The sequence below is a fragment of the Staurois parvus genome, unplaced genomic scaffold (assembly GCF_062004578.1).
Source record: "Staurois parvus isolate SC_StPar_1 unplaced genomic scaffold, SC_StPar_1.0 ptg000267l, whole genome shotgun sequence".
Classification (NCBI taxonomy): domain Eukaryota; kingdom Metazoa; phylum Chordata; class Amphibia; order Anura; family Ranidae; genus Staurois; species Staurois parvus.
In genome coordinates, this window is record NW_028318063.1 from 1,242,824 (window position 1) to 1,314,912 (window position 72,089).

Below are 72,089 nucleotides of genomic sequence, written 5' to 3' on the forward strand. Positions count from 1 at the left end.
GCATGATAGGCCAGGGATCAATCAGCAGATCCAGGACGAACATCACTGACCTGAATCTGCTGATTGATCGCCTGGGCACCAAATCATGGCACCACCGAGTCGGCGGGCGCATGTGTGCCCCCGACTCGTGATCAAGGCGGGTGCACAAATCAGATATACGTGATTTTGCGTAGAGTCCGCCCTGTAGCAGTATTACTGCTATACGGCGGACCTTAAGTGGTTACAATGGTGTTAAGTCAATTCACTAAAGGAAATAAATAAATACAGTGGGGCAAAAAAGTATTTAGTCAGCCACCAATTGTGCAAGTTCTCCCACTTAAAAAGATGAGAGAGGCCTGTAATTGGCATCATAGGTAGACCTCAACTATGAGAGACAAAATGAGAAAAAAAATCTAGACAATCACATTGGCTGATTTGGAAAGAATTTATTTGCAAATTATGGTGGAAAATAAGTATTTGATCACCTACAAACAAGCAAGATTTCTGGCTCTCACAGACCTGTACCTTCTTCTTTAAGAGGCTCCTCTGTCCTGCACTCATTACCTGTCTCAATGGCACCTGTTTGAACTTGTTATCAGTATAAAAGACACCTGTCCACAACCTCAAACAGTCACACTCCAAACTCCACTATGGTGAAGACCAAAGAGCTGTCGAAGGACACCAGAAACAATATTGTAGGCCTGCACCAGGCTGGGAAGACTGCATCTGCAATAGGCAAGCAGCTTGGTGTGAACAAATCAACTGTGGGAGCAATAATTAGAAAATGGAAGACATACAAGACCACTGATAATCTCCCTCGATCTGGGGCTCCACGCAAGATCTCACCCCGTGGGGTCAAAATGATCACAAGAACGGTGAGCAAAAATCCCAGGACCACACGGGGGGACCTAGTGAATGACCTGCAGAGAGCTGGGACCAACGTAACAAAGGCTACCATCAGTAACACACTACGCCGCCAGGGACTCAGATCCTGCAGTGCCAGACGTGTCCCCCTGCTTAAGCCAGTACATGTCCGGGCCCGTCTGAAGTTTGCTAGAGAGCATTTGGATGATCCAGAAGAGGATTGGGAGAATGCCATATGGTCAGATGAAACCAAAATAGAACTGTTTGGTAGAAACACAACTCGTCGTGTTTGGAGGAGAGAGAATGCTGAGTTGCATCCAAAGACCACCATACCTACTGTGAAGCATGGGGGTGGCAACATCATGCTTTGGGGCTGTTTCTCCGCAAAGGGACCAGGACGACTGATCCATGTACAGGACAGAATGAATGGGGCCATGTATCGTGAGATTTTGAGTGCAAACCTCCTTCCATCAGCAAGGGCATTGAAGATGAAACATGGCTGGGTCTTCCAACATGTCAATGATCCCAAACATACCACCCGAGCAACGAAGGAGTGGCTTCGTAAGAAGCATTTCAAGGTCCTGGAGTGGCCTAGCCAGTCTCCAGATCTCAACCCCATAGAAAACCTTTGGAGGGAGTTGAAAGTCCGTGTTGCCCAGTGACAGCCCCAAAACATCACCGCTCTAGAGCAGATCTGCATGGAGGAATGGGCCAACATACCAGCAACAGTGTGTGCCAACCTTGTGAAGACTTACAGGAAACGTTTGACCTCTGTCATTGCCAACAAAGGATATATAACAACGTATTGAGATGAACTTTTGATATTGACCAAATACTTATTTTCCACCATAATTTTCAAATAAATTCTTTCCAAATCAGCCAATGTGATTTTCTGGATTTTGTTTCTCATTGTGTCTCTCATAGTTGAGGTCTACCTATGATGCCAATTACAGGCCTCTCTCATCTTTTTAAGTTGGAGAATTTGCACAATTGGTGGCTGACTAAATACTTTTTTGCCCCACTGTAGATGCATGAGTTAAATTACTGGTCCAGGGATGAGGTATTTAACCACTTGCTGCCCAACCTATAGTCAAATGACGGCCGGGCAAACACTTCGTCCCTCCGGGAGAGCGTCATTTGACATCCTTCCCGGATCGCGCCATGCGTGTGCCCACAGGGCCACACTGTGGCGAGATCTGTCACCGGCAGTGTACCTCGGAAACGGCCGATGACAGATCTGTGTACCAGCCCCATTCCCAGTACCATGTGACCTGCCTTGACCAATCACAGCAGGTCACATGACAGTTGTATACAATGGATGGCTTCCTTTCATGCCTAGCTGTCTTTGGGGTCCAAAGTCGCATGACAAGTCACACCCCTTGTTTCCCAGTGAGTACCATTCATATCTCTGCGAGTTCAAATTGCAGCAGCTTGAAAGCAGTTCCTGCACTACTTTGGTCAGACTTTCATGCGACTTGAGGGCCATAAACTTCAATGTAAACCCTCGAAAGTCACACCTGAATGTTACACATGCGACTTGTGCAATAATCCTTTGGTCAAAGCCAAAGTCACGGCAGTCGCACTGTAAAGTTGCAATAACAATAGCCTGATTTTGAAGTTGCACAAGTGTGAATGGAGCCTAAAGGAACATTTCATGGACCGAGCCCACAGACTGGGAGATGTTCAGCATCGTTCAGTGGATGGACAACTGCTGGTGACGAACCCTCCAGCTCTGTACTATTTACATTCCATAGAGTGCAGTAAAGGAACAAAACATTGACTCATCCTTACATAAAGAATAAAAGCCATGAACTGCGCTTAGGGCTGACGTCACGAGCTATAAAGGTGTGACACAGCCCGCAGGACGCACAGCAATGCCCACACGTTCCAATGCGGAAGTACAGCACGTTCGCTGACATAACAGCCGTCACGTGAAGGCGTCCTTACGTAATGTTCTCTATTGAAGTCTTACTCCGCCCCCAAAGCGACACCGACCAATCACGACCATGCATGGTAAGCCTGTGATGGACAGCAGTTTGCGCTTTCCCATGAGGCAGCGCGGCGCTGTTTGAATGGCGCAGCTTGTTGTTGGTGAGAGCCGTGAGAAGTGAGCGGTGTGTGTCGGTAGGAGTGTGCTTCCCTTCGGTAGTAGCGGACTGTTATCCAGCGGCGGGGCCATGACCCGGTAAGACAGTGGTGGGAGTGTGTGGGGAGCAGGCGGGGTGTAGTAGGCCGGGGAGGGTAGAGTGTGGTGTCATGGTGGGAGGGGGAGGAGGACTTGTCTGGTCTCCTATATATTGGAGTGCTCAGCTCTCAGGGCTTCTTCCTCATTCTTCACCCTCCCCATTCACTTCTCCTTCCTCGCCTAATTGGATGGTTTTATTTACTTTTTTGGGGTGGTGGGAAGACCTCTATGTGACAGTGATGTGTATGCTTCCTGCAGCCTCCTGAGATGCCCCATCACCCAACCCAGAAGGCTGGGGGCGCTGTACTGCATCATTGGGGGGCGCTGTACTGCATCATTGGGGGGCGCTGTACTGCATCATTGGGGGTGCTATATGTTTTACAGCAACGCTGATAACACATTACATGCACATCACAATGGAACAGATGCAAAAGCCCATAACACCCAAAAAATTCATTACATGCAACTACCCCCCCAATAAATTAAGTACATGCACGTCATGGGGCCAGCTTCAAGAACCCATAATGCCCCCCCCCATAAACTCATTACATGCACATCATCATGGGGCCAGCTGCAAGAACCCGTCACTACCACCTTACCCCCCCCCCCCCCCCCCCCCCCCATAAATCACATGCATATCATCATGGGGCCAGCTTCAAGAACCCATAACACCCTGTCACTCCCCCCCCCCCCCCCCAATAAATTAATTGCATGCACATCATCATTGGGCCAGATGCAAGGGCCCATAACACCCTGTCACTCCCTCCCCACTAATTAGTCACATGCACATCATCATTGGGCCAGCTTCAAGAACCCATAACACCCTGTCACCCCCCCCCCCCAATAAATTAATTGCATGCACATCATCATTGGGCAAGATGCAAGAGCCCATAACACCCCGTCACTCCCTCCCCCCTAATAAATTAATCACATGCATATCATCATGGGGCCAGCTGCAAGAACCCATAACACAACACCCCCCTCCCGATAAATTAATTACATGCACATCATCATGGGGCCGGCTGCAAGAGCCCATTACAACCCCCCACCTGCCTGATTAATTACATGCACGTCTTCATGGGGCCAGCTGCGAAAACCTATAACTGGATCCTCTATCTTCTCCAGGCTCCTCCAATTCGATTGCCTCCCCTATTTTTCAAAAAGATGCATGCTCGGTGGGGCTGGGTCTCCCTGATGATTGGCCTATTACAGGGCAGCTCAACTGACGAGGGTGGTGGATTGGCACTGCCATGCGGAGATGAAACTCTGGGTGGCAATGAAGCTGGAGGACTCTCGGGGCATGGCCATAAGCTGGCCTTGGATCTGGTCAAAACTGCCTTGGGCCCTGATGGACCATGTTACGCTCAGTAGCACTCTGCTGGTGTCCAGGGGGACTTTTCGTAATTCCTCCCTTTCTCCGTTGCCCTCCCCCATGCTTCCTGTTTTGGGTAACCCTGAATTTCCACTGGATGACCCCCAGTTGCAATGCTTGGCTGACTTGGGGCGCGTCCATCTTTTTGATTTCCTGGATCCAGGTATTCACGCCCCCTCTGCTCTTTTGATGGCTGCGGATCCTCCATTGGATTTTTGGAACAGCCTACAACTCCGCCATTTTCTTCGGCAATGGTCCCGATCCCCGGGGATACGTCTCCTTCTTACAGCATTGGAGAGTATCTGTCACAAGAAGGAACCTATCCAACATTGTCTTCCTATTCTCTACTCAGCCTTGATCAGCCCACAGGATGACTTTACACCTACTTTCCTTTCCCACTGGGAAGCTCCACTTTATGGCCGTACAGAGGCCTGCCCTTAAATCAAACCTTTTTGGCAGATAGTGACCAGAGGCATGTTTATTGCGCCTTATGGACCGCCCTATTAAAAAGTGTAAGGCCTCCCTGATGATTCAATTGTTAAACATGGCTAAAGCTTACATTCCCTAGTGTTGGAGTTCTCTGCACCCGCCTACGAGGTCCCTTTGGTTTACTAAAGTCATTGAGCTGCGAGGACATGAAGGACCTCCCAGCTTCTTTTTATGACCGGGGTCAACTTTTTCGAGACACCTGGAGACCGTGGCAATACTTTGTCTATACTTATTCTTCTCTCCAGGTTCCCTCTGGGCTGGTGTGAGGGGGCCCTGTCCTGTCTAGTTGGGAACGGTTTTGCTTGGTTCTCCGTGGCCCCTGGATGAGAGAGCTGACCCGCTCTATTCTGCTGCTCCTTTCTCCGTTGGTCTCTTCCAAATTTTATATTCCTTCATATCGCATTCTGGTTTGTTTGCTTCCCCCATTTCTGTTTTCATTGCCTTGTTCCTCCTTTCCGTTGTTCTTTTTCTTTATTTTCCTCCACTCCCTTTTTCTTTCTTCCCTTTTTCATTTCTTTTTTCCTTTCCTTGCACCCTGTTCTTCCTATTCCGACTCCCCTGTGTATCCATAGTCTCCCTCGTTGGTTTCCCAATCTGCAGGGAGTTCTATATCGGAAATGCTTCTGTCTGCTACCTGAGATCTCTCTGTGGGACCTCCTTTCCCCTTTTCTTGATTTTGGGATGCCCTGGTTTCCCATATGGCCTGTGCAGCTGGTTGCTTGTGATTAGAACTTTGCCTTCTTAGCCACTAAGGGGCCAAACTGTGACCACATAACTGATTTATGTTGTTGCCTCTTGTGGTTTACACCATAATGCTGCTCCTTTATTTGTTATACTTGGCTCATTTATTGTCATATGTTTTGTAGCTTCTGAGTACCTTTTTTATATTGTATGATTTTTGGCTACCCTACCAGAAAAATTTTTAAATAAAGGAATTATAATAAACGATCACATGACGGCAGAAGATTATTATTATTATTATTCAGTATTTATAAAGCGCCAATAGTTCGCTCAGTGCTGTACATTACAATGGGAGACAGAACAATAACAATACAACACAATGTAAAACATGAGGGGATCGAGGGCCCTGCTCTTTCGAGCTTACAATCTAGAAGATAGAGATGTTTGGGAGCCACGCAGAACCTCTTCATCCAGCTGGTGATGTGGCATGACTGATGAGGAGTCCTAATTGACTGAATCGTCTGCCGTCGTGTGAACGTTCAGTAAAGCACTGGACCCTTTTATGGAGTTCCCTGGTGTGCTGGTGATATAGCTCTTGCCTTGAAATCTTTCTGGTCTTCAGCTGGCCATCGCTACAGCACCTACCTACCTACCCACCCACTCACCCTTAAGCCATTTTTAGGGAAGTATGCTTTGGGAATATTGGTTTGTAGCCACATGGGGTTGTACAGGTTTTCCATGCTTCCCTGTGCAGGCAGTCCTATTCATGTCCATTGGGACACCGTGACTGCATGGATATGGCCACTTTGTCCCAATATGACATCTGTGTGGGTGGATGTGACTGAATTCGCACTGTTGGCATTCAGGGCCGTACGCCCACACAGCTATCATATTGGGACACAGCAGATGTGGCACACCCAGTCCCATGCTATCATCTTCTGGCATCCTTCATAGGTTCATGTTTACTCACAAGGGGATGCACAGATGTTCCATGTATCTCTGTCCAGGAAGTCCCATTCATGTCATTTGAGACAGCAGCTGCAAGGACATGGCCACTGTGGCCATATGACATCTGTGTTTGTGCGCGTGACCTAACTTCCACTGTCTGTGTTCAGGGCCATTCATCCGCACTCACACAAGTGTCATATTGGGACACAGCGGTTGTCTTTGCAACAGCTGTGTCCCATGTGAACTCAGGGGGACTGCCTGCATGGGGATACACTAAACACCTGTACATCTCTGCAGGTAAACGTTACCTGTGTGAACGAGGCCAGATAATCATGGCAGCATGAGACTGTGCTGCGGCATATCCCTAGAGAAAAGAGGCATGTCATGGTATGGGGAGGTTGATGTTCCTCTTTAACCACTTGCTGCCCACCCACAGTAAATTTAGTGTGGGTGGCACAGGCAGACTGGATCACATACGTCATCTAGCCTGCTGTAGGTTAAGGACACTCAGTGCGTCGCTCCTGATGACTGTAAAAAAAAAAATGATATAAATTAATTTAAAAAAAAATTGTGACAAAAAAATACAATTTCAAAAAAATTGCCTTTCTTCTTATTAAATACCTCAAAGTGTCTACTTTCCAAAAAGGTGTTAGCTGGGGGGCATTTGTATTGTCCTGGCATTTTAAGGGCCCCAAGAAATGAGATGGGCTGTCAGTACATAATTATATTTTCAAAAATACACACAAATTAATATATACTTATAGGGATTTTGTTTTAACAAAGACATAGCAGAATACATTTTGGCCTAAATTTATGATACATTTTTTTTATTATTAATTGGTAATGTTTTATAACAAAGTAGAACATATATTTTTTTTGTTTTTTAAAAATTTTTGGTCTGTTTCTTTGTATTCTAAAAAACTCAGTGTTGATAAAATATCACAAAATGAAAGCTGAGTGTGGGGAAAAAAATTACGTAAATTTATTTTGGGTACAGTGTTGCATGACTGCACAATTGTCAAAGTAGCGCAGTACTGAATAGCAAAAATGATCTGGTCATGACGGGGGTACAACCTTTCCGGAGGTCAAGTAGTTAAAGGATAAGTTTGCAGGTAAAAAGATGTGTTTATTTTTATTAGGAGACTGTAAAGCAGTGCACTCATGATCAGCAAATTGCGGGTGCAGGTTCAGGCTCTTGCAGACTTGTCTGTTTGCCCGTATGGGCAGAAAGTAAACTGTTACTGAATTGCAGGAGGAATCCATGAACTACGAGTATTCACCAGCGCATCTGCAGTTCATTGAAAACTGCAAGCCATTAGCCACAATGGCTGACTGTACGTGTAGTCTATTTAGTTCACAGGAAAATGAATGACATGGCACTGTGGGTGGATCCCTACATGGCTGCACCGTTTTCAAAAATTCACATTGGGTATAGGGAGACAAATCCCCGCCTTCGCAGAGAGGGGAGCACTGATGGTGGGAGGTGGGTGCAGAAGAGCATGTTAACACCCTAAATATGGTTGTAAAATGCTTCTAAAAGTGAACTCCCAGTAAAAATTTCTAAGTATGGGTGAACATTGCCTAATTGTGCAAGAGGAAGGGGATGGAACTAAGAAATTTATTTTTAACCAGTTCGGCTCCAGAGTAATGTTTTCTTATTTTTTGAATACATGAAAAAATCTTACTTTTTTAGCAATAAAATTGTTTAAACCCCCAGAACATTATATATTTTCTGAAAGCTGAGGCCCTGTAAAATAAAAAGGTGTTGCAAATTTGTATGTCACATGATATTTGCTCAGCTGTGTATTAAACGCAAATGTTCAGAAAAATATATAGTAAAATTAATTTTAGTGCCATTTATAATACCCATTTTTTGGTTAAAATATAAAACATGAGGTTGCATTGAGTAAATAGATACCAAACATGCCAAGTTTTAAAATCGTGCCCTCAGTGATATTGCAACATACTATGGTGCCGAAAAATCACCTTAGGTGACACTTTAAAAGCTTTTACTGCTCATCATTTGAGTTGACTAGGAGCTCTTGTGCTAGAGTTATTCTCGCTCTGACATCTGCGGGGATATGTCACACTTGTGGTGCGACTGTGCTTTACATTTGCGTGCGCATCCTGGACTAGCATTTGTGCATGTGTGGTTATGGCAGGTTTTTTTTTATCTTTATTACATTTTATTTTTTAAAACTTTTTTTTTTTTTTTTTTTTTTTTTTTAATTTACTTTTACTAGATTGTTATTAGAGGGGTAATTTTTATAAGTACAAACTCCCATGTGATAGCATTTTATGGAGACATTAGGGGTCTCATAGACCCAAATGTTTCCCCTGCCTTTCGCATCATCTAACCAAGCACATATTGGTGTTAGATTTGTCCCCTGGCTATAGTGGCCAGTAAATGGTTGATCTGAAACTTGAAGTGATGGAATCATTGTCGCTTCCTTTTTTGCTTTCGTTAACAAAACCCGCACAATCTGATGGCTGATACTGCAGCCATCAGCCTGTGATTAAAGGTTCACTCTTTGGATATACGTAGTACATCCAAAGAGCTGAACTAGTTAAATAGTGAGGGTCTGCTTTGAAGTATGGGAGCTGCTATTACAGGCCTTGATCTGAAATGCTAGATGCCTGGCTGTGTCTGTATTAGTCATAGTCCCAGGACAAGCATGCTGTCAAATCAGTTGCTGATGAACTACTTGAATGACTATTTATCTCTATTGTTGAGTCTTGACCAGTGACTCGGACAGTTTAAAAGTTGGTCCATCAGAATTACCCGGGAATCTGGTTTCCAGAAATATTCCAGGATGGCACATTTTGGAAGGATGAATCTGCCCACCGGACAGGAAACACAACCCCCAGAATAATTTAAAGGATATCTCGTAGCGTCCGTCTGTGAAAAAGGCAAAACAAACAATTCCGATATTAACACAACTTGTAACAGGAAACTGAGCTAATAGATGACAGATTTGCCCACTCACACATAGGCAGCAAAAAGCCCGTGTGTGATTGGAACAGACACCTGTGCATTATTTGGCAGGTGCTAGTACTGAGCACCCAAGTGTTTTCATGTGCAAGGGTAACCTGAAGGAATAAATATATATTTTCCTTTCATTGGGGCTGGCACCTTATTTACTGCGCTTCTGCTGAGTGTTTAACCACTTCAATACCGGGCAATTTTACACCTTCCTGCCCAGGCCAGTTTTCAGCTTTCAGCGCTCTCACACTTTGACAATTGCGCGGTCATACAACATTGTACCCAAACTAAAATTTTATCATTTTCTTCACACAACTAGAGCTTTCTTTTTGTGGTATTTAATAATCGCTGGGGTTTTTATTTTTTGCTAAATTAACAAAAAAGACAGAAAATTTTGAAAAAAAAAGTTTTTCTTTTTCTGTTATAAAAGTTTGCAAATAAATAATTGTTGTTCATAAATTTAGGCCAAGATGTATTCTGCTACATGTCTTTGGTGAAAATAACCCATATTGGGATGTATTATTTAGTCTGTAGGAAAGTTATAGAGTTCACAAACTATGGTATAGATCTGAAAATTGATCAATCCTGAAGTACTGGCGGCCAATCTAATTTCTTGAGGTCCAAGAATGTCAGAACAGTACAGATATCCCCCAAATGACCACTTTTTGCAAAGTAGACAGTCCGACGTACTTCATAGGAGGCATGGCGAGTTTTTTTTTAAGTTGTATTTTTTTTGTCATTTTTCGGAAAATGAAAAAATAAAAAAAATTATTTTCACTTTTTTTTTTTTTTGTTGACATACTGTCACCAGTGCAGTACAGCGTCATCATCTAACTGGCATGGAGGTGATCAGGGACACTGACTGGTGACAGTGTGAAAAAAAAAAAATATTTTATTTATTTTTTTTTTTCATATTTCACTATGTCCAAAGTAGTATAATGTTACCATACTAACATTGTACTACTTTGGGGAAGTGATCAGTATGTATATATGTATGTATGTGTGTGTATATGTATATGTATATGTATATGTATATATATATATATATATATATATATAATATATAATATATAATTATTTTTTTTTTTTACACAATTTGCTTATAGCAAAGAATTACTTTGCTATAAGCAAGCATTTACCTGAATGGCATGTATTCATTCAGGGTTTTTTTTGTTTTTTGTGCTTAGCTTACAATGTGTCTCTCTCCTCCATTCATAGAGGAAAAAAAAAAAAAACAAGGGGTCGGGCTGTACAGTGACTGATCACTGTGATAGCCAATCAGAAGCTATCAGACCGATCATGTGACCTGGAATCGGGCGTCCCAGGTTCCGATCGTTGGAACGGGACCTGGGGCTCTCAGTGACACCCCGGTCTTCGTGCTGGGAGCACGCTGTGCGGCACGCTCCCAGCACAAAGACAGGTATGCAAATATGCGGAAAAAAGCCCAGTTCTGTGAGGCCGCATATTTGTGACATCAGCATCAAGGGGTTAAAAGCCAAAGGATGCAAATACAAGCCCTTAACCTGTGTAGGGCTGCCTGTCCACATCCTCCTAACCTATGATGTTGGGTGCCTGTGCAGCATCTTTAAGTTCCCCTCACCTGCCTCCATGTCTGCTGATAGGAAGCTATGGGTTGGGAAGGTGGAGTTGGCTGCTTATGACATTCTTTCCAGAGTTCAGGTTTGATTTGTACCCCCCAGTGCCTCGTGCAGAGTATCACGCCGTGGTGCTCTGCAGCTTTTCCTTTGTCAGCCAGGGGTGTGTCCACCTCCGTACTGCACCTTTTAATCAAATCAGTTGGACTCCATAAATGCAGCTGGACTCTCCCAGGGCTCAAGCAAACCTCCCCAGAACTCAGTAAATCCAGCAATCCTGTCAGCTTAGGTAAGCATGGATCAGTGCTCAGAAGGATACAAAAACAAAGTATCTAAATAAAACATCGCCAATATCACTTTAAAGGCATTCCAATGCTCTCAGGTAGATGGCCCTAATGTTGGCAATGCACCAGCCTAGGCCACACTCATTTTGCCTTTCATTGTTTTGTTGTCATTGGCCACGAGTAACCATGAAATGTGTAAGTCTGATCATTGGAGGGCAGACAGGCTGTTGTCCCAGCACAGCCATAAAAGTAACCATGCTGGGAAGGGGTGTGCTGTCATGCCTGGCATGGTAATTTGAAACAGGAGAGCAGGGGAACTGACAGGATCAGGGGGTATTTCACACAAAGGAAGCAATGAAAATAGAACAAGATACTTTTTACACATATACATGATAAAACGTGTCAGCAATATGTGGAGCAGCGTGGTAGTTCATTCATTCTTCCTCTCAGTATATCTGCTTTCGGGTAGATCCCATATGATCAAACGGATATACTGACATCTGCAGACCTGCGTGGCACCAGAGATCTGATGATGGCTGGTGCAATGCTTTCCAGGCTCCTGCAGACAAAAATAATAAATGCACATTTTTTTTTACCTGCAAAAAAAGTACACTTATTATTTTTTACTGAAAGGTGAACTTATCCTTTAAGCCAGGCTCTGTGTGTCCATCGACACACTGAGTGCGGTCTGGCCTCGCCACCTGCTCCTTCCTCACAGGATTTATTTGACAACGGCCTCCTTGTTCAGTGAGGAAAAGGAGAGAGCTGCTGCTTTCGGGCGCAGCACTGGATTGAGATAAGGGGGGTGCTGAACACAGAAGGTGTTTTACCTTAAAGGATAGGTTCACGTTTTGTAACATTGTATACCCATATTAGAGCATATTATGTTCAGATGATCCCATCCTTCATTTTGACTGCTAGCTGAGGATCATCATCCCCCACTGGCTGTCAGTCTGAAAAAATCATTCACAGTAGCCTGTGAATGGGAAAACTGCAAGTTCTGTTTGTAGTTTCCAGTGAACTTCCAGGGTGCTGTTGAGCTCCGTTCATTGAACTTCATGTCATTGTGTAACTGCCTGCCCATATTGGAGGTATGGGCAGACAGCTACACACAGTTTGTGGAAGCAATGCTTCAGTCTCCCAACAAATAACTAATGCATCATTTTTTTGCCTGCGAAAACAAATGTGCATTATGTTTTTTAAAGGTGAACTTTACTGCATAGAATGCATTTTAAAGGAAAAAATCCTTCTGCCTTTAGAACAACAATGAGGAGTAAGTGTTATAAAGAAGAGTCTGGGCTGAGTAGCAGCAATGTTTGGGTTTCTAGCAATGCCTTTTTTTTTTTTTTGGGCCTCTTCCAGTAATTAGTAATGCTTATAAAGCTTTCTTGACCTTTTTGAAGAATTTGGCTTGCATGGCAGGCAAAGTACTGTCAGTATATTGTATTTTAAGAGGACCTAGGTGACTGTGCTGTGTAAGATGCAAAACTGTACACTCCAACATTATTTGCATTGGTAAATGACCAGTAAGCCTAATATACATGAGTGTTTTTACATTAAACAACTTTTGTGTGTTATTACAGATTCTCTGTACATTATGGCACCAGGGGCCTGCCATGTTAATAAGCGGGACCTGCTTGACAGTAGAACTGATGATCACTCAAAAAAGAGGGTCTCTCCTTCACCTAAGCAGAACATGAAGGAGGTACAAGTTATTTTATGCTATTTATCAAGAACACTGCAAAATATGTATGATTTATAAACAATGCTGTTGCCCTTTAAATGGCAAAAACCTGATGCTTCCCTGCCAAGAAAGTTTGTCTTTTAGTTACCTGCCACCTACACTGATAATTAGGGTTAAGCTTTCTGCAGACTCTTTAGCATCTTATAAAATTCCATGTGTTTTGATGTTTGGTTTTATTCACTGGTCTTTGCCACAATTGTGTTCTGTTGTGGCGGTGGCTGAAAAAAAAAAAAAAAATCACTTTTATTGTCACAAGGAACTCTTTATGAAGAAATCTGGGGTTTCTTAGGCCCCAGATGTCTCCTCTTGAAAGCATCTGATCACACCACAACTGGTACACTGTGACAGATGGGACATTGGTACACTGACAGATGTTTTTGTGCATTTCTACACTGTGGCAGATGTTGACGGTTGATTAGGGACACTGACAGATGTTGATTTTGCAATGGGACACTATTGCAAATTTTGATAGGATACTGGTAAACTGACAGATTGTGGATTGCTACACTGTGACAGATGTTAGTGTGCACTGTGGACATATTGTGCTTGGTGCACTGGTGTGGGATGGCTGCAATCTGTGTAGCTGAACAACAAAATCGGTTACACAGAAAATCTGGAACAGGCTGCAGCATCCCCCACTCTCAACCCCCTCCCCCCATACTGAGCTCAATGGGGAGCACTTCTACAGAGACACATGTCTCTGTTTACGTTCCATGGATACAGCCATCACGTGATGGGGAGGGTCAATCAGAGAGCCCATATCCCGATCTGTGATGTGCTGTGTTCGAGGGATACAGCCATTGCAGAACCGTGCACAAGTACCCGTTCTGAAAATCTGAGATGCATGCAGTTGAAGTGCAAATGCATTACTCATTATTTCCCCTAAAGTTTGTTTTTTGGTGGGGTGTTTTTTTTTAAGTCTCGCTTTTGGTCACTGAGGCCGCTCATCACATTAAAGGATCACATGGAAGGACCACTTTTGTATCCTTCCACCGCCAAGATACACTCATCCTGTATGACCTCGCATGAAGGTCGGTAATTATTTCAAGCATATTATATATGACATACGCAAAAGGCAGTCTGCTTTTATCTCCAGTTCTTGCTCTGGGGTTTGGGCTTTCAAGCATCCACATAACTGAGCTCCACCAGACCCCTTCACTTCGATATCACAAAGATTTAAACTTCTTCTCCCCAATTTTTTTTTCTTTTTAGCTTACAGGAGGTAACAAGGACATGGCATTTGTGGCAAGGTGAACAGGCATATTCTGTAATTGTTGAAAATGGTCTTTAGCCTGAAAAAAAAAAAAATTTAGCCACCACAGCTAAGGACTGGTTAGTGACAATACAAAAAACTTGTTTGGGTTTAGATAAGATTTAACCTTTTTTTGTAAGGAAGTTGAAATAAACTATTAGGCTTATTTAAATTTCCATCTACATTATATGTTGTTTACATTTTACAGGACCGTCTTTCACAAGGACAAGGAGAGTCTTTGGAAAACAGGTAGGTGTAAAATGGTAACTGCATTTGTTTGATTTAAGAATAGTGATCATATAAAGCCATTTACCATAGCTCCTTTTTAAATCATAATAACAGAAATCGCCCAAATGGCCCTTATCAAAAATTTCCATACCCTGGAATGTTGGTCTTCTTACAGACGCACAAGGTGACACGCACAGGCTAAAATGGCAATTAAAGGTTAATTTCCCATATCTGGGATTTTTTACATTGCAACAAGTGTTCTTGTATAAATAGTGAATTTGTTAGCTCTCACGTGGATGCACTGAGCAGGCTAGATGCTGAGCTGTGGGGAGCAGAAAATAACTCAAAAGACCTGTATAACAAGGTAATGGAGCTTTGGAAAAGGATATAAAGCTATCCAAAGCCTTGAATATGCCAGTCAGTACTGCTCACTCGTGTTAAGAAGCAGAAAGTTTGTGGATCTCTTGATATCAAGCAAAGGTCAGGTAGACCAAGAAAGATTGTAGCCACAACTGCCAAAAGAATTGTTTGGGATACAAGGACAAACCCACAGGTAACCTCAGGAGAAATAGTCATATGTCATAACATCATAGGGTGGAGTCACCTTGTGATTTCATTGGGTGATCCCTCCCCTTTGCTTAGCAGCTGGGGGGAAGCTGCACTGGCATTCGGCAAGTGTCAATCAATGGGAGTGGTTGGAATTTTGGCTGGGGGGGCCATTTGCTCACTCATTCCCTGAACCCCCACCCTTTCCTGCCTGCATTCTCAGTTAAGGGCCTGGTATAATTTTCAGGGGACCCACACGCATTTTTTATTTATTTTGTGAGGTGTTCCCCTTAAAATCCTTACCAGACCGTATGGATTTGAAAGAGGGGGGGGGGGGCCGGCACACTAATTAATAAATATATATATATATATATATATATATATATATATATATATATATATATATATATATAATTTTTTTTATTTTTTTTTGTTCTGTCAGTGGAGAAGATTCATCGTTGCTAGAATTCCTGACAGCCGGGATAAGTTGCAGTAGCAGGACACACATTTAAAACTTCTCGAAATGCACCTAGTAGCCCTGTAGTTGCACCACAAAATCACCTTGAAAATCGGATCACTGCACTATTGTGAACCTAGCCTAAAAAAAAATTACCTTTTTCACTCTGCCACGAAGTATGTCAGCTGTCTCTTCGTTCTCTTGCATATACACTTGGTTGAGCTGTGCCATCCGCACTGCACAGGCATGGTTCACAATCATGAAGCTGATCCAGAACAATCATATGCAGCTAATGATGATGCAAGGAAATGTATACAGGAGGTAGCTGAAAGAGCCCTGAGGAGATCAGCAGCACAGATGCAAAATGATTAAATTGGTGTTCTGTGAAATTGAGGAACTTTTTTTTATCATAATGATACTAGTATTTATTTTTAATAAAAAATTTAATTTAAAAAAAAAAAACCCGTTTACTATACTTACTTGCTCTGTGCAGTGGTTTTGCATAGAGCAGCCCAGATCCTCATCTTCTTGGGTCCCCAGCCAGTGCTCTTTGCCCCTCCCTCTTGTTGTGTGCCCCCATAGCAAGCAGCTTGCTATAGGGGCACCTGAACAGGCATGCTCCCAAGCTGCAGCTCTGCATGTCCATGCATGGACAGCCGTGGCTCGGCCCCACCCGTTCCCTCTCCTTATTGGCACGGACTGTTCCTGACGCTATCATGTCCATAGACCAGCTCTGAATGTGAGGACGACAGGAACAGTCCATCACTGGACGTGGGGGAGCACTGTTTTTTGGAGGATTGGCAGATCGGATAAGATAGCCTTTCTGTGTGTGCCCCTGGACAAAATAAGCAGTTAACCTATGCAGTGCATGGGGGGGGGGGAAATTTCATGCAGTTCTGCTTTTTAAAAGTGATTCTAAAGGTGTGTGTGTGTGTGGGGGGGGGGGGGGGGTTTAAATAATAAACATGTCTATACCTGCTGTGTGCAGTGGTTTTGCACAGAGCAGCCCGGATCCTCCTCTTCTCAGGTTCCCTTTGGCACTCCTGGCCTCTCCCTCCTGTCGGGTACCCCCACAACAAGCAGTTTGCTATGGGGGCACCCACTGCTTCACATATCCATTAACACACAGAGCTGTGGCTTGGCCCCACCCCTTCTCTCTTCTCATTGACTGATTGACAGCAACGGCAGCCAATGGCTGTCAGTCAATGAGGAGGGAGAATACCTGGAATGCTGAGGCTATTGTGCACATCGCAGGATTTTACAAAGTGCTTCAAGGAATGTAATTTAAGAATTCCATTTTTTTTCCTGGGAAACGAAGGACGTTTGATACTAATGTTCCATCTTCCTATGTGTTGTCTAAGGTTAGCTGTGAGGTCGGACTGTGCGCTCCATCCTCCAAGGCAGTCTAACAATGCAGCTAGCAAAGAACTGCTTCGACAGACGGCAGTTTTTTCTGACTCCACGAACATGTCGTTGCCCCCTTCCCCCACATTCAGTGACGTTTATCAGGTGATTGGAAATGAAGAAAAATACCATTTGTCAAAATCGGCCACCTTCTTGCTAGCTGCATTATTGGACAGCGGTGGAGCGAGGAGGGGTTTTCTCTGTGATCTTACAGCTAGCCGTAGAGAGCAATAGGAAGATGGGACAAAGTGCTACCTATACTTTGGCACTCGGCGATTGTTAGGGAAAGCTCACAGGGGAGAGACCGGTGCATAAACAAAACACAGCTCTCTTGTTGTTGTTATTATTAAATTAATGATAATTAAATTATTAAATGGAAATGCTGTTTTGTATCTTTCTGCACAGCAGAGCGATACAAAACAGCATGTCTCCCAAGTAAAATGCGCACAGTTAACCCTTTGATTGCTCCAGATGTTAGCCCCTTTTGCTTTTTGTTAGCACTGATCACTGTGTTAGTATCACTGGGGATGTCGGTGGCAGTTTCCACCTAGTGTCAGAATGCCAGCCGCAGTCCCGCCATAAGTCGCTGGTCGATGCCATTACTAGTATAAAAACATTTTTTGTTTTTAGATTGCAGTATATATAATGCCATTTGTAGACACTATAACTTTCACCTAAACCAATTTATGCATATTGGGCTGCTTTTTTATTTTAAGCAAAGGCATATAGCAGAATACATTTTAGCCTTATCTTTATGAAGAAATTTAGATTACAAAAAAAAATAAAAAAATTTATTGGATGTTTTTTTAGCAAAAAGTAAAAAACATTTTTTTGTTTTCTCAAAATTGTCGGTCTTTCTTTTGGTTTATAGCGCAAAAAATAAATGCAGAGGTGATCAAATACCACTGAAAGAAAGCTCCATTTGTGGGAAAAAAATTACATAAATTTAATTTATGTACAACGTCAGTAAAAGTAATACAGCGCCATTTTGCAAAAAAATGGCCTGGTCAGGAAGGGGGGTGAATACTCTAAAGGGCAAGTGGTTAATAAAATGAAAGTTAGACCTGTTTATAAAATAAGAAGATGCTTTTTACACTGGGGAGGGGGTTTCTATAATTTTGGAGCTGGTGTTTAATGTGAAAATCCAAAAGGTTGAAATGAAGAAGGTGAATGTATAGATCAGGTGTATAGCATTTGTTTCCAATAACCGGGATATAAATCAGCTTGTGTCTTTGTTTTACAAACAGCAATCAGCAGCTTTATAAAGTGGTGGTTTTCAAGAGGAAAGCCTTTAGCCCTGCCTATAGAAGAAAACAGCATCTGAAAGGCTGGGACTGTGAAATGGCAAATAAGGAAAATGAGTTGGCGGGAGGAAACCTGCAGGATAAGCTCCAAAACGACAGACACACCTTTGTATTGAACTCCAGTGACTCAGGCTCTACTCAGACCGAGGGAGCTTCTTCAAAGTATAGCAGCTTCTTCACAGAGGTATTACTTTCTAATCGGCATAAATCGAGCTGTTTTATGTATTGGATTCATTTTTAGCAAGTGTGTCATTTGTGCTGAAGCTAATTAACATTGCTACAAAGCAGCCTGTAATCCCGTAATTTATGAAGGCCTGACCATGTGTTATTGCATTCTTGTGCATTGTTTACTAATTTATTAATGGGTTGTTTTTTTTTCCAATATGCAAGGATTTTATTGTGCAGACCTTTACATTTTACCATACAGTTGCAAGAAAAAGTATGTGAACCCCTTGGGATTACGTGGAGTTTTGCATGAATTGGGCATAAAATGTGCTCTGAACGTCATCTAAGTCACAACAATAGAAGAACACAGTCTGCTGAACATAATACTACACAAACATTAGATGTTGCCATGGTTTAATTGCACATAACATGTAAACATTCACAGTGCAGGGAGGAAAAATATGTGAGGCCCTAGCTTAATGACTTCTCCCAGAGCTAATTGGAGCCAGGAGTGAGCCAACCTTGACTCCAATCTGTGTGATGATATTGGATGTGTTGCTGACAGCTGTCCTGCCCTTAAAAAACACAAACCTGTTTTGGGTTTACTGGTTTCAAGAAGCACTGTCTGATGTGAACCATGCCTGGCAGAAAAGAGCTCTCAGAAGACCTACGATCAAGAATTGCTGACTTGCATGAAGCTGGAAAGGGTTACAAAAGTATCTCCAAAAGCCTTGATGTTCATGTGTCCACGGTAAGACAGACTGTCTACAAATGGAGAAAGTTTAGCACTGTTGCTACTCTCCCTAGGCATGGTCGTCCTGTAAAAATGACTGCAAGAGCACAGCGCAGAGTGCTGCATGAGGTAAAGAAGGATCCCAGAGTGTCAGCTAAAGACCTACAGAAATCTCTGGCACATGCTAACATTTTTGTTGACACATCTACAAAAGGAAAACATTAAACAAGAATGGAGTACATGGGAGGACACCACGGGGGAAGACATTGCTGTCCAAAAAGAATATTGCAGCACGTTTGAAGTTTGCAAAAGAGCACCTGGATGTTCCACAGCACTACTGGCAAAATATACTGTGGACAGATGAAACCAAGATTGAGTTGTTTGGGAAGAACACACAACACTGTGTGGAGAAAAAAAAGGCACAGCACACCAACATCAAAACCTCATCCCCACTGTAAAACATGGCGGAGGGAGCATCATGGTTTGGGGCTGCTTTGCTGCCTCAGGGCCTGGACGGATTGTTGTCATTGATGGGAAAATGAATTCCAGAGTTTATCAAGACATTTTGCAGGAAAACGTATGACCATCTGTCCGCCAACTGAAGCTCCGCAGAGGATGGGTGATGCAACAGGACAATGACCCAAAGCATACAAGTAATTCAACAAAACAATGGCTGCAACAGCACAGAATACACCTTCTAGAGTGGCCCAGTCAGAGTCCTGACCTCAACCCGATTGAAATGCTGTGGCATTTTCGTTGGTACTGGGTTCCGGCTCGGTTGGCCCGGGCTAACCCTGCCTGTAGTGATCGATGTTTTTGGGGTTGTGGTCATCGTGGTGATGTATTGCATATCTGGTGGTCATGCCCGAGACTGTTTCGTTTTTGGTCTCGTGTATTTGGCCTCCTTTTCACTTTGTTCCATCTCTCCATACGCCGGGATGTTCGGTATGCTTTGCTTCATTGCCCCATACCGGGCCTCTTGGCTCACCAGCAGAAGTTGGCTTCCTATCTGTTTTTATCCGCCACTAGAACAATTGCTCAGGCCTGGAGGAGTCCGTTTGTCCCTCTTCAGGGGGTGCGGGATCGTATGACCACTATGATGCTCAACGAACAGATGTCGAGTATCCGCAATGACTCCCAACGTAAATTTTTGAAAATATGGGAGCCGTGGTTGCAATATGCCCTTCCCTCACTCTCCCCGGCTAGTCTGGGGATGTAATGGCGTTCGGTGTTGGCGCTCTTGAATCCCTGCTCTTTGCCCCCCCCCCCCCCCCCCTTTTTTTTTTTTTTTTTTCTTTTTTTTTTCTTTCTTTTCCTTTTTCTCTCTCTCTCTGTTTTTGGTGTGACTAGGACAGCTGCATTTAGTTATAATCAGTTACATTAATGTTTTGTAACTTATGTGCCTTTGATAGCCCCTGCGTGGGCGTACCTTTTGCCCTGTTGGCATTAGAGCATTGTTTTTCCCCTTTTTTTTTTTTATTTGGCATTTTGTTTTATCTGTGCAATTGATAGCCCCTGCGTGGGCGTGTTTTACTGCCTCTGTTTATACTGTTTAAAAAATTTAATAAAAACCATTGAAATAGAAATGCTGTGGCATGACCTTAAGAGAGCGATTCACACCAGACATCCCAAGAATATTGCTACACTGAAACCTTTTTGTGAAGAGGAGTGGTCCAAAATTACTCCAGATCGTTGTGCAGGTCTGATCTGCAACTACAGGAAATGTTTGGTTGAGGTTATTGCTGCCAAAAGGAGGGTCAACCAGTTAAGTCCAAAGGTTCACATACTTTTTCCTCCATGCACTGTGAATGTTTACATGTTATGTGCAATTAAACCATGGCAACATCTAATGTTTGTGTAGTATTATGTTCAGCAGACTGTGTTCTTCAATTGTTGTGACTTAGATGAAGTTCAGAGCACATTTTATGCCCAATTCATGCAAAACTCCACGTAATCCCAAGGGGTTCATATACTTTTTCTTGCAACTGTATGTATGTTATCAGTTGGTGCAGTATTTTGTAAGCGTATGTCCATTCTCAAAGAATAAATAGTTATTTTTTCAAAAGTTCCCCCAGGCAATGTATGTGGGGTGTTTTGTTCTGCCATGGGTGGGGTCTCACACTGCAGGGCATAGAAATGCAGGGACTAAGACTTCAGGAGAACTTTTACACCTCTCCACTCCATTGTAGTGTGAACAGAACAAATGGAAATCAAATGTTTCCTGCAGGCCTTATGGAGACTTGCTAAAGTGCAGAAAAAAAAAGTTCTTCACATAAGTGTTAATGAACCCAGGCTTTGTTTATTTTTTAATTTTTTTTCTTTATGTTAAATGGAAAGATTTGTAGGCTGACCACTAAAGTGAGAAAACGTGCCATTTGAAAGATCTCTTATAGGTATTACGTTTACGAATACCTTGTGTGGGGTTTTTTTTTTGTTTTTTTTTGTTTTTTTCCTTTTTCATTCAATATTGATTACTGCATGAAACTTATGTGAGTTGCTTCTGTACACTATTGTGAATTGTAGTTGTGTAACGATTTCAGATCTTTTTGCAGGTCTCAAAGGATCATGAAATAATGTCCCAGGTCCTCTTTAGCAGGAATCTCAGGCTAAATGTAGCGCTAACATTTTGGAAGAAGCACAGTGTGAATGAACTGGTTGCCTATTTAGTCAGGTATTTAATATTGATTTGCATTGATTTGTTTACTTGTTTGAGCAAGATTTTTAACCCAGTCAGTCTAAATACTTTATTTACTTTTGCAAAATGACAATTTTTGTGACCTCAAAAGTGATATTGATGGAAGGGAGGAGATCTAGAGAGAGATAGATAGATACACACTATATTACCAAAAGTATTAGGAAACCCTAAGACATAATTTCATGCTCCAAACTTTGTGGGAACAGTTTGGGGATGGCCCCTTCGTGTTCCATCATGACTATGCACCAGTGCACAAAGCAAGGTCCATTAAGACATGGATGAGCAAGTTTGGGGTGGAGGAACTTTACTTGAGTCCTGACCTCAACCCAAAAGGACACCTTTGGGATGAATTCATGTGGAGACTGCGAGCCAGGCCTTCTCATCCAACATCAGTGCTTGACCTCACAAATGCGCTTCTGAAAGAATGGTCAAACATTCCCATAGACACACTCCTAAACCTTGTGGGCAGCCTTCTGCGATTTCAGAAAGACATGGATGAGCGAGTTTTGGTTGAAGAACTTAACCTGTTCTGACCTCAACCCAACAGAACACCTTTGCTATGAATTAGAGTGGAGACTGTGAGCCAGGCCTTCTCATCCAACATCAGTGCTTGACCTCACAAATGCGTTTCTGGAAGAATGGTCAAACTTTCCCATAGACACACTCCTAAACCTTGTGGACCGCTTTCCCAGAAGAATGGAAGCTGATATAGTTGCATATGGTGAGCCAACTCAATATTGAACCCTACGGACTAAGAATGGGATGCTATTAACCTTCATGTGCGTGTAAATGCAGGCCAACCAATACTTTTAGCAATATCGTTAATTCTAATATAGAACACAGGGCCCCACTTTCGCCTCTCCTCCAACACAATGATAATCGTCAGTGGCTCCAATGCTGTGAATTGCTACTGTGGAGGAGGAGAGTCATGGCTTTGGCTCAGTGTCCCTTTCGCACAGACTGTCCAGTGCTATGAACAGCTGTGTGTAACGAACGGGAGCATGCACATAGAGGAGACTCCTGCAGGACTCCATAGGACCCGTCGGGCACAAGGGGCATCAACATAACAGGAGTCTGGCAGAGCGGCCATATGAGACTTTGAGAAGGAAATTCAGAAAGTGCATGCAAGTTCTGTTATTACCATCTCATTTATTTAAAAAAAATGTACTTCAATTTCGTTTTAAATTGCAATAATTTTGTTCTTCCCAGTTGTTAGGCTTTTCCACTAGCAGGTATTTCATGAGCATTTTTGAAGATCCACAAATGCTTGTCAAAATTGTATGCATTGCAATGCCCAATGTTCACATTGTCTCGTTGGTGTTTCATCAAAATTGACTCCAAGTGTCATTGATGTCCATGTAAACTTACATATGCCACAAACGCCCCTTTACAGCATGTTTGAGATGCGTTAAAGTGTTACTAGGCGAGATTTCTTTGTTACTGATTCTTGTACTAAGGCAGAGTGCGCCTGGCAAGCGTTAACACAGTGCAAACATGTCAAAGATGCGCTGTTAGATACAGCATAACGCATTATGTGCATTAATGGGCACTCAAATTACTTGACACGTCTAAATGAGCCCTTATAGTGGCTCCGCTTTTGTTTAGAAAAAAAAGGCAATTCCTGCTAAGTGATTATTGTACATCGCATAGATTTTAAAACTTTGTTACAGAGCCTGTTTATGCTTCGAAGGAATAGCACTTTGTTGCTGAATTGTGCAGGACAAATTCTGAATGGGAGTGGCTTTTTTTGATCAGCTGATGCACTTACAGGGCTGTTATGAGGACAGCATAAGGATCTGACTTCCTTTTTGAAGTGATTTAACCCTTTTTGAGCATCTCACCAAAACAGATATTTGTTGTAGAGGATGCCTAAAAATCTGACTTGTATCTTAGTGCAGACTTCTGGGAAATTCCATGAGCCAATCACACACGCAGAAAACTACATCTCGGGGACGTTTCGTACACCAGCTGTGTACAGGACACCTCCAGGTTGCCATATTGCAAGAACGTTTACAGAAAGTTATTGCTAAAAATGTTGTTTCCCTTTTAATCCAAGTTAAAATATTGCTTGTGTCTATATATTATTTTTTTTTTCCTCACAAAAGTTTAGTTACCCTTTAAGCTACTGAGTCATCTTTCATTCTCCTTACTCTCCACAGTGTAGGAAGTAATAATTTTGTAGATTAGGAGGACTTCTAGAGAACTCAGTACAGCTCTGAATTTCTAGGACAATCGATACACTTAACGAACAGAACAAAACATTTTCCGTGATATATTTATCAAATCAAAGGGAGGCAAATAAGAGAAGTTCATTATTGTGGTTTACATTTTTTTTAGCTGTTTCTCTATTGTAACTTAGAATTTAGACAGTCATGCAAATAAAAAATGTTTTTTCCCTCCATTTCTGCAGGATGCAGGATTTAGGAGTGATAGCAGATTGTCTTCCAGTTCTTACAAACAGGTAACTTTTAGTTAAATGCTGAATTACTGTACTGGCTTCTTCTCTTCTAACTTGTAACTAAATGCACATTTTTTTTGTTTTTGTTTTGGGTAGAGTGGAGAGGGATTAAAAACCCTTTCAGGTTTTATTGCTGTCTGTGCCCTCATCAGGACGATTTACTCTCTGTTCGTCCTTTATACTCTTATCGTAAGTAAGAGTGTCCCAAGGATTGGGTTGACATCAATACACTAATAGAGGGAGAATCTTCCAATGGAGTGACACAACAGGATTTCCTTACTTTGAAGGGATTTCCTGTTTTGGCTATGGGACAGGAAGTGAAGGGAAATCTCCCCAATGAGACACAGATGGCAAAAAAATATTCTCCCTTACTCAATCCAAAAAAAAAATGTTTGCATGTAGTTACTTTAGATATTGGAAATTGTGAATGTTTGAAGGATTAAAATGATTGTAAAGCTTTGAATATTAATAGACATGTTATACTTGCCTGCGCTGTGCAATGGCTCTTCTGGGGTCACCCACCAGCTCTCCTGGCTCCACCCCTCAAAGAATGTACTATGGTAAAGAAAAACCTCTTGGCTTAGAATCACTTTAACCACCTCCCGCCGCCATATAAGGAAATGACGGACCGGATGCAGTTCTGTCATTCTGGGAGGACATCATATGACGTCTTCCCACTCTAGCTGTGCATGCACTCTAGCTACCCCTGGGGGGGGGGCACGGCAATTGGTGGTGCGCTGTCCCTGGGACACAGTGGATCACCGATCAGAGTAAAGAGCCGTGACGTCAGCGTTGGCATGTGATCAGCTGTGTCTAATCACAGCTGATCGCATGTAAACAAGGAAATGCCAGTAATCGTCAGTCCTCTCCTCACGCTGACAGTGCTTGAGGAGAGGAGAGCCGGTAATCGGCATTCCTCAGAGGGGACATCTACACTGATGATCCGTGCCCTGATAATCAGAGTAGCCCCTTCAGTGCCACTTGTCAGTGCCCATCAATGCCACATACCAGTGCCTAACAGTGCACAGCAATGCCAAATCAGTGCCGCCTGTCAGTGCCCATTAGTGATGCCTGTCAATGCCACCAACCAGTGCCTCCTCATCAGTCACTGCAGCCTCATTAGCTCACATCAGTGAAGGAGAAAAATTACTTTTTTTACAAAATTTTATAACAAACTAAAACGTTTTTTTTTTTTTTAATTTTCAGTCTTTTTGTTTTAGTTAAACAAAAAATAAAAAAAACCCAGTGGTGATTAAATAACATCAAAAGAAAGCTGTCTATCTAAAAAAAAAATTATAAATATAATATGGGTACAGTGTTGCATGACCACACAATTGTCATTCAAAGTGTGACAGTGCTGAAAGCTGAAAATTGGCCTGGGCAGGAAGGGAGTAAAAGTGCCCAGTAGGCAAGTGGTTAAAGGTATGTAAAAAAAATACTGTATGATTGTATTGGCTTTCATAGTAAAGTGTAATTGAAAAATAAAGTTATTTAGTTTACATGAGAACATACATGGTATTGTCTCTTTAAGAGAGCCTGATCATTTAGGTACTTTCTTGGAATAAGCTGAACTCCAAGTATGATCTTTATTGCATAATTACATTGTGCAAGTTGGACCAAATTGAGAATGCGAATATCATACAGTAGCCACAGGGGTCAGTCCTTCAGCACTGCCACAATTCACAGACAGGGATTAGTTGAAGGGTCATATTACAATACTAATTCTAATAAGGCTTGGACCATAAGCTTTCTTACATGGAGCTTTGGGAGAGAGATTTTAATGTCTGATGGGACCATAGAAGACATTTTAAACAACCTCTCTGATTTCTATCAATACAGCTTTGATAGGGTCTAATTACAGAAAGTTGCTACGATGGTATATGGTCCTGACTAGCATAGCGAAGTTGAATATGCAGGCTTTTCCCCAGTGTTTCAGAAACTCTGGCCAGCTAGCCACCATGGTCCACATTTGGTGGCAGTGCCACAAAGTGACTAGATTTTGGATTAGGACATTCAATCTACTCTGTTCAGTAAGGCTCCATGTACACAGGACACTTCTGAACGATGGAAACTGACTGCTGGTAAACGTAGGTTAAAAAAATGTCTGTTTAGCCATGTTTATGAGCGTTTCTGTTTTTAGAAGTGTTTTTTAAAGATAATCTCAGGAGACCTTCCAGAATGCACTGAAAAACAGTAAAAAAATTAACTATTTCAGACATTTTGAGAGAAATGGAGAGTGCAGAAGGAGCAGCATTTGTTGAGATTACCTGTCCTTCCTTTTTTATTTTTTTTTTTTTTTTGTGGTGTTTGGATGTGTTCCAGCTCATTTCTGTGCAGATATTATTGGAGCAGTGTCTAACATATTTTCTTTCATGTGAAACCTCAAAGTATGGTGTACCAGGTCCATTTGAGTATCGGGGAAAATGCTTTGCATGCATTTTTCATGATGAAAAAAGGCTCTGAACAGCATCTGGAAATGGAAGAGTTAAACAAATTTTCCAAAAGCACTTAGCCGCGTTTACACGCATTTACAAGCGTTTGGCATTTGAAACGCTGATAAAATCTACTCCTGAAACGACTGTAAACTCAACTGCTTGTAAACGACATAGTGTACATGGACACATAGGAGAACATTAGGGAGAGTTCAGGGGCTGCTGAAAAAAACAGAAAAGCTCCTGAAAGTGAGTTTGTCAGCTGCAGTGTACATGGAGCCTAGCAGGGAAACACATCACCAGAAAGATAGATTGCCATCTTTCTAAAAATAGTTAATGACCTTCCATTACTAAGATTGCTAAGTTTATGACATTGGTTTTTGTGCGGTTATATTTGTTACTTTTGCTCTGGGTCAAATCATGACAACGTCTGTCAATGTTTATTTGGCCACTGTGCATTACTTTGTTTTTTTTTTCCTTCACTACTTCTATCTGTAAACCCTACGAATGTTATGATGATTGTGTTTTCTGGCTCAAACTGTATAAATTCCACTCCTAAAATGTAATAAACAGATTTGAAATATAAATTCAAAGAATGCCTTGAATAACAGTTACTTGTGTGCTTATGTTAAAGTGCTTCTATAGGCTCAAGGTTTTTAACCTTCAGGCATTTTATGCATAAAGGTAAAAAAAAAACCTCTGTGTGGCAGCCTCCACAGCCCCCTCAATTACTATCCTAAGCCCTGTCTTGATCCAGCGATGTGCACTGGAGTCTTGGCTATCCCAAGACTTTGGCTGAGACAGTATTAGGAGCCATTGGCTCACGCTGCTGTCAATCACAACCAATGAGAAGAGAGAGGAAGGGTGAATGGACACACGCAGCAGTGGGTGCCCCCATAGCAAGCTGCTTGCTGTGGGGACACACGCAGCAGTGGGTGCCCCCATAGCAAGCTGCTTGCTGTGGGGACACACGCAGCAGTGGGTGCCCCCATAGCAAGCTGCTTGCTGTGGGGACACACGCAGCAGTGGGTGCCCCCATAGCAGGCTGCTTGCTGTGGGGACACACGCAGCAGTGGGTGCCCCCATAGCAGGCTGCTTGCTGTGGGGACACACGCAGCAGTGGGTGCCCCCATAGCAGGCTGCTTGCTGTGGTGGCACCCAACAGGAGGGGGGTCCAGGAGAGCCTGCGGGGGACATGAGAAGAGGAGGATCCAGGCTTCTCTGTGCACAACCACTGCACACAGCAGGTAAGTAGAACGTTTATTTTCTTTGAAAAAAAAAAATTATGCCTTAGTATCGCTTTAACTCACAATAAGCCATCAAATGGTTGTTGTCATAGTTGATCACATGACCAGCACCTTGACAGCTGCAGATCAAATAAAGGCCATGATGACTGCTTCTTTGGCTGTAAAAGATAGGAGGGGTTAGTTGTGCTTTAACTTTATTCAGAAAACACAACTCTCCCTGTGAATGGCTGAGCAGTGCTCAGCCCAATTCAATTTTGTTCCAAGGAGTGGGGAGGGAATTCCACATCCTGCTGCCGGAACACAGCACTGTATGCACCTGTATTGTTTCGGTACCTGCATGGTTGGGGACAGATCATGATGAATGGAGGTGCTAATCTTAACATTATTTTATTAATTAAATTGTAATAAAGTAGAAGTTCACCTTTTTGTAATGTTACACCTCTAGGGTGTAACATGTTACTATAAAGCAATTTTTTTTTTTTTTTTTCTTTCATGGACAAGGAGGAGAGTGAGCAACCCACTGTCATTACTGTACTAGAGCCTGAACTGTGTTTCAGGGCTAAAATGCTTGCAGTAGTGTACAGACTAAATCTTGGAGTTCAAACTGATGTAAGAATATCCTAACATGAGACACCCATCATTGTGTGTTTTTTTTTATTTTTACATAGCAAATAACATAAATTTGTTGGTGGTGTTCTATAACGTATAACGAAAAATCTTTTTATCACTATTTTCCTAACTTTCCTAAATATTTTTGCAGCTTACAGGAAGACAAGGCTTCAGTTTCAATTGGTTGTTGTGTTGACCTGTTACCGCTGGTTAAGTCTCTACTGAAGAGCAAATTTGAAGAGTAAGTGGCTCCATAAAGTTATCTCAAAATATTTAAAGCGACATTGAACCCAGAACTATAACATTTGTATATATCTCGGCTTTCTAATCCTTAATTGGGGTGGCTGCATTGGCTTTCTTTTTTTTTAGGCTTTTCCCCTGGTGATCGGCCAGTAACACACCTCCACTGTTAGAGTGCCTCCACTCTGGATGGAGGAGCAACAGAGATACCTTTTTGGACAACATTATTGTCAGTCTTAGGGGAGGGGAGCGTTAGATGCACTAACAAATTGATGCCAAACTCCAGCAGTTACAACAAGTGTGTTTTTTTTTTTTTTTTTTTTTTTTTTTTTTTTAAATCTTGGAAAACATAAAAAATTAAAGCTGATCATTCGCACCCCTGTCACTAGTAAATGCCTTACTAATCCCCTAACATCTACATCTGCTGGACAGCTTGTTCTGTTGAAAAGCAAGAGTTAATGGCTAGGTAGCCAGATGAAAATTAAGGAAAGAAACCTAACACAGCCACCCTAGTTAAGAATTGGTAAGCTGCAGTATACAAACTGTTGTTGGGTCTCATACCACTTTAGTTTGTACTGATCTGATAGCTGTATGTTTGATTTGGGGGAAAAAATGCACATTACTGAAGTTATCTGACATCTAAAACGTAATGTATTAAAAAGTAATCCATTGACTGTCATTTCCAATATTTCTTTCTAAAATTCTGAGTTGATTGAATTCTGACTTCACTTATTGTATGCTTGAGGTATTAAACCTAGCGATAGGCAGACTTTCAGAAGGGCTTTCGTCCACTGTATTATATTCTCAATAGCACAAAGTGCCAAGACCTAAATTATCTAAGCTCAGAGCTCAATATACTCTAACTTTAATATTAAACATTTGATCATCTTACACATTTCCGCATGTACTCATACAATCAATATTGTGAACAAAAACATCCATAGATGACACTTTGACAGTATTAAATACAATGTACAGTTGTGTTCAAAATAATAACAGTCAGACATCACTAACCTGATCAATCACTGTTTTTGGTAGAAATGATATTTCTACATGGCAAATAATTTACTAGCAGGTGTAGTAGAGTAATAGAAATCCAACAGACCCAACAGTCATGACATGCATGCTGCTGATTCTGTGTAACTGAATCACTAATTGAAAGGGGCATGTTCAAAATAATAGCAGTGTGGAGTTCTATTAGTGAGGTCATTCATTCTTTGAAAAACAGGTGGCAATTATTGCCCTTATTTAAGGAAGGAAGGCAGCAAATGTTGTACATGCTGGTTACAGTGCATTTCTCTCTGAAATTCTGAGGAAAATGGGTCGTTCCAGACATTGTTTAGAAGAACAGCGTACCTTGATTAAAAACTTGATTGGAGAGGGGAAAACCTATAAAGAAGTGCAGAAAATGAAAGGCTGCTCAGCTAAAATGATCGCAAATGCTTTAAAATGGCAACCAAAACCTGAAAGACGTGGAAGAAAGTGAAAAACTACCATTCAAATGGATATTATAGCCAAAATGGCAAGGACTCAGCCAACAATCAGCTCCAGGAAGATCAAAGAAGGTCTAAGGTTACCTGTGAGTACTGTTACAATTAGAAGACGCCTATGTGAAGCCAAGCTATCTGCAAGAAGCCCCCGCAAAGTCCCATTGTTGAAAAAAAAGACGTGCTGAAGAGGTTACAATTTGCCAAAGAGCACATTGACTGGCCTAAATAGAAATGGCGCAACATTTTGTAGACTGATGAAAGTAAGATTGTTCTTTTTGGGTCTAGTGGTCGGAGACAGTTTGTCAGACGACCACCAAACACTGAATTCCAGCCACAGTACACTGTGAAGACAGTGAAGCATGGTGGTGCAAACATCATGATATGGGGATGTTTCTCATACTATGGTGTTGGGCCTATTTATCGCATACCAGGGATCATGGATCAGTTTGAATACATCAGAATACTTGAAGAGGTCATGCTGCCTTATGCTGAAGAGGAAATGCCCTTGAAATGGGTGTTCCAACAAGACAACGACCCCAAACACACCAGTAAACGTGCAACATCTTGGTTCCAGACCAACAAGATTGACGTTATGGAGGGGCCAGCCCAATCCCCGGATCTTAATCCAATAGAAAACTTGTGGGGTGACATCAAAAATGCAGTTTCTGAGGCAAAACCAAGAAATAGAGAAGAACTGTGGAATGTAGTCCAATCATCCTGGGCTGGAATACCTGTTCACAGGTGCCAGAAGTTGGGTGACTCCATGCAACACAGATGTACAGCAGTTCTCAGAAACAGTGCGACTACAACTAAATATTAAGTGATTCAAAGGAAAGCAAAATCTTCAAACATTTTTCAGTTTTATATAGTGAATGTTTGAGTTTGTAAAGAAGAATACAAACTGCTATTTTTTTTGAACAGTCTAATATTCACTTTTCTTAAATTTTTTTGGAGGAACAACACACATTTGAAATCTTTTTCTTCATGTTTTGATTTGGAATAGAATGTGTAGTGTTCCCAATGCATTTGTGTGTATGGAAATAAAAGCTATTAGGATTTTGAGCTTTATTCACTTTTTTCAACACACTGCTATTATTTTGAACACAACTGTATATATGCATTAGTGTAAAAAAAAAAAAAAGTTTCATAATAAAAAAAAAAAAAATCCTTTGTTCATCATTTAGCCCAAAATGGGACATGGTGTTTAGTGTGAATATCCAGAATGGTTTTTAGTAACACAGCTGGTGAAACATATCTGTTTATGGCCATGTAGATAAACTTCTAGAAAAGTTACTTGTGAGCCTTTTCTGGCACACCCTTGCTTATAGCGTCAGTCTCCACGCTTCTGTCTGTGATCCCAAAACACTCTGCAAAACTGACAATTCACACCACTATTTTTCAGGTGCCATTCATTTTCAGTGGCACCTAAATGCAAGTTTGGTTCTGCTGTGATTGTTGTGCATTTAATTGTGACAAACCACATCTCCCTAAGCTTGTCGCTGAAAAAGGAGCAGGAGCTTCTTTTGAGGCGACAAGCTTTGAGGTATGTGGTTTAATAATTGCTGGAGAATTGCACTGCGTTTTTAGATGCCATTGAAAATGACAACTGAACAATTGTGCCACTTGTCAGTTTTGTAGAGCATTTGAGATCATGAACAGAAACATGGCGATTCTCCCTGCAAAACAAAACTCTGAGATGTGAATGGAGCCTAACGGCAAATTGTTTTAGCACACTGAGCCTTTTTTCGATTTTTCCCTTTTGATGGTCACTTACATTACTTCTAAGTGGTTGTATAGTGTAGCCTACATAGGATATGAACATGTACACTAGATACTTCGATTACAGTAAGTTAACAAACAGTAATAAAATGCTCCTTCTCAGCCCCATCCTTGAAAATTTGTTCACCATGGACAAAAATCTTTCAAGTTTTTTTTTAAAGTGTTTTTTTTTTTTTTTTCCTCTTTCTCTTTGCAGCGATATATGCCCTTCAGGCTGTAGACAGTTGAGTTCTTTATCAGCTTTTTCGGTTGGATTCTACTGTTGCCTATGTTTTCGGCTTTTCTTAAAAATTGTTTTGAGGACTTACTGGTGCTAATTTTGGCTTTTCCCAAAGATATGCCTATTCTGTTTAAACTCTTTTAATGCCGACCTCACAAAAATATGCGGCCCCAATGCACTGGGCTCTTTGCCATGGGGCTGCATATTTGATCATCACCCTATGTTCTAGGAGTGCACCGCACGGTGCGCTCTCAGCACAGAGACTGAGGTCTCGCCGTGAGCCCCAGGTCCTGTATTAACGATCAGGACCCAAAGCTCCTGATTCCGGGTCACCTGATCGCTGTGATAGCCTCTGCTTGGCTATCAGGGATCAGTCACTGTGAAGCCCTCCCCTGTGTTTTCTCTCTGAATGGAGAAGAGAGATGCATTGTATCTTTTTTTCTCTCTGAAAGGAGACAAAGTGTGTAAAATTAAATATTAAAATATAAAAAGAAAATGCCTAGATTAAGGTTTGATCTAGGTCAGTGCCAGGGTTAGTGTTTGGGTCAAGTAAGGGGTAAGGGTCAGAATATTTTGGCGAGGTTTTTTTTTTTTTTAGTTTTAAATTGGTATTCATGCAGTGTTTTAGGTAGGACAAAAAAAGCAGCTAAATGCGCACTATTGTTTCTGGGCTGTACTATGGGTACAAACAACAAATAAAATACACATGTGACATCACTGCGATCATCAGAAGCAGGAGACTTTATTTTGCGTTCTTTGTTGGTAGGTTAGGGTAGTAACCACAAATGTACAGCTACATTTAAAAAAAAAAAATTCTGTTTTGGGACGGTTTGTTTTTTTTCCCTTTTTAATAATGAAAAAAAAAATCAGGAGATATTCATAATCCTTTTATCAAATGAAAGCCCAATTTGTCCTGGAAAAAAACAAGGTATAATTCACCTGGATACACAGTGATTATATGTACGGTTTACTAACACGTGTCAAAGTTGCAAAATTGTGCTTTGGGCATTAAGATTTTTTTACCCTTAGGTGTGAAGGGGTTAATTGATAGCAGGAATTAATCTGTAATACATTTGGTGTTAATAATTTTATAAATCATTTTAAATGACTGTTTTAATAAATTAAAACACTAAAAAACTATAACATGAAATTAAATCGGTGGACATGATTTTGACAACCCCTTCATACACCCTCCCTTTTTGTCTTTACAAGCACCAACAGATTTAACTGCTAATGCAGTAAGAGCAGCTGAAATAATTTGATTGAACCAAATACCAGATGTAACACAGAGGCTGTCATACTATAACATATCTCTGATGATCTTCGATGTAAGGTATTACCACCCAAAGGCAAGGAGATAGAAAAAGGGAAAGAAAGGTAGCTAAAAACGCTGTGTGTGTGTGTGTGGGGTTCCCTTTTAAATTTGCATGTTGCATGTACAGGATTAGTCAGGTACATTGTTATGCTACTGCCTTTTAGGCATTTGTTATTTTAAAATGTAGCCCCCAACCTCTTCTGTAGTCCCCTGCTAGCGATCTTGGTTTCTTCTCCCCTGTGTTTGTCTCATAGCAAGCTGTTTCCTATCGGGGCAGGTGTGCAGGCTCGCTCCTGAGCTCGGTTTTATGTGTCTATAGACCTTCTCTGAAAGAAGCAAGCTGCTGCTTACTTTTGCTTCTCTTCTGAGTGTGTTCACTTTCCCTTCAAGAGTTATACTGTGTGCCAAAACATAAGTTGTGCATTTTTTTATTTTGTCGCAAGGTCTGCAGTGCTGCAACATAAGATTTTGGTGTCTTATCACGTTTGTGTTTGTTGCTTGCATCTTGTGTAGTTTTGTGACACTTGTTTTGCCAGCACAATTTACAGTATGTTTCAGATTTGCTGTACCTTCTAAGGGCCACGCTTACACCCCGCCCTTCACATGTGCTGCCCCTCATCTGTATCTTTGCCTGAGTTTCAGGTGTTTTTTTCCTGCTGCCTTACAGTCACTGGGTCAGAGACAGCATTGTCCTCTCCAGTTCCTGCAGTGTTCTTGTGATTACTGCTTGTGATCTAATATACCAAATATGCAAATGAGGGATTTCCAAAAACGCAAGGGCAGTGGTGCTCTGGGCCTTGCTAGCTTATGAGCTACTAACAGTTCTTTGGTGCTTGCAATGTACCATCTAAGAGATCTTGCACCAATAGCTTACTCAACTGTGAGTTCAGCTATGTGCTTCAAGCCCACTGCCACAGATGGGGGGAGGGGTGTGACAGACGTGAACCTCCTGGCTTCCAGGTTCAACAAACTGAGGTGGTTTGTCTTCAGATCCAGGGATCGTAAGCCTTTTATACTGCAACAGTGACTGTGGTGTCCGTTCCATATGATATGTGCCATTCCTCCTGTGAAGCTCTTCCCCGCCTATTCTCTAGGATGGAAATGGAGGGCCTTTGTGATTTCACATCACACTGAACTGGCCTAGGAGCACATGGTATGTGGACTCCGTCAGACTTTTCATGAGCTCTCCCAGATCATCCAGGTCTGCTGTTTCAAGGGTATGTTTTACCAACCTGCTTTATTTTTTTTCTCTGGCTTTACCTGCCTCGATATTAAAGCCGAAGTTCTGGGGGAGAAGAGTCTTATCAAATTCAGTTATTCCTACACTCTTAAAAGCTGTGAAATAAACTTCTTGCAAAGTCAACAATCTCATTTGGAAAACCTATTTCTTTTGAGGCAAGGAAATTTTATCCTTGGGAAATTCCCTGTGGGACCAGTCCCATATTTGGCCTTGAGTACCATCAAGGGTCGAATATCAACCTTAGCAGTTCTCTTTCGCAAACCACCTTGCTCTCATTCCTCAAAGGCTTTCATACAGAGTGCTGTTCACATTCTCTCTTGTATGTTCCCCAGTACCTCAGTGGGATCTCAGTCTAGTTTGTTGGGTTTTCAGAAACCAGCATTTGAATCTCTTAGGGACTGGTCTACCTTTACTCACAAGTTGCCTTTCTTGTTGCCTCACTTCCATCAGGCAAGTCTCTGATTTGGAAGACTTAAAGTATAACTAAAGGCAAAACCTTGTTTTAGTTGTATAGTGTGGAGGGGGATTAGAACACCTGTCAGTTGTTGTTCTTTTCTGTGCCCCCATTAGGGAGATTTACCCTCTCAATTTGTCCTGTTTACCGTTCCCATTGCAGGTGAAAGTAAAAGAAAATCCCCCATGAGGCCTTGCAAGGCTCTGACAGCCACAGGCAAGACTCCCAGAGGCAGAGGCATGATGGGACTTGTAGTACTTCAACAGCTGGAGGGCCATAGTTTGGAGATCTCTGATTTAAGCCTATTACCTCAGGAGCAAGGTTCCAACTTTCCCTGTCAAAATGCACTCCACTAGATCAGTAGCTGCTTTTTGGGCTTTTCAGCATCGTACACCTATTTCTCGGGTATGCAAAGCCACCACCTGGCTGTCTATTCACACATTTGTTGAGTTTTACCAGGTAGATGTTCAGGCCTCAGCTAATGCTGGCTTCAGTCATAAGTTTCTTCTTGAAAATTTGTTGGCTTGTGAGCCTTTCATTGTTGCCCACCTCTCAGCTGAACTGCTTTTGGATGTCCCAAAGTACCTTAATACTTTTTCCTGTATCATTTTGATGTATGATTAAGAAAATAGGATTTTTGACTTCCTAAGAGACACTCCTCCCCCCTTCCCCGACATTTCTCATCATCCACTCCTACTAATGCTGGCTACAGAACTAAAGCAGGCTGGAAGGGGGAGGAGTTGCACTGGGCTGCCCTTAGTTTTGTTTGCCAGCGTCTAATCTGAAGGCAGCAGCATAACCCAGAGCACTTAAATGCTTTATGCCTTAACCCCTAATGTACTCCAAGAGCAGGATTTTATGGCAAGTTAAAAATTCTATTTTAGTTGATATTTGTGATCTATGATACACTGGTAGTCTTGGCAGAGATCTTTTCTGTTGGTGTTGCCAAAGAGGTGAAGAAGTGGCCGACACAGTAAGATTCTTTTTAGGATGGCTACCAGTCTACTGCCGTAACTGAGGATCCTCTTCTGAAGTCTGCTAGAAAATTTCTGTCCGTTTTGTGTCACAGTCAAGCAAAAGGGAAATCTTGAATTGAATGGGATTTGTTTTGTAATTGACCAAGAATCCATATATCTAGTCAGTAGTGTTCTCTGCTACCATGATGTAGTTTACAGACATGTGCAAGTTATTCACCAGGATCATTCCCTCCAGTTATAGGCACGTTCAAATCAACGATCCAATGCTTTACCACTATATTTATTCTATAATGAATTTAACTCATGTAAATATATTGATTGTCAAAACCGAATTGTGCAGGTTGATAACACGGTTTTGTCTTTTTCAGATATGTAATAGTTGGTCTTAACTGGCTTCAAGCAATTGTAAAGAAGTGGTGGACACAATTATCTACAAGTTCCGAAAATTCATTAGATGAGTAAGTGTATGAATGCTAACATCTAAATCTTCGTTTTATCCACAAAGAAAAGTGAAGGAAATTTTCACAGGAAATTTTACAGCAAATGGAAATGACACTATATTTCCACATGAAAGTGTTTTCCTTCATACCTTCATCTTTTTATGGCAGTATTTGTGTACCCTTTTTTTTTTTTTTTTTTTTTTTTGGGGGGTGGGGGTTATAAATCCATGACAAGTGTAGCCACTTTGAACTGGGCAGCTTGTATGATTTCATTCAAAACAGGCAGATACCATTACCAGCATTTTTATCAACTAAATTAAAACCATTTTAAATTAAATACGGCTAATCCCTGGTTCATACTGGTGCGACTTTTCATGCAATTTGACAGTTGCATTCATGTAATAAGTCGCACCCTCGTGTCAATGGAACCATTCAAAGCGGTGCAACTCCGACCTTGCGGTGCCCCACCAATTTGGGGGGGGAGAGAGAATACGTTTCTGCAACTTCGGATGCAACTTGCATAGACATCTGCATGAAGCTGCACAGATGTCAGCCAAGTTGCACAGACAGGCTTTGAAATTGTGTGATTTCAAGTGAAGTCTCACAATTTCAAACATAGTTCAAGTGTAGGTTTACACTGAATTAAACAATTCAGATGGCTACAATACGACTAAAACTAAAATGGCATTTTGGTCAAGACCATCACTAAAACTAAACCGAAATTTGACTTCAAAATTAACAGTAACGCATAAGAATAAGTAGGGGGCATCTACTAAGCTGTTGAAATTCATATTTAATGTTGGTAATATATTCTGGTAATGCCTGTAGTACATGTTCAAACCTTAATACCATATATATAAATGTTATTAGATTTGTACTCCTGGAGTATAGAATGAGTTTGGAAATTCTAGAGAAATGCTTAAATAATGCATTACAAACCCATTAGATTTTAGTCAACTAAAATGTATCTTAGTCGGCTAAAATCTCCAGTACAACTAAAACAATTCCGATGACTAAAATATAGTAGTGCACCAAAATAAAAATTCTGGTGCCAAAACTGAAAATTCAGGATGCACTTGGCCGAAAACCGAAGTGTCTGCGAATGTTGGGGTGGTGAGAGTCAGTTTTTTGGTTTGGTTTTTTTTCCCATTTTGTTTTGTTTTTTTAATATATGATTTTATTGCTATCACATAGGGGACCAACAGTCCCCTATGTGATAGCATATAAGTGATAGGTCCTCTTTGTTAGGGGGAGGGAGGGGGAGCAGTCTGTGTAAGGAGGGAGCAGTGTATACAGATAAGCTCATTCACTTACTGCCGCTAGGTGTCATTGCCGGTTTTTAAATGCAATTGCTGTCCTTTTTTTTTTTTTTTATTTCTTCACTTTCTAGCTCTGTGAAGGAGCTGTCATACACCCTGCCGCTATAGTAAACAAAGGGCGGGGTCACCCAGTTGGACAACCAAGGAGCTGTATGGCACACCTTACCTGGTCTTTCGGGTTCAAAGTCCATGTCCATCCTATGTGCCTGACTGGGGTGATGTAACGATGCTCAGTGTGCACCTAAGGGAAAAAAATTACAAAAGGTAGAAGCATTTATGATAGAGTAATATATAAACTTTGTTCTTTTAAAAAGATAAATACATTTTCAAAAAAATAGTTTTTTTTTTTTTTTGTTTTTGTTTTTTTGGAAAATGTATTTATTTTTTTAAAAGAACAAAGTTTATATATAACTGTATTATACAATAGATATATTCTCTGTGTCCATTCCATTTTAAGATTATTTTTTTTTTTTTTTGCCACCATTAAAAGCCCAAAAAGAGTTCAAGACCTATACTGAGTAAGGTCTCAGGAACTGGGTTTTATTTACTAAAATAATAGACTGTTTACTTAGCAAAGTGAATGTACGCTGAAATTAGTAAATAAGGTAAAGCTTATATCAACCTTTCATATATTGGATATGAATAGGTTTTGCAAAGTGAACCACAGTTTCACTTTCCGCTGTAACTCCTCCGAGACTGAATTGTCATGTAGCCCCACTCCCTGCCCTCTCATTCATAGTTTCTTTAGTCATTTGCTTGTTACTTTTGTTCTCAAGGATCTGGTGGTCTGCACTTTTTATTGTCCTTTTTAGAATAGTGGAGATGCCTTGTTTGCAGAGATGAAGGCTCTACTTTTATTTACCTTTTTTATGCTTGAATAGTTTATAATTATTATTACTTTTATTTATTCTAGAAATGTTTTAATACTAAAACACCAGCTATGTGGAATTTGGCTTCAGGAAGGTTATCTTGCATCAGTTCCAGGTTATACCGGCAACATAGCAAAGGTAAACTGGATGTCTGCGTACTGTTTATAAAGTGCTGTAAAGCAATAATATCCACATATAAAATTGGTGAGCATAGTTACTACTAAGCACTGTTTCTGTTTTTTCTTTGCCATGCCAGAGCAGGACAGCAGACCCCAGCATGTCAGTCTTCAAGTTGTTTGTTTACTTTTCTAATAATAAATGGGGACAAATCTATCTTGAGACCAAAATGGGGGGGAGAGAGGTAATGGTAGATTGCAGATTGTGCTCAGTGTAGCTCCTGATGAAAAATAAATCTGGCACCCCCTGTCCCTGGGGAGACCTCTTTCTAGACTTGCATTTGAGGAAGTACTGCACTCTGGAGTACAGGATGTTTTCCAAATCACAGCAGGCAGGAACACATTTTGATGAGTTTTCCCAATTTCAAAGTTCATGCTTTCTGATTTATTTATTAAAGCTACTAGCTTCTGGGTCCTGTGACACGCAACTTCCCTGCTGCATTGTCAAAAGGGGTACCATTCAGAAATTTAAGTAAAATCAGTGAGCGCTTCAAATTGTAGCAGCTATAGCACATAAAAGGCAACCAAAACACAAACCTCATAAACATATGTATAAAAAAGTGCAGCTCTAAAAGTATATACTCCAGTCCAATAATGGTATATCAATAGGAAGATAGAATCATATTATAAATACATACTAATTATACTCCAGTCTGGTAAAAGTAAATAATATAAATATAATAAAATTAATATAAGTAAATTGGTGACAGTTCGTGATGAGTGATTAATGCAGGAGTTGCTAGTGACGTCACGATCCAGTGGTTTGGTGATAAATAGTAAAAATACGCATTCACCAGATGCGTATCTTTTGATACGCATAAAATAAACCAGAGGTCCCCCTCATAGGATGGGATGGATGAGCTGGACCATCTTAGCGGACTCTCCTTCCTCTGGATATTGGGCAGCCAAACCGTTGTCTCCCTCTTGGTAATGGACAGGGTGCTGGGCAGCTTACAGCGGAACGTGCGTCATCCTCTGGGTTGGTGTCACATGCTACAGCTCTTGCGTCTTGAGACTTGGGCTCTAGAACGGATGTTAGCTCACCAGGGAGCCAACAAACAATTGTTCATAGTGTAGTAGTTTAAAATTGGAATGTATTAATCCACGTGGCAAGAAAAACCATAAATGTTGTTCAGCATGGGTAAATGTAAATGTACTAACCAATGTACAATGAATGGATGCCCACCGGACCGATACCAGTTACCAGCAGCAAGACATCACGGCGTGAGGGCCCCTTTAACACGTTTTGTGCGATAGCACTTCATCAGAAAGGAATGGCCATCCCTGGTGAGCTAACATCTGTTCTAAAGCCCAAGTCTCAAGACACCAGTTGTAACGTGACACCAACCCAGAGGATAACGCACGTTCCGCTGTAAGCTGCCCAGTACCCTGTCCATTACCAAGATGGAGACAGCTGTTTGGCTGCCCAATATCCATAGGAAAGAGAGTCCGTTAAGATGGCCCAGCTCATCCATCCCATCCTTTGAGGGGGACCTCTGGTTTATTTATTATATGCATATTAAAAGATACGCATCTGGTGAGTGCGTATTTTTACTGTTTATCACCAAACCACTGGATTGTGAAGTCACTAGCAACTCCTGTATTAATCACTCATCACGAACTGTCACCAATTTACTTATATTAATTTTACTATCATTTTATTATATTTACTTTTACCGGACTGGAGCATAATTAGTATTTATTTATAATGTGATTCTATCTTCCTATTGATCTACCATTATTGGACTGGAGTATATACTTTATAGCGCTGCACTTTTTTAATCATTCAGAAATTGCTTTGACTTTTCTCAATGAATGCAAAATATTTTCTGATTGAAGGAGGTGGAGCTTGTGACAATCCAACCTGCCTCATCCAATCAGAATCATTTGAATTTATTGCAAAAGTGTTCTGTGAAAGATGAAAGCTCGCAACCTCTTGTGTTTAGTAAGCAAGCTAGTGGAGATGGCTGTAGTATTGGTGCCTACTACAGCGATTTCCAGCTTACAGATGGTATGTGCAAACCTGGAATTCAACTTGTGCGCTTTTATTGAATGTACATAAAAAACAAAATGGAGAATTTTAGTTTGGCCATCAGAATTGCAAAAACATTGCTACTCTGGCAACAAAAGGGTTAAGGAGAATCTGGAAATACTGGTCCAATAAAGAAGGAAAAACATGAAGCGCAGTCTGAAATGAATACCAGAGTTTGCATTAGAGGAAGAACAGCCTCCTGCATTCTACGCTGAGATTGGCCCCTTTTCAAGCATAGGTGACAGTTATAGCAAAAACCAGACTGACAGTGGTAAAAGATGGCTCGGCTGGGAGGAACGGTTTGCTCACTGACTTAGAATCAGAGGCGGACTGACAACTCATGGGGCCCTTGGGCAATCGTGGGGCCCCTGTGTCCTTGCCCAAACTCAAAAAAGCCTATGAAAAAGGTACCAGGGGCATCTCATGGGGCCCCCTACTGACCTCGGGCAGTGCCCAAGTTTCCAAATGGTCAGTCCACCCCTGCTTAGAATGTTCTTTGGCTACCTGGGAAAGATTAAATTTGCATAGGAAGCATTGTCAACAAAGATCTTATACTGTGTCAGTAACAGGTGTATTATTTTTTTTTTCAGGACTTGGATGGCTACTTATCACAGCTACATTGATCTGCAGTTACACCAAACATCCTGCATTTTCTTTTGTGTTGCCAGGCCAGTGATGTCATGTGGGTCTTTCCAAAGCTGTGAAAGATTGCGCCGTCATGAAATAGACAAGTAGCGCAAGACCGAATTCATGAAAGCGAGCGCTGTCTCAAAACTGCCCGTTAGCTATACAGCCACAATCATGGTGGTGACTACCTGCTTCATATTGAAGTAGTATTATTGTGGGGTAGCGGTTTTCAAGTTCCGAGGTAATGTTTACCAAGTATTTCTGCAAGGCAGACTACAAGAGTGCCCTCTACTCTTCCTCTTAGGACAACAGAAACCTTGCTCTGCTGGCTTCTAATATCACTGGAATACAGTTTTGTAAGTAACAAAACCTATGGACAAATGCACTCCCGTGTGACTGCACGACCCTGCAAAACAAACTGTGCCTGAACTTGTGGTACATTTTTAACATGTGACATTGGACATTGCAACGTATTCCCAATTGCATTATACTATTTGAGTCATAATATTAAAGACATGTTTGCAATAGAAAGAAAATCTAGTTTGTCTCATGATTGTTCTGCACACTGTATCTTTTCTAAATTGTACGTTTTTTTTTTTGTTTTTTTGTTTTTTTGTTTTCTTTAACCACTCTTAAGACCACCCACAGTACATGTGCTGGATCGCATATATGATTCAGCATTTCTGGGTAGACAGCACATATGCATGCTACCCCCCCCCCCCCCGCGTCTGATCCGTGCTGTCATTCTGTACAACACAAGTCGGTCAGCAGGTCCCGACCAATTATTTATTGCTAGGACCTGCTGATCAGCTTTGCAAATCACAGAACACAGCTCTGTGTTTACTAGCAACACAGGGCTCTGTACAGAGCAGAGATGTGGCTGTTATCTCCCTGTAAAGCAGGGAGAAAAAACATTCATCTGGATTAGTAAAAACAGCACATATTTCACAATGTTAGGGACACCCTTTGATTGCCCCTTCCCAGCTATCATTAGTACAGTATTGGCACTGATCACTGTATTAGTGTCACTATGTCGGTGAGTGTCCCCCCCAGCCAGTGTCAGCTAGTGCCCAATTGATCGCCACGCTATCACAGTTCCACTATAAGGCTCCATGCACACTGGGCATTTAAAAAACGCTGTTAATGTTAGCTGTGTATAGTAATGTTTAAAAACGTGAGGTTTTTAGCATTTATGCATTAGCGCTTAGCAGCGTTTTTTTTTTTTTTTTTTTTGTGCAAAAAAAGTCCAAGAACGCTGGTTTGCTGCCATTTACTAATTTTTCAGCATTAGAGCATTTTTACAGCTAAAAAAACTCCCCTGGAAACCCACTAGTTCTGGGTCTATTTCCAGCCAAAAAATGCCCCTGCCAAAAAAACGTTGATTACAGTCTGTGTGCATGGACACATAGGATAACATGCTGGGGAGTTTACTGGCTGTAGAAAAAAAAATTTCAAAAGCCAAAAACAGAAGCTGTAAAAACGTCCAGTGTGCATGAGGACTAAGTTGCTGCTGACTGCCATTACCAGACTAGCTGCTATAACTTTGGCAAAGAAAAAAAAATAAAAAATTGCTTTTGTTTAACGAAAGACATGTAGCAGATTACACTTTGGCCCAATTATATTATTATTTTTTTTAAATTGGATATGTTTTATAACAAAAAGTCAAAGTAGAAAATGTAATGTGTGTGGGTTTTTTTAATTTTCAGTCTTTTTCCATTTTTATATAATAAAAAACAGTGGTGATCAAATACCACCAAAAGAAAGCTCTATTTGTGTGTAAAAAAAAAAAAAAGTCTAAATTTAATTTGGCAACAATGTTGCATGACTGTGCAATTGCCAGTTAAAATGGCACAGTGTTAAATGGCAAAAAATGGCCTGGTCCTGAAGGGGGTAAAACGTTCCCAAGCTCAAGTGGTTAAGGCAGTTTTCCCTTACATTACTCCATAAAAGGATAACTGACATCCTGTTACTATACACCGACCAGCCATAATATTATGACCACTAACAAGTTAAGTGCGTAGCATTGATTACTAAATTCCAGTGGAACCTGGAAGTGGGTGGGATTTATTGGGCAGCAAGTGAACATGTCTCTGAAGTTGATGTTTGAAAGCAGAAAAAATGGGCAAGCAAAGGATTTGATCAGGGCCAAATTGTAATGTCTAGAAGACTGGCTCAGAGCAACTTCAAAACCATGCAGTTCTTTTGAGATGTTCCCAGTCTGCAGTGGCCAGGACCTACCAAAAGTTGTCCAGGAAAACCAGAGCACAGCCAACGGTCATGGGTGGCCAAGCCTTATTGATGCACGTGGGGAGTGAAGGCTGGCTCGTGTCCCATCCAGTGGAAAAACTACTGTAACTCAAATTGCTGTAACTTAATGCTTGTTCTGATAGATGCATCACAGGTTGCTGCGTATGGGTCTGCATATCCACAGGTCAGGGTTCCCATGCTGAACAGTGTCCACAGCTTAAAGCGCTAACAATGCTCATGTGAGCATCAAAATTGTACCACCAAGCAATGAAATAAGGTGGTCTGATGATTCATGTTTTCTTTTAAATCACTTGGATGGCTGAGTGCATGTGTGTTGCTTACCTGGGGAAACGATGGCACCAGGATGCATTATGGGATAAAAGCAAGCTGGTGGAGACAGTGTGATGCTTTAGGCAATGATCTGGGAATTCTTGGGTCCTGCCATTCATGTGGATGTTACTTGACATGTACCACCTATCTAAACAATTGTTGCTGACCAAGTTCACCCCTTCATGGAAACTGTATTCTCTGATGGCAGTGTCCTCTTTCAGCAGGATAATGCACCCTGGAACACTGCAAAAATGGTTCAAGAATTGTTTGAAGAACACAACGCATTTGAGGTATAGACTTGGCCACTAAATTCTCCACCTTTCCATTCAATTGATCATCTGTAGGCCATGCTGAAAGTCTGATCCATGGAGACAACTTGGTGTTTGATACCACAGCATACCTTCAGAAGTCTAATGGACTCCTTGGGGTTTATTTACTAAAGCTGGAGAGTCCAAAATCAGACTCCCTTCTGCATAGAAACCAATCGGCTTCTAACCTCAGCTTGATCAATGAAGCTTTGGCAATGAAACCTGGAAGCTGATTGGTTTCTATGCAGAAGGGAGTCTGATTTTGGACTCTCCAGCTTTAGTAAATAAACCCCCATGTGTCAACAGGTTATTTCTACTCCACACACTTTTTATTCATACTCTTTTAACATTAAAATTGATAATCTCTCAAGCCTGAAGCTGCTGCCCCCTCAAATAATCCTAGGAGACCATCACAAAGCATACTAAGCTGATGACTTTGTGGTAATACATGTCTTTTGGGTGCTTTATATTTTAACACTCGGTGAATGGCCTTGTCATATTCTTAGGTGCACCATTGCATAGTATTATGTTTACCATCACTTGTGATGTCTCTGTTCTTGCTCAATAAAAAGAAAAAAAACTGAAGCAGACAGAATCTGAAACAGCGTATTTTTTCAAAGCTTAACTGAACAAGTTGAAGATAGACGCTGTTTCGTTGCCATGTTCCAGAATCTGTTTGCTCCAGTTTTGATAAATTCCCCTACAGAATGTCAGTTTAACATGCAGTATAAGGCTAATGAAATTTGACTACACTGAATGGATTTTTGCTACATGTAGAGCACCTTGGTGTGTGATTAATGGCATCAACAACATGGCTTGGGTAACTGTCCTACACTCAGTTTATCTACTGCAGTGGTCCTCAAACTGCAGCCAGACGTGGCCCTTTGCATGCCTTTATGTGGCCCTTGCTGCACTATTCCTTCCACTGATATACAAAACACTATTCTCCCAAGGGACGCCAACAATGGGGCACCCTTTCTCCCAACGGACGCCAACAATGGGGCACCCTTTCTCCCAACGGACGCCAACAATGGGGCACCATTTCTCCAACTGATGCCAACAATGGGGTGTTGTGTGGCGATGTTTGCTGATGCCAGGAAAATTTTCACTCGTGGCCACAGTCCAGCCCTATTAGAATGTCTGAAGGACTGTAAACTGGCCCTTTGTTTAGAAAGTTTGGAGACCCCCTAGTCTAGAGAATGGATTTACACGCGTAGGTTTAATTTTTCCAAAGAAGAATTTACTTCTATTCAAATGGGCATAAATTTATGCTGTAATGGCAAAACCATGATGACTGCCAATTCTAACCTTCTGAAAATGCTAGTTGCTTGGCTGTTAGGAAGACCCACTCACTAAATTTAGTTAAAAGTCGTCAAACTAGAATGCAGCCCAGAAAATATTCAGGAATTTATCAGTGATGCGAAGTATTGAAATATAGTCATGTGACTAGGTTAGTACTCCAGATTTAAAGTGGTTGACATTTTCAACACATTCAAACTGCCTACAGGTAAAGGTAATACGCTTTAGAAAAAAAACAAGGAATGTCTGCTGCAGTCCCGCTATAAGTCGCTGATCGCCGCCATTACTAGTAAAAATTAGGAAAAATAAATTCCAGTGTATATATACCGCCATCTTTAACCACTTGCGCTCCTGAGGATTTGCCCCCCTTCCTGACCAGGCCTCTTTTTGCTACTCGGCGCTGCACTAATTCAACTGATAATTGCGCGGTCATGCAATGCTGTACCCAAACTAAATTTACGCCCTTTTTTCACACAAATAGAGCTTTCTTTTGGTGGTATTTGATCACCTGTGCGCTTTTTATTTTTCATGCTATAAACAAAAAAAAAAGCGAAAATTTTGAAGAAAAACAATATTTTATACTTTCGGCTATAGAAAATATATAGTTAACTCAAAGTTCGTTATAAATTTAGGCCAAAATGTGTTCTGCTACATGTTTTTGGTAAAAAAAAATCCCAATAAGTGTATATTGATTGCTTTGTGTGAAAGTTATAGCATCTAAAAACTATGGTATAGATCCTGCAATTTATGCCATTTTTTTGCTATACAGCGCTGCGCTAATTTAACATACAATTGCACGGTCATGTAATATGGTACATAAATGAAATTTATGTCCTTTTTTTCACACAAATAGAGCTTTCTTTTGCTGGTATTTGATCACCTGTACACTTTTTATTTTTGGCACTATAAACAAAAACCTTTTTGCAGAAAAAACATTTTTTGAAAACAATATTTTCTCATTTCGGTCATAAATATCCAAAAAAACTAAAATTGTCAAATTTAGGCCAAAATGTATTCTGCTACATGTTTTTGGTATAAAAAAAAAAAATCCCAGTAAGTGTATATTTATTGCTTTGTGTGAAAGTTATAGCGTCTACAAACTATGGTATAGAATAGATAAATGGAATTTACACAGCTTTTACTTTCTGACTGCTCATCACATTTCTTGAGATGCTAAAATATCAGGATAGTACAAACACCCCCAAATGACCCCTTTTTGGAAAGTAGACACCCTAAGCTATCTGCTGAGAGGCAAATTGAGTCCATGGAAGATTTTTTTTTTTTTTTTTTTTTTTTTTCTCCACAAGTTTCTGGAAATTTGTTTTAACACAAAGTTGTCATTTTAAATGATTTATTTTTCGCACAAACCATGGGTATATGTGGAATTACACCCCAAAATACATTCTGCTACTTCTACCAAGTATGGGGATACCATATGTGAGACTTTTTGGGAGCCTAGCCACATACAGGAGCCTGAAATCCAATGACCACTTTGAAAGCCTGAAGGTGCGTAACTCCCTCAATACCTATCAGTTTCGAAGGCCCTGACATGCCAGGATAGCACCAAACCCCCCAAATGACCCCTTTCTGGAAAGTAGACACCCCAAGGAACTGAAAGAGGCCTGGTGAGTATTTTGCAGATCTCATTTTTTCTCACAAGGCTTTGAAATATAAAAAAAAGAATAGAAAAAATGTTTTTGTTTTTTTTCTTCATTTTCCAAAAACTTGTGGCAACAAATGAAATCTGCAAAATACTTACCATGCTTCTTATCAAATTTCTTTGGGTGTCTACTTTCCAAAAAGGGGTCATTTGGTGGGGGTTAGGTGCCATCCTGGCATTTCAGGGCCTCCGAAACTGATGGGTAGTCAGGAAGTGTAATGAGGAAATAAAGCCCTTTAAAAGCCTGAAGGTGCTTATTGGATTTTGGGGTCCTGTACTTGGCTAGACTGCCAAAATGTCTCACATGTGGTACCCCCATACTCGGGAGAAGTAGCAGAATGTATTTTGGGGAGTAATTCCACATATAACCATGGCATGTGTGAGCAGTAAATCATTTAATTGACAATTTTGTGTGGAAAAAAAAAAACAATTTGTCATTTTCCAAAAACTTGTAGTAAAAAAATAAATTTATCTATTGATTCAACATGCCTCTCAGCAAATAGCTTGGGGTGTCTACTTTCCAAAAAGGGGTCGTTTTGGGGGGTGGGGGGGGGGGCGTTTTATGCCCAACAGAAGTTTATACCACACATCACTCACTCTTCTAACTACCTGAAGATCAAGCCTTTTCTGACACTTTTTGTTCACATGAAAAAAAATCTGTATTTTTTGCTAGGAAATTAATTTAAACCCCCAAACATATATATATTTTTTTAAAGCAGACACCTTAGTGAATAAAATGGTGGGTATTACAATTTTTTTTATGGCACACAGTACTCGCACAGCGATTTTTCAAAAGCAAATTTGTTTTAAAAAACTTTTTTTTTTTTTTTTTTTTACTTTTAATGCACAAAAACACAATATATTGGCCAATTATTTGGTAAGATATAAAAGATGGTATGCCGAGTAAATGCGCATGCCCCGTGCAATGGCAACAAACTGCATACATTTTTAATATCCATAGGCAACGCTTTAGACCTCCTCTGTAAATCTAAAATGGTAGCTTTTAGTCTTAGAATTACTGGCCTTGATCTGACGTTCACAGTGATACCTCACATGTATGGCGCAACCGCTGTTTACATACCGTCACGGTCAATGCTTGTGCACGCATGGAAGAGTGTTTTTTTTTTTTTTATTATTTTTACACTGTACCTTTTTTTTTTTTTTTTTTTTTTTTTTTTTTTTTTATCACTTTTAATGCTATCAGAGGGAATGCAAATATCCCCTATAACTTCAATGGGCATTGTCATATATTCTTTTTTGAGAAATCTGGGGTCCATCAGACTCTAGATATCTCCTCTTCCCTTACATTATCTAATCAAACCAAAATCTGTGTGATCAGATACTTTCCCAATTTACAAATGGCGCTGTTTATATCCTGCGAAACTGAAGTGATGAAATGCTCGTAGCTTCTGATTTCTTAGGCTATAGAGATGATTGGCACCATTCTGGTTTCCAATCAGCTCTATGGTCAGCTGGCAGAAACACCGGCTGCATTTTCAGGTTCCCCCGATGGCTCGGGACTACCCGAGCCAAGGCCGTGAAAGGGAGCAGGGGAGGAGGAGTATCATCTCCCACTGCTTGTAAAAGCAACCCTGCAGCTAATTAGCCACTAGGATTGCTTTTATATGAAAGCCGATCGCCGGCTGAAAATAAAGATACCAGGATGATTTTTTTTGTATGTAGCTTGTGGACTGAATGGAAAAAAAAAAAGAGAAGAAATCTCTGCCAGAAAAAGTGTGTGATATGCCCACCATTAGAATATACTGCCCTGCATCCAACCACTTCTAATGGTGGGCACACATTAGGTCACACTTTGCCACATGCGCCAGTTCCAAGATTGAACAAATGCCTAATAGTGGCACGCTTGAATAAAAATTGTCCACGTATAAGTGGTACCTCATATGGAAAAAGGATGACACCAAGTCCCAAACTATCCTGCTACTGCTCCCCATGTAGTCTGGGCATCCGGGGGGCTCCACGTGACTATCTTTTCCCTCGTAAATCCGAAACTTATAAGTATAGCCTGTTGTCCTCTCACAGGTCTAATACATCTTGACCCCATATCTGGCACGGTTGCTGGGGAGAAATTGTTTGAATGCAAGGCGGCCAGAAAAATTAATCAGGGACTCATCAACACAGATGTTTTGCTGGGTAGTATAGACATCTGCACATTTTTGGTTAAGATGATTTGCGAGGGGCTGAATTTTGTGGATCCGGTCAAATTCAGGGTTACCCCGAGGATGACAGTGCATTGTCATTGAAATGCATAAAACACATTATACTCTCATATCTACAGGGAAGGAAATAAGTATTTGATCCCCTGCTGATTTTGACACACAGAAATTATCAGTCTAAAAATTGAATAGTAGTATTGTAACACCGAGAGACAGAAAAGCAACAAAGAATTCTGCAGAAATGCATGTCTAACAAATTATGCACTGATTTGCATGTTCTCGAGGGTAATAAGTATTTGATCCCCTTCACAAAACATGACTTAGTACTTGGTGGCAAATCCCTTGTTGGCAATCACAGAGGTCAAACGTTTCCTGTAGTTGGCCACCAGGTTTGCACACATCTCAGAAGGGATTTTAGCCCACTTCTCTTGGCAGATCCTCTCCAAGTCTGTTAGGTTTGGTGGCTGACGTTTGGCAACTCGAACTTTCAGCTCTCTCCACAGATTTTCAATCGGATTAAGGTCTGGAGACTGGCTAGGCCACTCCAGGACCTTAATGTGCTTCTTCTTGAGCCACTCCTTTGTTGCCTTGGCTGTGTGTTTTGGGTCAATGTCATGCTGGAACACCCATCTATGACCCATTTTCAATGCCCTGGCTGAGGGAAGAAGGTTCTCACTGAACATATGACAGTATATTGCCCCATCCATTGTCCCTTTGATGCGGTGTAGTTGTCCTGTCCCCTTAGCACATAAACACCCCCAAAGCAGAATGTTTCCACCACCATGTTTGACAGTTGGGATGGTGTTCTTGGGGTCATAGGCAGCATTCCTCCTCCAAACACAGCGAGTTGAGTTGATGCCAAAGAGCTCGATTTTGGTCTCATCTGACCACAACACTTTCAACCACTCCTCCTCTGCATCATTCAGATGTTCAGTGGCAAACTTCAGACGGGCTTGGACATGTGCTTTCCTGAGCAGAGGGACCTTGCGGACACTGCAGGATTTCAGTCCTTGTTGGCGTAGTGTGTTACCAATTGTTTTCTTGGTGACTGTGTTCTCAGCTGCCTGGAGATCATTGACAAGATCCTCACGTGTAGTTCTGGGATGATTCCTCACTGTTCTCATGATCATTGACACTCCATGAGGTGAGATCTTGCATTGTTCACCAAACCTAGGTAGACTGACATTTGTTTTGTGTTTCTTCCATTTGCAGATGATTGCACCAACTGTTGTCACCTTCTCACCAAGCTGCTTGACGATAGTTTGGAAGCCCAGTCCAGCCTTGTGTAGGTCTACAATCTTGTCCCTGATATCCTTGGGCAGCTCTTTGGTCTTTGCCATACTGGAGAGTTTGGAATCTGATTGATTGCTTCTGTGGACAGGTGTCTTATATACAGGTAACAAAATGAGATTAGCAGCACTCCCTTTAAGAGACTGCTTCTAATCTCAGCTTGTTACCTGTATGAAAGACACCTGGTAGCCAGAAATCCTGCTGAATGATAGGGGATCAAATACCTATTTCCCTCATGAATATGCAAATCAGTGCATCATTTGTTAGACATGCATTTCTTTTGAATTTTTTGTTATTCTGTCTCTCAGTGTTACAATACACCTACCATTCAATTTTTAGACTGATCATTTCTTTGTGAGTGGGCAAACATTCAAAATAAGCAGGGGATCAAATACTTATTTCCTTCACTGTATGCCTGGCCATGGCAGCAGAGAACAAGGCATATGATGATTCGGCTCTGTGGACCAATTCAACCGCAATTAATTTTTTTTTAGTAATGCCCATGTTGAGGGTTAGGCCCCAAAAAAATGTAAATTTGGAAACCGTAATGAGTTTCCATGCGACTGGTCTGGCAAGGTTTGAATTTGGGTTGGTGGCGATAAATTGTTGTGCATATAAATTGCTTTGATCCACAATAAACACATACAGATATTCCATGAAAAACAGCTCCAAAAATCAAGGGGAGTAGTTAAATTTGCTATTTCCACCTGAATTCTGGGTTGGGCAGTGAATGGGGGAAGTACAGGTGCTGCAGAATTTGTGGGCTGTCAATCGGGATTTGCAGGCACATTCGGAAGGATACTAGGAGCTCTATGGGCCTGTGTGTGAATTCTTGGTGGCTGCGGGACAATACTTGTGCTTGCCAACGCACCGGATTGCACTGGATTTATGGGACTCGCCACGTCACCAAGTCATACTGCAGTGCTGGTATTATTATTATGCAGGATTTATGGCGCCAACAGTTTGCTCAGCACTTTACAGTATAACGGGAGACAATACAGCAACAATACAGTTCAATAGAAGAGGGTTAGGAGGGCCCTGATCCTGGGAGCTTACAATCTAAGAGATATGTGAAAGGCCAAGATGTACTAGACCGCTGGTACTCGCCAGTTCACCAAAAGGTAGCACGGCACTAGTACTGGCACTCTGCTGCATATGAGAGTCCTCAAAATTTACCGACAAGTGCTAACAGAGATCAGGCCTGATTCTGCGAACACTGCGGTTTTGTGTGCAATGTATCAAGTGACAGGGACCTACTGACACTGCACTTGCTAGGGGAGAAGGGGGGGGTGAGCGTAGGGGATAAACGCAGGTGCTGGGGATATTGATATTGATCAGATAAGATATTGATCAGTTCAGACACCATACTAGCAATGGAGGTTTATTGTGCATGAGCGTGTTCCTGGCAGTCAAGGGGTTAAATTTGATGACTGGTGTACTGAAGGGCAATCTGACGCTATCTGGGAGGGGCATGAAAACCATCGGAGCACAAATCATGTATGTATATATATATATATATATATATATATATATATATATATATAGATGTGATTTTGTGCACCCATGCCGTCCTGTAGCAGTATTTCTGCTATAGGATGGTCAGGAAGCTGTTACAGAAGTGGTTTGTGTTACGGCGCTGCGTTACTTTAACCGACAATTGCACGGTCATGCAACACTGCACCCAAATTAAATTTACGTCCTTTTTTCCCATGAATTGAGCTTTCTTTTGGTGGTATTTGATCGCCTGTGCGTTTTTTATTTTTCGCACTATAAAAAAAAAGGGTAACAATTTTGAGAAAAAAAACAATATTTTGGACTTTTTGCTATAAAACATGTCCAGTAAAAAAATTTAAAAATCTAATTTTGTCATAAATTTCAGCCAAAATGTATTCTGCGACATGTCTTTGCTAAAAATAATCCCAATACGTGTAAATTAATTACTTTACGTGAAAGTTATAGTGTCTACAAATGGCGGGAAAGATACTGGGATTTTTTTCTTTTATAATAATAATAATGGCGTTGATCAGCAACTTATGGCGGTGATCAGCAATTTATGACAGTGATCAGTGACTTATGGTAGGACTGCAGCGGACATTTTGACACTGGGGGTAACTGACTTTGGGTCACTGACATCCCCAGTAACACCAGTACAGTGATCAGTGAAAAAAAAAACACTGACACTGTACTGATGGCACTGGGCAGGAAGGGGTTAACATTTTTATTCAAAGGGTTTAACTGTGTGAGGGGAGTGTTTTACTAGGGGGCGGAGGTGTGTACTTCACAGGAACACGCTGATCCCGAGAGCTAAACTCTGCTCTCAGGATCAGTGTGTTGGGAACTGACAGGGAGCAGAGCTGCAGTGTAAACACTGCAGCCAAGCTCCCTGTCAGTGATTGCCGGTAATTGCCAGGACCCGGCGGGTAATGACCGGCTGGGACCCAGTGATTGACACCCGCGGCCACGATCGGCGGTGCGGGTAGAGCGGGCGTCATTTTGCAAAACTACCTGTTTTGCAAAATGACGTTTTAAAACGTGATTTTGCGCAGGTGTGCCGTCCTGTGGTCGTTTTTATACAGTGGCTGGACGGCTAGCAGTTAAACACTATAACTTTCACGCAAACCAATTAATTTACATTACCGCAGTTGGTTGTGTCAGCACGAGTGTAGATAAAGTAAAAAAAGTATTTCTTGGCAAATGCAATGCATATGGGAAATGGCAGAGACAAAAACACACACAGAGGTTGGACTGCTGTCTTTATTTAACACCTCCTCATCGTTTTGCATCACCAAAGCAACAAAAAAAACATGCCACACTGGGAAGAGAGAGCTTGCCAATCCTACAATGTAAGAGGATATGAAGAAATCCACTTCAATGCAATAAATTTTCGAGCTGGAAATTGGCACCTTTCCTTCATTAGCATATAATTCCTCATGGTTCACAAGAATACACACCCAGGGATCTAAAACAATTTGTTTGATTAGGGCGTAACTGGAGGCAGATGAAATAGGAAGTAACACACGTGGAAGTGTTTGTGCGATCCTTGATTGTGAAAGCGAATTTTATCTTGGTGAGTGAAAAATTTTATAATAAATGTGAACAATTTTACAATTTAATGCACCATATGAGGCATTCTTTTAATGCATGAACAAGATGATGCGACTAACCTAAGGTAGAAGGGGTGCTTCTAATACATCTGGGCATTGTTCAAATGGAGAAGAGGGGAAATTGAGTGTCTATAAGGAGCGAGACGGAGATACTTTGTATACACGTTATTATTAAAGAAAATTGGAGGTGAGAGTTTTGGGATCACTAAGGTGGCACAAGATTGCACGAAGTGGATTTAAAGCATGAGCACTTTTTAGAACTTTTGGTGTTGGCCACATATACAGTGAAGGAAATAAGTATTTGATCCCCTGCTTATTTTGAATGCCCACTCATAAAGAAACAATCAGTCTAAAAATCGAATGGTAGGTGTATTGTAACACTGAGAGACAGAATAGCAACAAAAAATTCAAAAGAAATGCATGTCTAACAAATGATGCATTGATTTGCATGTTCATGAGGGAAATAAGTATTTGATCCCCTATCATTCAGCAGGATTTCTGGCTACCAGGTGTCTTTCATACCAGTAAGAAGCTGAGATTAGAAGCAGTCTCTTAAAGGGAGTGCTGTTAATCTCATTTTGTTACCTGTATAAAAGACACCTGTCCACAGGAGCAATCAAACAATCAGATTCCAAACTCTCCACCCTGGCAAAGACCAAAGAGCTGTCCAAGGATGTCGGGGACAAGATTGTAGACCTACACAAGACTGGACTGGGCTACCAAACTATCGCCAAGCTGCTTGGTGAGAAGGTGACAATTGGTGCAATCATTCGCAAATGGAAGAAACACAAAACAACTGTCAGTCTCCCTAGGTCTGGTGCACCATGCAAGATCTCACCTCGTGGATTGTCAATGATCATGAGAACAGTTAGGAATCATCCCAAAACTACACATGAGGATCTTGTCAATGATCTCCAGGCAGCTGGGACCACAGTCACCAAGAAAGCAATTGGTAACACACTACGCCAACAAGGATTGAAATCCTGCATTGCCCGCAAGGTCACTCTGCTCAATAAAGCACATGTCCAGGCCCATCTGAAGTTTGCCACTGAACATCTGAATGATGCAGAGGAGGACTGGTTGGGTGGTCAGATGAGACCAAAATCGAGCTCTTTGGCAACAACTCAACTTGCTGTGTTTAGAGGAGGAGGAATGCTGCTTATGACCCCAAGAACACCATCCCAACTGTCAAACATGGTGGTGAAAACATTCTGCTTTGGGGGTGTTTTTGTGCTAAGGGGACAAGACAACTGCACCACATCAAAGGGACGATGGACAGGGCAATGTACCATCAAATCTTGGGTGAGAACCTTCTTCCCTCAGCCAGGGCATTGAAAATGGGTTGTGGATGGGTGTTCCAGCATGACAATGACCCAAAACACATGGCCAAGGCAACAAAGGATTGGCTCAAGAAGAAGCACATTAAGGTCTTGGAGTGGCCTAGCCAGTCTCCAGACATTAATCCGATTGTAAATCTGTGGAGGGAGCTGAAAGTTTAAGTTGCCAAATGTCAGCCACCAAACCTTAATGACTTGGAGAGGATCTGCCAAGAGGAGTGGGCTAAAATCCCTTCTGAGATGTGTGCAAACCTGGTGGCCAACTACAGGAAACATCTGACCTCTGTGATTGCCCACAAGGGATTTGCCACCAAGTACCAAGTCTTGTTTTGTGAAGGGGATCAAATACTTATTTCCCTCATAAACATGCAAATCAGTGCATAATTTGTTAGACATGCATTTCTTTTGAATTTTTTGTTGCTATTCTGTCTCTCAGTTTTACAATACACCTACCATTCAATTTTTAGTGATTTTTTTTTGTGAGTGGGCAAACATTTAAAATCAGCAGGGGATCAAATACTTATTTCCTTCATTGTATGCTATATGGATTTTATGGACTGATTGACTCAAGCAATTTATTGATTTGCACATTATTATATGGACTTATTTATGTAAGCACTGTATACATGGGGATATGTAATTTATTAGAAATGATCTGTTATTGTTTTAATTGTTATACTGTATAATTGCAAATTTTTTGATGAGTTGTCTTTAGCTAGCAGTACTACATCATCTACATCACTTTATTGCACATTTATGTGGGAATACATATTGATGTCAGTGGTAGTATTTATTCATTGATATTTACAGCACATTGATTTAGTTGGTGCAGGAGTTTATTATTTATTTTATCACTAGCAGCTCAGTTTATAGTATCTATAATAGACTGCCAGTACCTAAATCATTTTGGACACCCCAAAACCACATGTACAAAATCTACTGGTCTCCTTGATGTGGTGCGCTAGCTTCTCATAGTGAAACATAACCTTCATAAGCAAACAATAACCAATAACAATTCTCGAAAAATCAAATGTGAAGATATATCAGTGGGCAGCACAGTGGCTAAATGTTTAGCACTTCCACCTGGCAGTACTAGGGTCCTTGGTTCAAATCTGAGCCACAGCACCTCCTGCCTGAAGTGTGCATGTTCTCTCTGTGCCTGCGTGGGTTTCCTCCCACTTTCCAAAAAATACATTGTGGTAGGTTAATTGGATCCTGTCTAAATTGGCCCTAGTATGTGTATGTATGAATGTAAGTTAGGGACCTTATATTGTACACTCCTTGAGGGTTAGGGGCTGATATGAATGCACAATATATATGTAAAGTGCTGCGTAAATTGACGGCACTATACAAGTACCTGAAATAAATATCAGTCCAATTCAACATATAAAGTCCTAATGTGCTATCATCCAAAAATTACAAAACCGTGCTTGTGTTGTAGACCCACTGTTTGCTCACCTTGACGTTTGGTCTACAAATTATAATCACTAAGGCACTTTTAGAAGGACTGTGTAGCCTCCAGATTGGATTCATGTGACATTCCTTCCACATATTGTATCTTCATTGAATCTTAACTCCAAACTGTGCAAAATATATACCGTAGTGCAACACCGGTTTAGAAACTACATACTATATGCACTCACATTTAAAAAAAAAATGTGCTCCAAAATGCAATGATCCAATATTTGCATTTCTCCACCGTGCATATTTAATCCATTGTGTTTCCCATCACCGATTTAGTGTACCCTCACCTTCTTCCTTAACTTATAGGATAGGTCATAAACACTTAAAAGCAATGGTTGACTCCTGCTGGTCCACTGCTGTCCTTTAGTGGCTATTTTCTTGATACTGGCCCTTTAAGAGAACGGAATCCACGATTCCCAATGGGTTGGGGTATGATCTAATCTGCTGCCACTTTCGACAATGTCTCCTCTCTACTCCCTACTGAGTGAACAATCTCCTCCTTTCATTATACTTAGGGAGTACCAGCACACAAGCTTTTATTATTTCGGTCCCCTTGATATCTCATACAAACAGGGATAGTATGTACTATAAATAATAAGTTAGGAAAGGCTTTACAGGATAAAAATATAGTTTTGGGCGGTTTCAAGATACGTTGCCAAGGCTCTTCTGAGAGCAGGCCCAGGTCTTTTTCTACTAGGGATGGTGATGGTTTTAATATGACTTCCCAAAAGAACTTGATATATCGTTTAACATCCCTTGTCGCAAGGGCATCTATAAGAGATATTTCACAAATTTTGGCTTTCAATTTAAGTGTGTGGTGAAGCTGAAGATATTTAAAAAAAACACTTTGATTAGGATTATTGTATTTCACTTCTAAATCCAGAAATGCCTTCAATGTAGTTGTAGTTCTGTATATCCAGTTCAGCTCAAGAACAATATTTTTTATATTTTTCTGCATACATGTAAGTAATTTTATTGCCCAAAAAATTTAAATTTTTAAACACCCAGAACATTATACATTTTCTGAAAGCCAAGGTCTGTAGAAAACAGGTGATAATTACAAATGTTTATGTCACATGATATTTGCGCAACTGTTAAATGCAAATTTTCTGAAAAAATATAAAATGAATTTTAGTGAAAAACACACAATAGAATGCCCATTTTTGGCTAAAATAAAAAAAAATTGATGTTGCAACAAGTAACTGGATACCATATTTTTCAAGTTTATGCATGCCCACGATATCACCAAAAACTCTGGTGCTCAAAAATCACACTTTAAATGCGTTTGCAGCTCATCAGTTTAGCGCTAACAGGTAGCTCTTGTGCTAGAATTATTCTTCTCACTCGGACATTTGCAGAGATATGTCACACGTGTGGTGTGACCGCAGTTTACATACGCGTGCACACACTGGGTTAGCGTTTGCACATTTTTATATTTTTTTAAACAATTTATTTACTTAATTGTTATCACAAGGGGTTAATAAATCACTGGGGACCTTCTGGTTTTGACAAGCTCTGTGGTAAGCCAGCAGAACGAACACAAAAGCCGATCACTGGCTGATAAAATATTACCGTGCACGCATCATCCCAATATATTTTTCTTGTAAGTGACCAACTAGAAAATATTCAAAGGTCACCAAATCATGCCAGATGCTACTAAATATTACTGCCACTTATCTTCTAGTATAAGACATAAATGATATAGTATCACCTCTACTTTAGTGATTAATAGCAGCACATAACGTGTGATATGTATTAATAAACTCTAACATTCATATGTGTCATTTTCTGTCTTCATTAATATTCTTGTAACAAACATAATGCGTAAAAATTAAAAAAAACTCATATGTGACTGTGAACATAAACAGTGATGTTCCACAAAAAATACCAAATATAAAATAAGTCCCGTTATAAAAAAAAAAGAAGAAAGTCCAATATAAAAGTTCCACAGTATGAATCCAATTAAAATAACTTCCAGTGAAAAAATATATAAATACATTGAAATCTTGTGCTGTGTCCATCGTGCACCCCCACTCAGGTGTGCACTCACCAGAACATAGCCTTTTGTTAGCCTGATCATAAAGGTATCCACTGTTGAGATCAAGAGGTTCCTCCAAGAATCACCCTTATCATGAATGGTTGCCAGGATCATAGTAAACACTCCACTCCATCATTACATAGAAAGAGAAAAATTTTGCTCCAATCGTGTATTACCCAAGGTAAACAACTTTAATAAGCCAAATATTGCATTTACAGCAACTAAAAACTCAATAAGCCCTTTAAAATATTCAATTCAGTAACCCAGATGCCGCATGGTGCTCTCACCATCTCCAGAACTGCCGGACAGAACGAAGTCACGTCACTTCCGGTTACGGATCAGCGTCACTTCTGGTCCGTCACACCCTGACGCATTTCTTCATCCTGACTTACTCATAGGGATATGATCATCCCAATATAAACATTTAAAGTCAAATGATGTACATGTATGTGATTTGGTGTTAAGTGGTTAATTCTCCCCCATTCAGTACAATGAGCCGCTAAAAGGCACTGCCAAACACCTTCTAACATTTGGCAGTTGAAAAGCTGATAAATTTGATTTGGAAAGGAAAACAGCCCTGAATTAAAAGCCCAAAAAAGGGAGTCAATCTTTTTGAACCATGTTTGAGTAATTCAAATGAGATAGTTTTGTAACACATACAATAATTGTGGAACCCATATTATTTTAAGTAACTTCACCCGTCCTACAACTGAAAGTAGTAACTTATTCCAATTTTTGCATTTAAGTTGAAATCTAGTTAATATTGGAGCCAAATTGTAGCATTAGTAGTCCTCCATTTTTGGAAGTACAGTAATCTGTAGCTATCTAAAGGATGTCACTACTTTAATCTTTTGGGTGCCCAATGGAAAGAACACATTCAAATTATCTAGCAGGAATAGGACTGTCCTATCCCAATTCCTAGCAAGACCAGAGTGAGAGCCATACATCCCTAAATCCATAAGTGATTCTAAAAACTAGTCCATATCCCCGAAGACTAAAAACATATTGTCTGCATACAAAGCAATTCTTTTCTCCCTATCTCCTATATTAAACCAGAGCAAGAGCGGGTCTTGTGCCCCGTCAAACAGAAAATAATTCCAAGATAATACCAAAAACCAGCTTACAGACCTTAGGGGTGGAGTAAAACAGTTAAACCCACTTATAAATTTTTCTCCCAAATCAAAGAAATGCAAAGCCTCCCAAAGAAGGTCTATTTTAAACTGCCAAACGTTAGTGGTATCTAATGGCCCAACTTTCTATATTATCTGAGGGGAGCTGCATATTGAGAAAAAGTCTACGTCGATTGATTACTGTAGACCAGGTGGGTGTAAATCCCACCTGGTCTGGATGCACTAAGGTCTGTATGACCTTCTTAAATTTATTTGCTAGAACTTTGCCTAAAATGGATGTAAAAATACTTGCCAAGGAGATAAGACCATATGAATCCAGACACAATGGTTCTTTTTTTAACAATACTATAATACCAACATAATTCACAGACAAAAGGAGTTCATTTAGTTTAAACAACTCAACTCTTGCAGCAATTCAGTTAACAATACATCCTCAAACATTTTATAGGCCATCCATACTTCGTGCTTTGTTATTCTGCAACCTCCATAACAAGTTCCTCCAATGTCAATGGGGCGTTCAGCGTAGTTTCATCGGCCATAGATAAATGGGGAAATTGCATGTTTTGTAAATGGGTGGGAAGGTTGGACTGATGTGGATCCACCTTGGACTCATTAAAACCTGTGAAGTAATCTTCTAAAAAAACACTATTTTTCCTGAGTTACGTGAAATAATATCATTACTAGTATACAAGGTCCCAATACGCTTGGGTGGGTTTTGAGATTTAGCTGCCAGGAAATGTTCTTGTTTTTCTCCCTCCTCAGAAATACAGCTCTTAGTATATAAACTCATATTCTGCGTTCAGAGTCATTTGTCTATACGTCAATTGGGCATCCTTCCCTAGGTTTAATCTATCCAAAGTGGGGTTCTCAAGGTATCAGACTTCAGATTTTGCACATCTTCAGCTAAAGAGTCCTCCCACTCTCCTCCTTTCCACTTAGACAATTTTTCCCTTAATTTGCACCTCCCACAAATATGCTTTTATTGCATCCCCTACTCTTACACCAGTTGAGAATAGACTACTATACCCAAAGAATTCACTCAAATAACTGAGATATGAGGTTTGGCTGTGGGAGCACTTTAAGCTAAAATGGATTGTCAGCAGGGTATTGCATCCTCCAGATATCATACCGCCCCGACTCACATATCGAAAGAATGGAATATCCAACTATACTTTATTAAGAACGTTATTAAAATCACCTAGTATAAGTACACTCATATCGCTCCCATATATAGAGTAAATTGAATGGCATTGAATCACAAAATCCTTATGATATAGAAGAGAAACCGGTTCTCTTGGTAGGTGTGTCTCCTACACGCAGAGCCTAAGTTCAAACTATTGCAAGGCTCACGGCCCACGTTTGCTTGAGCATGGCAGCCCATTCATTTGAATGAGCTGCTGTGCCCGCGTTTTCCGCAGGAAAAAGATGCATGCACCTTTTTAAAAAAGGCGTCTGCAGGGAAACCTGACCATTAGATTTCCCACACCCCGCAAACGTGCGCTGCTGGCTGAAATGCATAGGGGTGCCATTCAGAATGGCACTTAAGCAGCGCTATACACGATAATAAATTGCAAACTAAAGAGGAGCAATTAAAAAAAATACAATTTGACAAAAGCACGAAAGAAAAAAAAACACTAACAAAAACACACAAAAATAAATAAAAAGCACAAACCTCCTGCAGGAATCAACGTGGAGGTGGAAAAAAAGGAAAATGCCCAAGCCTCCACAGGTTTGTTAGAATACTAAAAAGAAAATATGACAAAATATCCCTAAACAAATCTGCATGTAATGAAAGTTACTTTACTCAGGAATCCTGCCATTAAGCATATACTAAGGAGTTCAATTTTTATACCATTAAGTACAAAATAAAACAAGAACAAAAAAGGCATAATTAAAGATCAGCTATTATAGGGATTTAAATGTTTTTTTCATATCCAGCCCCTGCAGAGCAGTTTTAGGGTTATCAAAAAAGTTAGCTTCTCGCCTAGCCACTATTCTCAGCCTGGGTGGATACAGCATGGCATAGGAAATTTGTAGATGTTGAAGTCGCTTTTTTTTTTTTTTTTTTACATCTGCATATTGATCCCATTGTTTTTGGACCTCCATGGTAAAGTCTGAATAGAACGAGATCCGTGAACCGTTAAATTGCATCTTTTCTTTAGTACTAGCCATGGAGAGAATACGGTCTCTACCTCTATAATGTAATAGGCTCAATATGACTGGTCTAGGTGGAGCAACAGGGAGTGTAGACCTAGATGATATTCTATGTGCTCGCCCCACCATTACAAATTTTTTCAAAGGTCTCCAAAAGCTAATAATAACAGGATATCTTCCCTCAGCACATTTATAAATCGTTGCACAATCTCCAAACCTCAAATGGTGAAAAATATGCTTAATGTGTCACATAAAAATATATACGTCTCCACAAAAGATACGTGCATGAATTCATAAAATAACAGAAAAGAGAAAATCACAAAAATAGTGATATACAGTTGTGCTCAAATGTTTGCATGCCACAAACAAAAGGCCAGTTGCAATATGCCAGACCACACCTTGGCATGTCTCACGGAGCTTTTTTGTGGCATTGGCACAGTAAAGGCTTCTTTCTGGCAACTCGGCCATGCAGCTCATTTTTGTTAAAGTATTGTATTTTGCTCCTTGAAACAAACACACCATCTTTTTCCACAGCAGCCTGTATTTTTCCTGAGGTTACCTGTGGGTTTTCTTTGTATCCTGAACAATTCTTCTTGCAGTTGTGACTGCAATCTTTCTTGGGCTACCTGACATTGGTTTGGTATCAAGAGATCCCTGAATTTTCATTTTCTTAATAGTACTTACTGGCATGTTCAAGGCTTTGGATATCTTTTTAATTCCTTTTCCATCTTAAGTTCCATTATCTTGCTACGCAGGTCATTTGACTGTTCTATTCTGCTCCCCATGGCTCAGTATCTAGACTGCTTAGTGCATCCACATGAGAGCTAACAAACTGACTGACTATTTATACACAGACACTATTTGCAATTTAAAAAGCCACAGCTGTCGAAAATTAACTTTTAATTGCCATTTTAACCTGTTCGTGTTACCTTGTGTGTCTTTACCAAGGCCAGACATTCCAGAGTATGTAAAACTTTTGATCAGGGCCATTTGGGAAATTTCTTTATCATTGTGGTTTAAAAAAAGGAGTGTTAAGGTGTTAAGGCAATTGAATGTCCCACAATATAATTTTTTGAAGGACATTCAAATTGCCTTAACACCATTTTGTGCCCAGACTTTTGTCCATTATAGTGGACTATTTGATTAACATGATCACTACGAGCCGCCCTATAGGCATCTAGGAGATATTCAGGACTGAAATTGTTCCACATGTGAATGGTGAGTGACCTGCCTCGCATTATTCCTTTGCAAGTGACTCACACCTAGAGGGTGCATTATTATTATACAGTTTGCGCCAACAGTTTGCTCAGCGCTTTACAAATATAGTGTAAAATGTATACATACATATTCGAATGCCACCCACTACTTACCCGATTACTTTTTTGGGCCTCCTGCTATAAATTATTTACTGAGGGTATCTAATACTAGTTTCCATATATGAATGTGGGCTGAGTAAGCAGCTGCTTGGGTGACAAGACAACATTGCCTTTTTTAACTTTAGTGTGGTGGTGGATAGTGGTTTTTAGCTCTTTTTTGTATATGTAATTTTTCTAAACCATATTTTTAATAAAGCCATTCTTTATTAAGCTGCATGGTCCCTATATAAACCTTTTGGGGTAATTTATTAACCTTGATTGTTTTAAAAGTATATTGATGAGTTTCAGTGACCACACCATTTATTCCAGGGTGGAGTCAGCAGTAGTTTGGCTTTTGGTATGATTGCAGCTATACATGCACCTACCAATTTTTGATACGGACTATAGAGGTCCTTGGTGTATTTTAATAATTTTTTTTTGATCCAGTCACACAAGAAACATGATGGGTAAAAGCAAAGAGCTCTCTCAAGACCTTCACAACCCTATTGCTGCAAAACATACTGATGGCATTGATTACAGAAGGATTTCTAAACTTCTGAATGTTCCAGTGAGCACTGTTGGGGGCATAATCTGGAATAGGAAAGAACATCATTTCACCATAAACTGACCATGACCAGGTGCTCCTCGCAAGATTTCTGACAGAGGCGTGAAAAGAATTGTCAGAAGAGTTGTCCAAGAGCCAAGGACCACTTGTGGAGAGCTTCAGAAAGACCTGGAATTAGCAGGTACAATTGTTTAAAAGAAAACATTAAATAATGCACTCAACCACCATGACCTGTCTGTATGCTCACCACACAAGACTCCATTGCTGAAGAAAAAGCATATTGAGGCTCGTTTAAAGTTGGCTGCACAACATTTTGACAAGCCTTTGAAATATTGGGAGAATATAGTCTGGTCAGATGAGACCAAAATTGAACTCTTTGGATGCCATAATACACATCATGTTTGGTGGTCAAATGGCACTGCACATCACCCCACAAACACCCCGACAGTGAAGCATGGAGGTGGGAACATCATGGTGTAGGGCTGTTTTTCAGCATACGGTACCGGCAAACTTCACGTCATTGAAGGATGAATGGAAAAATGTAACAAGTCATTCTTGGTAAAAATCTGCTGCCATCTACCAGGATGATGAAGATGAAACAAAGGTGGAGATTTCAGCAAGACAATTATCCCAAACACAAAGCCAAGAAAACACTCAATTGGTTTCAAAGAAAGGAAAATAAAGCTGCTAGAATGGCCCAGCCAATCACACTGAATCCAATAGAAAAACTTTGTAAAGAGCTAGAGTACATAGAAGAGACCCATGGAACCTTCAAGATCTGAAGACTGTTTGCAAGAATGAGTCAAAATCACACCTGAGCAATGCATGCAACTAGTTGCTCCATGCAGGCATCTTGAAGCTGTCAATACCAACAAAGGGTTTTGTACAAAGTATTAAATAAGTTTCAGTTAGCATGCTCAATGCTTTTTCCCTGTGTCATTTTATTACACAACACTTAATTTCTGAACCTATTTGTTTTGGTTTCTTTGTATGTATGGATTGCATGGGTTGTTACCGACGTGGTGAAACTTTCATGCTAATCGCACCTTTATATTTACTGAGAAAAATGGTGACAAGTTCAATACTTATTTTACCCGCTGTGTGTGTAAATATACCGTTGTGTTCAAAAGAATAGCAGTCAGACATCACTAACCTGATCAATCACTGTTTTTGGTAGAAATTATATTTCTACATGGAAAATAATTTACTAGCAGGTGTAGTAGAGTAATAGAAATCCAACAGACCCAACAGTCATGGCATGCATGCTGCTGATTCTGTATAATTGAATCACTAATTGAAAGGGGCATGTTCAAAATAATAGCAGTGTGGAGTTTTATTAGTGAGGTCATTCATTCTTTGAAAAACAGGTGGCAATTATTGCCTTTATTTAAGGAAGGAAGACAGCAAATGTTGTACATGCTGGTTACAGTGCATTTCTCTCTGAAATTCTGAGGAAAATGGGTTGTTCCAGACATTGTTCAGAAGAACAGCGTACCTTGATTAAAAAGTTGATTGGAGAGGGGAAAACATATAAAGAAGTACAAAAAATGATAGGCTGCTCTGCTAAACTGATCGCAAATGCTTTAAAATGGCAACCAAAACCTGAAAGACGTGGAAGAAAGCGAAAAACTACCATTTGAATGGATAGAAGAATAGCAAAATAGCAAGGACTCAACCAACAATCAGCTCCAGGAAGATCAAAGAAGGTGTAAAGTTCCCTGTGAGTACTGTTACAATTAGAAGACTCCTATGTGAAGCCAAGCTATCTGCAAGAAGCCCCCGCAAAGTCCCACTGTTGAAAAAAAGATGTGCTGAAGAGATTACAATTTGCCAAAGAGCACATTGACTGGCCTAAAGAGAAATGGAGCAACATTTTGTGGACTGATGAAAGTAAATTGTTCTTTTTGGGTCTAGTGGCCAGAGACAGTTTGTCAGACGACCCCCAAACACTGAATTCAAGCCACAGTACACTGTGAAGACATTGAAGCATGGATGCGCAAGCATCATGATATGGGGATGTTTCTCATACTACGGTGTTGGGCCTATTTATCGCATACCAGGGATCATGGATCAGTTTGAATACATCAGAATACTTGAAGAGGTCATGCTGCCTTATGCTGAAGAGGAAATGCCCTTGAAATGGGTGTTCCAACAAGACAACGACCCCAAACACACCAGTAAACGTGCAACATCTTGGTTCCAGACCAACAAGATTGACGTTATGGAGTGGCCAGCCCAATCCCCGGATCTTAATCCAATAGAAACTTGTGGGGTGACATCAAAAATGAGGCAAAACCAAGAACTAGAGAAGAACTGTGGAATGTAGTCCAATCATCCCGGACTGGAATACCTGTTCACAGGTGCCAGAAGTTGGTTGACTCCATGCAACACAGATGTACAGCAGTTCTCAGAAACAGTGCTTATACAACTAAATATTAAGTGATTCAAAAGGAAAGCAAAATCTTCAAACATTTTTCAGTTTATATAGTGAATGTTTGAGTTTGTAAAGAAGAATACAAAACACTGCTATTTTTTTGAACAGTCTAATATTCACTTTTCTTCAATTTATTTTTTAGAGGAACAACACAAATTTGATCTATTTTTCTTCATGTTTTGATTTGGAATAGAATGTGTAGTGTTCCCAATGCATTTGTGTGTATGGAAATAAAAGCTATTAGAAGGATTTTGAGCTTTATTCACTTTTTTTCAACACACGGCTATTATTTGGAACACAACTGTATATATATATATATATATATATATATATATATATATATATATATATATATATATATATATATATATAGGATTAGTACAAGATGTCCTGATTGGACAAGATGGTGATCATGAGGGCATCCCTCTCCATCCAATCCAAGAGAACCTCTTGTATACACAGCGTTCTCTGTAATAAGCATTTTCTACTACAGTGTATATCTGCAACACCAATGTCCCTCCAGCTGTGACACATGCAGGATTACATTCATTGAGCCAAGCCGGTCCATGGTAAATTTAAAATTTATTGTTGAATGTGTTGAGTGGTACTGGAGAACATTTGTTCACAACATTTGACAGCTTCTGCAAGTCCTCCTTACTGGTCCTTCAGCTGAAACTGAAGGTGAATGTATGCCAAGGTGCTTCATAACAAGATAATTGTTCACTCATGGGCAATATGTATTTTAAGGTATTATAAATTTAGGCAAAACTTCCTGTATGTATGCTCCAGCAAAAAACACAAATAGGCCTTGTTGCATTATCAGGTGCATCAGCCAAGGTCCTTGGACGAGAAGAGCAGAGAACTTGACAGTCACCTCTCTCTGATCAGTGAAGACTGAGAACTGAGCAATCAGTTCACGCTCTTAGAGATGGCAGCAGACAGCTATGCATCGGAGAGATGCTGCAGCCAAATAGGGGAGTATATGTGTGTGGTTTTTTTTTTTGGTAGATGTAATGGTATATAGTACCAAGCAGGATGTACATCAGTGTATTGTTATCCCATACAGTATACACAATAGCAGTAGACAAACCCTGAATGCCATCCTCGCCTCTGTAAATGATGTGCAATTAGTTTACTTTGGTCACTATCTTCATAACAAGCTATCATGTAGATATGTATTTCAAACAGTGCCCAGGAGTGTCGAGGATAGCTATGTGCTATAAACCAGATTTTGTTTGCAGAAATCTGACAGTAAGCGTGTTGGGTATTCAGCAATAGAAGTGCATCCGGTTGATATCTCAATCCAACCACTACACAATTTGTGTTTTGTAATAATCTCTATGCTGTAGTTACTATGAGGCAATAATAGCATATAAATGTTAAATGGCACAAAAAGGTATTTGATATATCATAAACACGCAAACAATAATACAATTTAGGGGTTTTTTAAGTTTTAGGTTTCTTATTTACTGTACTGCGTGCGTTTTCTGCAACACCCTATAAACCTTAGCAATTCAACCCCCTTCAGAGCTGTTTGGTACATGTGATCTTTGAAATCAGCAAAGTTTTGAATATCAAACATTTTCTGGGGGTTTGATGTGGATTTCACACATTACTTACCGTATCCTTGCACAGGTCTTTAGCTCATTGGATAATGTTGATCCAGGGAATATCAGATTGCCTCTCTGGGAATCAGGAAGGAATTTTTTTTCCCCTACAGGAGCAAATTGCATCATGCTTTGCGGTTTGTTTTTGGCTTCCTCTGGATCAACTGTGGGTATAGGATTATAACTTTTTTTTTTAATGGTTGAACTGGATGGACTTTTATCTTTTTTCAGCCAGACTAAATGTGTAACTATGGAGTCTCTACATAGTTCTCGCTACAACCGACAATTGTAGTTGCTCTGCTGTACTTTTTTTTTCCTACATACTGTAGTTGGTAAGGGTAAGTAAAGATACCAGTCCAACCTCTGGGGATAGAGGGTGCGTGTGTATTTATGTCTATACTACTTCCCATATCCCTGTACATTGTATTCAGCAAAATGCCCATCTAAAAGGTTTTTTTTTTTTTTAACCGCCTCCCGCCCACTATATAAGGAAATCACAGGAGGGCGGCTGTTCTCTCGTTCTAGGAAGATGTCATATGACGTCCTCCCACGCTAGCTGCGCATGCGTGCCCCTGGAACACAGCGAATCACCGATCGCAGTAAAGAGCCAATGACGTGGACTTTATCATGTGATCACATGTAAACAGGAAATGCCTGTTAGCAGTCATCTCCTCACGCTGACAGAGCATGAGGAGAGGAGCGTCGGTAAGTAGCATTCCTCAGAGGGGACATGTACACTGATTATCAGTGCAAATCAGTGCAGCTCCATCAGTGCCACCTGTTAGTGCCCATCAATGCCACATATCAGTGACCATCAGAGCTGCCTATCAGTATGAGTCAGTGCCGCCGACTAACAGTGCCTTTAAGTGTCGCCTATCAGTGCCAAATGATTGCTGCCTTTCAGTGCCACCGCCTAGCATTGCCTTTCAGTGTCGCCCATCAGTGCCATATGATTGCTGCCTTTCAGTGCCACCGCCTAGCATTGCCTTTCAGTGTCGCCTATCAGTGCCATATATGATTGCTGCCTTTCAGTGCCCATCACTGAAGCCTCATTAGCACACATCAGTGAAGGAGAAAAATTACTTATTTACAAAATTTTAACAGAAACAAAAGAAAAAAACTTTTTTTCAAAATTTTCAGTCTTTTTAAGGTTGTTTAGCAAAAAAAAAAAAACCCCAGTGGTGATTAAACACAACCAACGGATAGCGGTCTCAAAAAAATACAAAATATTTTGTTTGGGTACAGTGTTGCATGATCGTGCAATTTTCAAAGTGTGACAGCGCTGAAAGCTGAAAAGTGGCCTGGGCAGGAAGGTGGTAAAAGTGCCTGGTAGGCAAGTGGTTAAATTAGCAATAATTCCCACTAAAACCAAGGGTTGTGGAAGGGAGTTCCACATCCTTATGGTGCCAACAGTAAAGCACCCCCTTACACAGTTTGTAAACAGCTTCTTGTCCAACTTCATTGTGTGGCCATGTGTCTTCTTGAGCAACCTGAGACAGAAAACTTTCCTCCCTACGTTACAGTCGCCATGAATATATTTGTAGATTGCTATTGTTTTCAAAAAATATATATTTGCCCCTCATGGGACAGATGCATTTTGCATATTATTTTGAAGAGAGGGGTGGAAGGGTCAGCTGGTCATACATTCATCAAGACTGAAAAGATCAAGAGAGAACTGGCTAAACTTTGATCAGTGTATGTGCTTGCTGCTTGGCATAAGGCAACTGATTTTTGCCAAAGGACCTGGTCTGCAAATTCTTGGAACAGTGTTGTGCATCCAATTCGCTAGTCACAGTCCTGGGCATTCTGATGGTAATGGTTGTCACTTCTATATTACAATTGACCAGTGGAGATAATTCCACAATGCACACCGTTAACGTGGTTGTAAAGGCTGAAGGATTTTTCACCATTGTGCACTCTATGCATGAAGATAAGTAACCTTCTGTGGTCAGCAGCCCCAAAATACTCAGCTAAGTCCCTTCTCAATCCAGCAAATTGCACAGGATTCTTGGCTGTCCCAGGTTGCTGTCAATTACAGCCAGTGAGAAAATGACGGGAGAGCAGAGCTGAGCCAAGGCTCTGTGTTTCTTATGGACGCATAGAGCAGAGCTCAGGAGTGAGCATGCACAAGGGACCCATAGCAAGCGGCTTGCTGTTAGGGACATTGGTCAAGGGGAAGGAAGCACAAGGAGGAGGAGAAAATCGAAGCTGCTCTGTGCAAAACCATTGCATGGAGCAAGTATAACAGGTTAGTTATTTTTTTAAAAAATGAACCTTTAGAATTACTTTAACTGCATCATTCAACCAGCAACCTGAAAAAAACCACACGATCAGTGTAGTGTCAGCTTTAGGCTAGTTTCATGCGTTTCTGTAAAATGCTCTCCTACCCACGGCTGCAGGCAAAAGTAGATGGTTTGGGGTGCCATTAATTCTTAATACAATCCTAGCAAAAAGTATGGAATCACCACTCTTGGAAAATGTTCATTTAATTGTGTAGAAAAAAATAAAATAAAATCACAGACATGCCTCAAAACTATTTTCATGTAACATTCCAACCTTCTGGCTTTAAGAAACAAAAAAAAAAAAAAAAATTAAGTCAGTTGCAACTTTTTGCAGATCAAGCCCACACCATCTCCAGCCTGAACCATTGATACAAGGCAGGGTGGATCCATGCTTACATGTTGTTTACACCAAATTCTGATCCTACAATCTTAATGTCGCAGCTGAAATAAGAGACTCATCAGACCAGGAAATGTTTTTCCAATCTTTTATAGTCCTTTGGTGAGCCTGTTCAAATTGTAGCCTCCGTTTCCTGTTCTTAGCTGACAGGGGTGGTACCCTGAATGGTCTTCTGCTGCTGTAGCCCATCTGCTTCAATTTTGAAAGTGTTGTGCGTTCAGAGATGGTATTCTGCAAACCTTGGTTGTAACAAGTGGATATTTGAGTTACTGTTGCCTTTATATCATCTCAAACCAATCTGCCCATTCTCGGACCTCTGACATCAACAAGGCATTTTTGTCCACACAACTGCTATTGACTAGATATCTTCTCTTTTTCGGACCATTCTCTGTAAACCCTAGAGGTGGCTGTGTGTGAAAATCCCCAATCAGTTTTTAAAAATACTCAGACCAGCCCATCGATCACCAACAACCATGCCACATTCAGAGCCACGTAAATCCCCTTTCTTCCCCATTCTGATGCTCAGTTTGAACTTCAGAAAGTTGTCTTCACCACATCTAGATGCCCAAATGCATTAAGTTTCTGCCATGTGATTGGCCAATTAATCTGTGTTACCAAGCAATTGAACAGGTATATACAATAAAGAGGCAGGGGAATGTAGTTCAAGTGTATTCCACAGCTTTTTGAGAGGGAAGACTGACTGTCAATGTACTCTTGCACAGTCATGCTTATGTGCATCTTACCCCCCTATATCATTACTGAATATAGACTACTACAAAAAAATTTTGGCCAAACATCTCAATTCAGTGACCCTGAATCCAAACCAGATCTATTAATCTTCACAGAACCCAAATTATTGCACAGCAAAGGCCTTCAATTCTATTGGATAGCCAGTCCTTCAAGCTGTTCTGCGGTCCTTTGGATTTGGAGAGAAATTTCTTAGATGAATTACCATACGGAATGCTAACCTTACTTCCCACCTATTATTTAACAGCCTGCTGTCTACTCTTATCCAATTACATAGAAGCACCTGTCAGTGCGTTCCTTTGTCTCCGCTCCTATCTGTGGTGGCTATAAAAGCA

The 72,089-nt window shown here is 40.8% G+C and overlaps 1 protein-coding gene across 2 annotated transcripts; it reads left to right on the plus strand.

The window, feature by feature from the left end:
• The first annotated feature begins 2,854 nt into the window (after positions 1-2,854).
• On the plus strand, positions 2,855-42,368 carry KATNBL1 (katanin regulatory subunit B1 like 1). Of its 2 annotated transcripts, none has more exons than XM_089681447.1 (10): positions 2,855-3,028; positions 12,964-13,085; positions 14,585-14,625; positions 18,259-18,499; positions 21,754-21,884; positions 24,319-24,369; positions 28,806-28,895; positions 36,738-36,827; positions 39,042-39,135; positions 41,796-42,368. In XM_089681447.1, the coding sequence occupies exons 2-10, from the start codon at positions 12,978-12,980 to the stop codon at positions 41,826-41,828; spliced, it is 879 nt and encodes a 292-aa protein (XP_089537573.1). In that variant the 5' UTR covers positions 2,855-3,028; positions 12,964-12,977; the 3' UTR covers positions 41,829-42,368. The 2 variants fall into 2 exon arrangements, with proteins under 2 accessions (XP_089537573.1, XP_089537574.1); XM_089681448.1 differs by having other exon boundaries at positions 2,857-3,028; positions 21,766-21,884.
• The last annotated feature ends 29,721 nt before the right edge of the window (positions 42,369-72,089 follow it).

Bases quoted from the DNA above. Each gene is read 5' to 3' on its own strand.
- KATNBL1 (XM_089681447.1), top strand. From the start codon at position 12,978: ATGGCACCAGGGGCCTGCCATGTTAATAAGCGGGACCTGCTTGACAGT. The intron at 14,626-18,258 runs GTAGGTGTAAAA...TTTTACAAACAG, and splicing joins GGAGAGTCTTTGGAAAACAG to CAATCAGCAGCTTTATAAAG. The intron at 21,885-24,318 runs GTATTTAATATT...CCATTTCTGCAG, and splicing joins CTGGTTGCCTATTTAGTCAG to GATGCAGGATTTAGGAGTGA.